Source organism: Mytilus edulis, chromosome 12 (assembly GCF_963676685.1).
Source record: "Mytilus edulis chromosome 12, xbMytEdul2.2, whole genome shotgun sequence".
In the NCBI taxonomy this organism is placed as follows: domain Eukaryota; kingdom Metazoa; phylum Mollusca; class Bivalvia; order Mytilida; family Mytilidae; genus Mytilus; species Mytilus edulis.
The window spans coordinates 72,129,227-72,190,174 of NC_092355.1; the positions used below are offsets into that span (position 1 = coordinate 72,129,227).

Below are 60,948 nucleotides of genomic sequence, written 5' to 3' on the forward strand. Positions count from 1 at the left end.
ATTCACTTGTGACTACCGCAATTTGCGTTAAATGACAAGGCGTTTTACTCGTTACTCGAATATTTCATGCCCTTCTCGTTATCAATCTCTATTCTCGGAAGATGTTGTCATCATAGAGCAGCAGAATATGTCGACTCAATCATATCGTTATTAGATTACTCGGAGAAATACAAAAACGAAATTTGAAACAGGAAGTGTTGAATGAAACGAAATTATCGATGGTTCCCGGTAACGGACATGATAAAATCCGGAAATCGTATTTTTGTTAAATAAAAAAAATCGGGGCGGGACGATTTCAAAGGGGGGGGGGGCGGGGATGAAAATCTAGCAATTAATTTTAATTGGCCTTATGGTAGGCTCTAAAAATAAGGTTAGGGAGAGTAAGCAAAAAGGCTTCTATTATATTTGTTTGGCCTAATCATCAAATTATTTACAACAATGTGTGGCATTAGATATCATTATCTGCAGATTTCATTTCTGACAGACTGTACATTGAAGAATATGTTACTTCCATTGGCTCAAAACCGTCTTGATCTAGCTTTTCTGCTTTCGTTGTATTTTCAAAGCAATGTTGTACATCAACAGATTCAAGAACTTGCTGTTCACCTGCAGATTCAAGAACTTGTTGTACATCTGCAGTTTCTTGACCCTCATGTCTAGTCACAGTTTCAACACTGTGTGGTAAACATGCAGTTGCTAGCCCTTGTTGTGTATAAATATGAATTGTCTCCTTTTCTGCATGACCTTTTAATAGGTCATACTGATTATGATACGTCTTTGAATGCTCAGTATTTGCCGGATCTAAAACAAACATTGTTGCTCCGTCTTGGTCAGGTACAGGTATGTAACGCATCATTCCATTTTCTGTGATTTCAGCCAGGACTACCTTGCTTTCTTGCATATCATCATTTCTCAGAATCATAATTTGGCGGTTGTTGGTAAGTGCTAGATTTGATTTGTCTTCAGAATTAGAGACCTCAGAAAAATGGGGTTCTGCTGTAAAAACTACTGGTTGAAGAACTCCACCCTCTATATCAGATGGCAACTAGAATAAACAAAAAAAAAGATATATTTAACATGGTTATATGCTGAAATAACACAAGAAATTACATTTTTGAAATTCAAAGATACACGAAAAAAGAGTTGTAATGTTTGAAGAGTAGCTGCAATCATTCAGAGAGTATAACATTTTTTTTTAAACAGTACTATTACATGTATTATTTGTACATGTTGTATACGGCAACTAGAATGAACAAAAGAAAGTTATAGGTAACATGGTTATATGCTGAAATAACACATTTTTGAAATTCAAAGATAAATGAAAAAAGAGTTGTAATGTTTGAAGAGTATAACATTTTTTTTAATACAGTACTATTACATGTATTATTTGTACACGTTGTATACCAATACCAATCAACAATTAACTTGATTAAATGTTCAAAACTAAAGACCAATTGAAAAAGCAAGGAAACATTGATTGGGACTGTACATGCTTTACATTGCTGTTGACAATTTGGTTGTTTTTTTAGTTTTATATCAGTAGTGGTTCATGTGGTTTAAGAACTAAGAAAAGACAAAGAAAAAAAAGAAAACTAAACGTGTTAAAAGTACATTTTTTTGCCTAAATGTGAAAAGAGAGAAATTTATATAAATATATATATATAGGCAAACAAACTCACCTGTTGTATCTCTTTATCAACCTTTTTAATAATTTCACATTCATCATTTATGCTACCAGTACCATCTATGTTTATGTCGACAATTCCACATTTATCATTCTGGCTGGCATCGTTAAGTATGTTTACAATTCCACAGTCACCTTTCTGACTGGCATGTTTGTTTGTGTTATGATCTCTACCCAAGACTTCTTTACAAGTATCAACAACTTTGACGATTTCTTCGCTACCATCATGGCTGCCATCTTGTTTTTTTACAGCATTATTACGTACATCATTCAGCATATCTTCAACAATGTTATCGACTAGAAAATCTACAATTTTATCGGATTTAACTTCTTCTTCATTTTCTGTCTTCAGAGAAAAGTCTGATTGAGTGCCTTTATGATTGATGTGTATTTCTTCTGGTCCTTCGATGTCGGCTGATACATGCTTAACTTTCCAACTAGTGTTTTCAGGTTTGATCAGTTCTTTTGCTTTTCGTTTTTTCTCCTGTTTAATTTTGTTCACGCCTGGTGGTGCTACTAAACGAATTGAACTCTCATTCAACATTAAACTATGATCAAAAATTTGAGTGGAATCTTGCTTAAAGGTCGAAAGATTTTTATTTTCTTGACCTTTGAACTTGCACTGCTTTTTCATGTGACAATTAACATTAGCATACTGACTAAAACCTTTCCCACAGAATTTACATTTAAAAGGTTTTTCGCCAGTATGGGTAACTTTGTGTTGTGTCAGATGGTTATGACAACGGAAAGCTCGACCACATTCAAGACATTTGTAAGGTTTAGCTCCCGAATGAATACGGAAATGAATTTGAAAGTCAATTTTACGTGGGAATATTTTCCCACATTCATTACACGGGAATTCTTTATATTGGATGGGTTTCCCTTCTTTCCCATGCTTTTCCTTAAACAAATGTTCCTGAAAACGAGGTTTGGATTTAAATTTTTGTCCACATACGTCACAAATCCAAAAATGATTTTCATGAATAGCCCGTTGATGATTTCTTAAATTCCCTGCCGTCTTGAAAGAACTGCTACAAATATGACATAAATATGGTCGTTCATTTGTATGGACACGTAAATGTTTATCCAATTCAGACTTACACCAGAATAACTTTCCACAATATTCGCATGAAACATTTTTCTGATATGCTTCATTATGTTTTGTTTTCATGTGATAACTTAATGTTTTTTCCGATTTCAGAATCTGATGACAGATACTGCATTTCAATGGTGGATGAATGTTGTGAACGTATTGATGAGCTTTCAACTTGTGGCCATTTGCAAATGTTTTTCCGCAAATTTTACAGCCATATCTAAATGAACCATCCTCAGATGCAAAAATATTATGAGTCTTGTTGAGATGTTCTTTTAACTCATCAACTGAGGACATATCTTCTTCACAGTGAATGCAGTATGTTTTATGAGTCAATCTTAGATGCTGACTCAAACCATGTTGTTTTTTGTAACCTTTCTTACAGAGTTTACATTTTACAGACTTTGTTGAATCAAGAGACCCATCGTCTGAATTATCAGTTTGTGTTTCAATTTCTTCCTCTGATTTGATCCTAACGTCCTTTATAATTGCACTTGTAGTATAACTTTTAGCTTTCTGTACTGGTTTCTTTTCTGTTTTCTTGTATTTCAGAGACCCTTGTACAGACATTAACTCCTTTTTACGCTTCAGAGATGTCTCTTTATGTTGAGTTTTCATGTGATAATGAAATTTGTGTTCAGTTTTAAGATTAAGATGGCAAAGTTTACACGTTGTGTCAGATTTTATCTGAACATCACCTTTATTTGATTTTGTAGGAGCATCACTATTTGCTTTCATCTCTGTGTTAGAATTTCTCTTTTCTTTCTTCATGTTTTTCAGATATTCTTGTATAGATTTTAAATTCTCATTACGGTTCTTTAAGTTTTTCTTCTCCTTGATTGTTTTTGTATGTCTCTGTACTGGTTTCAGTCTCAACCTTTGACTTTTCCGGGTACCAGTTTCTGTGTCCTTGGTTTCTTTCTTTATTGATGTTTCCCCATCTGTTGTCTTTCCCATTTTCTTAATTGACAGCTGTCTAAAAAGAAAAAGTAAAAGAGAGATTTATTCGTTGTAATTGTTATCATGTTTAACATGTGACTGGTCATGCTGGTTAGTCTTGTGGGGACAAAACACACATCTGGCATATTTAATTTTAAACCTGGTATATATACGTATCTTTTGTAAGCTATTAATCGTGTGTTTATCATTTGTCTATTGACTGGGATGGTACATATTTAGTTTTATTTCGTATCTTAGAAAGGTTTTTGTCTTGAATGAGCTCTATCATTTATCCATTGACCAGGATGGTACATATTTGATATCATATTTAGTTTTATTTCGTATCTTAGAAAGGTTTTTGTCTTGAATGAGCTCTATCATTTATCCATTGACCAGGATGGTACATATTTATATATCATATTTAGTTTTATTTCGTATCTTAGAAAGGTTTTTGTCTTGACTGAGCTCTATCATGTCTATTGACAAATGATTGAGATGGATAAATACATTCAATTTGTTTGGGTACATGATAGAAACTAACAGACTGTAAAATCAAGATCTATCCAGTGTGGGCTTAGTCCAAATAGTTATGACGTCTGGCAAGGCTACAGACATATCTATTAAAGGGACAAAAGTGTCTAAAAAATACACAACACTGTGTTTCCTTTTTTTAATCAGTCAGGGGACTTACTTAAATGAGTGATTTTATAAATCACTGATTCAAGTAACATTATTTCCATAAAGGTTGGAAGTAAGAGTTGTCCTTCTTTAATAATCACCTATTTCAGAAGTACAAATTAATCACTAGAATAAGTGATTAAATTGTATTGGAGCTTTAGATATAGAATACTAATGATCCAGGGACTAATTATGTTTCTAAAATTATCAGAACCAACATCTGTGTTGATAGCTATATATATATAGGATGACCAGGTCATTTCAGGTGATGACCTTGTACTGAATCTAGGATAATGACACAAAAATCACTTGTTTAAGTATCATACCTCAATTTCCTTCCCAAAAATCACTTCTTTAAGTATCATTATTTTAATAACCTCCACTAATTTCAACACCCCCGAACAGTGAAATTTTTATCGCGAACAGTAGAATTTTATTATATAATCTGAAAGATGAAACCTTGAACTTTACAGGAAAAATACTCCCAATGCTGGGAAAAATCTGATAAGAAAGTATCAGTTCATTATGTAAAGCCATTAATAGCATTTTTTCAACTAAAATAGAATTTGCAGCTAAATGATAGCATCAAAGGCATAAACCTTGCTACTTAAAAATAAATAAAAGAAGCAAAAAGTTCATTTTTTTCAATTTTATTAATTAAAAGATATTATTTAAACCTATGTGTTAAAAATTTTGGTAAAACTACAAAATCACAATTTGTGACAAAACTTCGAATTTGATACTCGAATAAGTGATTTAAAAATCACTTATTTCAATAAGTCCCCTGACTGTTAATAATTTCAAACAAAAGACCGAGTTTTCTAAATAAGAAAAACACAATTTTCTTATTTTTGTAGGAGTCCCAGAAAAAAATTAAAATAGCCTTGCCAGACCGGTCCAACGATTTACAGAAATGAACCGAAAAGGACCGGAAAGGACCAAAAAGAACCAAAAAGAACCGAAAAGAAGGGCATACGATACAGTTTTGATCCCGTATTTAAAGTTTGATAAAAATTTCCATATAGGCTTTGTTTTGCCTGATTAAATCAAATAGGTAATTTGGATAAATGTTTTACATTGTTATAAATCAAATATGAGAATTTGATCAGAATCGATGAACATAAATTTGACAGCTAGTGCCCCTTTAATATATAAAGTTAACACAATGCATATATACACGGATTTTTTATATTGTAACAATTCTTCGTATTAATGTAAATGAACGCATAATTCAAATTTTGATTGTACATTTAAAGGGATATGTGAACTTACAAAAAAGAAACAATATAGTAATTTTTTTTTAATATATGTACATGTATGCCATGTATGTACCGATTATCAGGTTATCTGCATGTTGATATCGTAAAATATCAGCTGCGAGACATAATATGAAGCTTTTTGTCGAGTGAGCGTAGCGAACGAGATCAAAAAGCCTTCATATAATGTCAAGCAGCTGATATTTTACAATATAAATATAAATATGCAGATAATCGATTCATCGGGCTATATTTGCGTGTTTCGGAAGTGTTTTCTTTGTTTCACCAGAACACAAAAGATGACTTGATAAGTTCGGGTCAAAGTTATTAACGTCGGTTCAAACATTATGACGTCGCTGATATGTCCGGGTCAAAGTTTTTAGGGCCGGGTCAACGTATGTGACGTCACAAAGACATGATACGGAATAATATTAAGAGCTGAACAGAGTGATATAGACAGTGGGACGACCGATAAGCTTAGTTATCATTTAATTTTTTTTTATATATGTATGCTTAATTATCATTTATTTTTCATCAAGGATTTTAATCTTATCATTTAAATATTTGTCAATATAGATATAAGAAGGTGTGACAACTCTCCATCCTAGTCATAAATTGCGGCGTTTTGAATTTTCGCCGATCTGCATCTCATTTGCGTCGATTTCCTTTTCGGTTCTTTTTGGTTCTTTTCTGTAAATCGTCACTCTTTTCTGTAAGTCGTTGAACCCATTATGAGTGATAATTATAAACGTATTTACACTTTTGGTATCATGGGTATTTAGCTATATTTTGCCTTCGAATGACCATAGATCTTCTCCGAATTACCTTTTGACGTCAAGCAACAATCACTTTTTAATTGTGACGTCAAATGTTTTGAATTATGATGTCAAAGTCTACGAGAACCTGTGTGATTTTACGTAATGGCGAATAAATTTGCATACAAGTGTAAATACGTCTATAATTCTTTTTGGACTAGTGTGGGCTGTGTCGAGGGATGTGTACAGGTGTACACAATTCCGAACTGTGTCGGCTTCTTTTATCTGCATATCAAGTCAGGACTATTTTATATAAACAATTTATGTGATTATGACAACTTAATTTACCACTAAAACTGTAAAATAACTAAGGAGTTTAGTACAAATTCAGCTGATCGATGAAATCTTCGCATTTTCAAACACAGGAAATAGCTATACTAATATAAAGCCAATACAGGTAGAGACGACGTAAATTATCCGGATTGAATTAGAAAATAAAAGGTTCAACCACTGAGACTTTATATATTACCAGAGACACATGTTACTTATATTTCACATTATGATATATGTCTCTGTCTGGTTCAACACTATCATATCAGATCTTGAAATATTGATTTTACATTGTTTTATTGGAATTTGTTTAAAATCAACCTAAATATTAGTTATATATATAGTACGATACTATATGCATCCCCAATCCATGATATAAATTTTATGGCCTTATGGCTTAACCGTGTTCTCATTTGTGCTTTTTAAACATTATGTGGATCTTCTGATCGCCATGTAATATCCTCCATGTACTATTTCTTCCATGTACCTAAATTTTGTTTTTGCTGTTACGATTGAGGTTGGGGTTGGTCTGGTATGTCACTGAAACGTCCTCACGGTTTTTGTAATAAACATGATAAAATACTGAAACAAGCTCTTTTTGTGACTTTAATAAAGATAGTCATGGTAATAAACTAAGAACATCATATCGCAAAGTTAAAAATAATTTTGAATTAGAAAAATATCTTCTACTGGACCTTAACAAAAGTGTTATTTCTAAAATGGTAAAAATCAGAATTAGTAATTATAGCAAATTACTAATAGAAGTTTGTAGATATACTAAAACACCTTTAGAACAGAGAATTTGTCCAATTTGCAAGGATGAAAATGAAGATGAGTTCCATTTCCTATTTCAATGTAAACCGTTGGAACTTTATAGAAATGTACGCTTTTGTAATTATTTAAGTGATATAGTTTCATTTTGAAAAGTAATGATACGGACATTAGTACTGTATGTGTAGCTGGAATAAGCGATATGTATGATTTGAACATTCATTTAAAGCAAACATAATGTTGTTAAGAGCTTTTATAGTATTAAAGCTTATTGTAATAGCTTCAATTAATAATACTGTATGAATAACACCTCCACGTAATTAATGTAAATATAAAATATGTATCTCTCATCATTGAGATTTTTTTTTGTCTGTTTGGTTTTTTTTATTTCTGTATTTGTATTTGTATTTTGTAAATGTCAGCTGGTATCATTTAAGTATATATAGGGAATTTACACCTGTCCAATAAAATTATTTGATTTGATTTGATAAAGTCCGAAACGATTTCGAACGTTCCTTTATACATGTGTATCAGTCTTCTGTGCTTTAAAAGTTCATGGCCTAATCCTTGAAAGTAGGGTGTCTGTGTTGATGTTGCGTCATGGCCTAATCCTTGAAAGTAGGGTGTCTGTGTTGATGTTGCGTATCCCATTTCCTTCGTTATATGGTGGTACATAACTTCGGCTCTCTGTAATATTCGTAGTTGGAACACTCTGTGAGATAATGGTGTTGTCACGGTTTCCTGAGTTCCACAGCTGTACACATAAATGGTGTTTTTGGCCAGTGCGTTGTTTGTAGTAGTTGAGGGTGCGGTATATCCTGCATATAGCTGCATGAAGATACTGGAAAAAATTTGTCGGAAAGTCGAAAATTGGAGTGTTTTTTTTAACTTGGGTGGTTTTTTTTTCAATGGAACATCATTGAATTACGACGTCTACATCGATTAAAAACTGGCTGCAACGATATTAAGGCTGAGTATTAAGGCCCAGTGGATGTCAGAATAAGGAATAGTGCGCAAAAAATTGCTAAATAAATCACAGGGACACGGTTAGCAGATTCAAACTTTGATGATTAATGTTTTTCAAATCATTTTTTTTTGTATTTCCTATTTAGTTATATTATACATTATTCATGTTTTTAACTTTGAAATTTATCTCTTTTTTTGTGTTCTAGCAATGTGCAGTTTACTATCCATATCTGTATACTGAAAAATTCTCTGTGTCATTTTGGTCTTTTGTGGATAGTTGTCTATAGTTTATAAAAGTAAACCATTATAGGTCAAGGTATACGGCCTTCAACATGGATCCTTGGCTCACACCGAACAATAAGCTACAAAGGGCCCCAAAATTACTAGTGTAAAACTATAGTGATGAACACTTTGAAATATATATGCGTTACATATATAAAAGGATATGAAAAGAAAATAAAAAAATATTTATCGTTTTATTTATGCGTGTTGAATGATAAAAAAAAAGTATAACTTTTCATTTCCGACAATGTCATGTTCTTATACCGACCGAGATATCAACTCGAGAACAATGGGATATCATAACCCATGCGTTCTAAAATTATTGTTGATTTTGTAAATTTTTCAACTTGGTAATTATTATCATTTCGATTCGTTACCGATCTACACCATTCAAAAGTTACATTTATATTACGCATATTAACTACAGTCTATTTAAAATATAATTACAGATAGTATGTTTATAAAATTATAAATATCTCTATTATAAAACTGAGATTTTTATCTCGGCGTCTTATATGTTATGAATTTGCGAAACACAGAATGTACATACATTGACACATTATGATAATTGCCGAAAGCGGCTCTTGACAACATTAGAATAGTAAAGGAAGAATGTCCCCGCTGTCGGCAAAACTCTTAATTATATTACTTGGTAAATCATTATATTTTGAAGGGTGTAACTTTGTTCCGCATGTCAATCTTGGGATTTGTATTCAATCATGATGTTTTATTTAGTTATGTTTTGATTAATATGGAATTCTCCGACGACTTGGACTTTATCTTAGATATAGCCGGACAGTTTGTTTCCACCCGAAACTCAAATATGTATGACCGTTCCAACAACTTGGACGTTGTCATAGATCAAACAGTTTGTTTCCACCCGAAACTCAAATACATATGTATGTTTCGACAACTTGAACAACGGCTAATTTTGCTACTTTTCACACACAAAAAAAAAAAATTGACACGGGACGGACGGACGGACGCACATACTCTTAAGACAATCAGAACTACCAGAGGCGGATTTAGAGGGGCTCAGGATAGTAGCAGCTAGGATTTTCATATTTTGTACAGAAAGTTGTAAATTACTTGCAAGCTGCAGACCCATATACCTTCATGTTCCTCATTTGTGGCGAAAATAGGGGACCAATCGTATGCATGGTTGTCAAAAATGTAACTTCAATATTCCCGCCAACTTCAACTTGCTATCTCGTTATATTATTAAGAAATGATTGCATTCCTTGGTTTCTCAGTACTTATCAGACCTCGTATGATAATATTTAAGGTCAAACAACTACAAAGTCCATGACGCACGGTGGTTATTAAACATTTTAGGTTTTGTTTGTTTTTAAAAATATTTTACGCGGGGGGAAGATATAACTCATTGACAAATAATCTTTTTTCAATTTACCACTTTGTGCATTTTTTCCCGTTTGTTATTCCATTCTTGGTTCCTAGATATATATATTATATATACATATATGACATAACCAGAATATAACGTTTCTGTTGGACTGATTTTATCTAAATTTAGCCTTCCCACACGACGTATGATCAGACCACTTTTGTTCACCTCAGGAGACAAGCAAAACAAACAGATAACTACTCCATTTAACACAGTTTGACACTTCAGTTTAGTTTATCATTTATATCAAATGCAGCAATGGGCGCTGATTTAATTCTCTATTTCTTAATTGTGATTTTCTGTGGAAATTTGGTAAGTAAAATCATGACAGTTTTTGATGTTTGGTCAATATGAAAATGATATATATATGCCGGCCAGTTCATTTGACATATTTGACATATATCTTAAATATTTAATATATTAAAGATATATAATACGACTAGGGGGGTTATATAACAAGTTGGAACTCGAAAATTGGTTAAATTGTAAGAGAAGAAAAAGAGGGCGGAATACTTTGATATTAATATTATTTTATTTTTCGTCAGTTTTGCGGACACCATTGGTCCTATGCGAACGTTTCCTCAACTGAGTTTTTTTAAAACATTATTTCAATTAATTATTGATTTAATGCAGTAATATGAAAATGAAAAGTTTATTAGCATTCAACAGAAACGGATATTATAAATAACACTATTTTTTTTTCTAATTGAATAAAAAATTTGAATTCGTTTTCAAATCTTGTTATTTTAATAAAATATACACCAAATATTACTTTAAAAATGAATCCTATATTTGAAAATGTTTGAGAGATATTTACTTTTTTGACTGGGAACCATACCCTAATTCGATGTAGGTTTGTGATTTTATTGTTTGGGTTAAAAACAAAAACAACATCGTCTCACCAATAAATGTTTCTCGGAATGTTTTTTCCAACTTCCGTAATGTGTGTTATGCAATTACTCACAATGACATAAACATGTCTGTAACCCAATAGTTCCCATTCTTAAATTTTCAATTATATGTCAGACACAGCAAAGCAAATCAAATTATATTTGAAGCCTCATTGAAACAAAGGGAGTTGGCTTTTTTTAAGTTGCTTTACTGAAGTTCAATAGAAGCGTTTCTAATAAAAATATTGTACTCAAATAATTAAAACAAAAAAACAATGGATCTATTGTAATTGCATGTAACGGATGAGTGTGTTTTTTAATTTTTTTATTAAAGTTAATTTTATACCTAGAAAATAAAAGCAAGTGCCCTTACAAGATAAATGGTCTATGTCTTCAGTATTCGAGGGAAAAAGCAAGGGTATAAGGACGAAAACGAAAGCAAAAAAAAAACCCATCCAAAAAGTCAAACCAGGCGCGGATCCAGCCATTTTAAAAAAGGGGGGGGGGGGTTCCAACTATATGCTCCCATTCAAATGCATTGATCGGCCAAAAAGGGGGGTTCCAACTCCCCGGAACCCCCCCGCTGGATCCGCCACTGCAAACTTTAACATTTTCGAATCTCTTCCCCTTTTAATGCATTTGTTTGCTTATAATTCAATCAACAGAAATTTGCCAAAAGAAAGAATTCACAAGAAACTTTGGTTTATTAGATTTCTTGTTGATTCAGAGGTCCACGATTTTAAATAAAAGGATTTTTTTATTTCTAATCTCAAGAACTCACAACTGTTAAAAATACAAGTAGAGTGCACCTTGGTTGTAATTCTTGATCCTTGTTTGTGATTGCCCAATGGGGGACCAGATTAGACAAGGTCAAAAACTAGGACTGATCTTTAGCACTAGTTAGAGAGAATATGCAGAACATAGAGAAAAAGAGGATTTTCCTCGTGTGTGCTGTTTTATTTACTTTGGTAGTCATGGTAATTAACTAGAGGCTCTAAAGAGCCTGTGTCGCTCACCTTGGTCTATGTGCATATTAAACAAAGGACACAAATGGATTCATGACAAAATTGTATTTTGGTGATGGTGATGTGTTTGAAGTTCTTACTTTACTGAACGATTTTGCTTCTTACAATTATATCTATCATGAACTTTGCCCATTAGTAACAGAGAACTATATTTGGTAAAAATTTACATAAATTTACCAAATTAATGAAAATTGTTAAATTTTGACTATAAAGGGCAATAACTCCTTAAGGGGTCAATTGACCATTTAGGTCATGTTGACTTATTTGTAGATCTTACTTTGCTGAACATTATTGCTGTTTACAGTTTATCTCTAACTATAATAATATTCAAGATAATAACCAAAAACAGCAAAATTTCTTCAAAATTACCAATTCAGGGGCAGCAACCCAACAACCGATTGACCGATTCATCTGAAAATTTCAGGGCAGATAGTTCTTGACCTGATAAACATTTTTATCCCCTGTCAGATTTCCTCAAAATGCTTTGGTTTTTGAGTTATAAGCCAAAAACTGCATTTTACCCCTATGTTCTATTTTTAGCCGTGGCGGCCATCTTGGTTGGTTGACCAGGTCACGCCACACATTTTTTAAACTAGATACCCCAAAGATGATTGTGGCCAAGTTTGGATTAATTTGGCCAAGTAGTTTCAGAGGAGAAGATTTTTGTAAAAGATTACTAAGATTTACGAAAAATGGTTAAAAATTGACTATAAAGGGCAATAACTCCTAAACGGGTCAACTGACCATTTTGGTCATGTTGACTTATTTGTAGATCTTACTTTGCTGAACATTATTGCTGTTTACAGTTTATCTCTATCTATAATAATATTCAAGATAATAACCAAAAACAGCAAAATTTCCTCAAAATTACCAATTCAGGGGCAGCAACCCAACAACCGATTGACCGTTTCATCTGAAAATTTTAGGGCAGATAGATCTTGACCTGATAAACATTTTTATCCCATGTCAGATTTCCTCAAAATGCTTTGGTTTTTGAGTTATAAGCCAAAAACTGCATTTTACCCCTTTGTTCTATTTTTAGCCGTGGCGGCCATGTTGGTTGGTTGACCAGGTCACGCCACACATTTTTTAAACTAGATACCCCAAAGATGATTGTGGCCAAGTTTGGATTAATTTGGCCAAGTAGTTTCAGAGGAGAAGATTTTTGTAAAAGATTACTTTAATTAACGAAAAATGGTTAAAAATTGACTATAAAGGGCAATAACTCCTAAACGGGTCAACTGACCATTTTGGTCATGTTGACTTATTTGTAGATCTTACTTTGCTGAACATTATTGCTGTTTACAGTTTATCTCTAACTATAATAATATTCAAGATAATAACCAAAAACAGCAAAATTTCTTCAAAATTACCAATTCAGGGGCAGCAACCCAACAACCGATTGACCGATTCATCTGAAAATTTCAGGGCAGATAGATCTTGACCTGATAAACATTTTTACCCCATGTCAGATTTGCTCTAAATGCTTTGGTTTTTGAGTTATAAGCCAAAAACTGCATTTTACCCCTATGTTCTATTTTTAGCCGTGGCGGCCATCTTGGTTGGTTGACCGGGTCACGCCACACATTTTTTAAACTAGATACCCCAATGATGATTGTGGCCAAGTTTGGTTTGATTTGGCCCAGTAGTTTCAGAGGAGAAGATTTTTGTAAAAGTTAACGACGACGGACGACGACGACGACGACGGACGACGGACGACGGACGACGACGGACGACGGACGCCAAGTGATGAGAAAAGCTCACTTGGCCCTTCGGGCCAGGTGAGCTAAAAATATGAGAGCTGCTGATATTGACATAAACAAATGCAATTTTCAGTAGTTATATGGCTACATTACAAAATTCAGTTTTTTTGCACTTAATAGGTATCTCATAAATAGTGCTTTTTCTGCATGTTCTGTTTCAATGATAATAAAGTAATTTTGGATCACTGTTTTTTCTTCATTTGAGAAGAAGTTAGTTTTCAATATGTATATAGAGAGAAAGGATTCAAAAGGACAAAATAAAGATATTAAGCTTATGGCCTGAACAAGTCCAAATAATTATGACGTCTTGAAAGGCATAAGGTGTAAAAAAAAAATATATAAAAGCCTTTCAAGACATCATAATTATTTGGACTAGGCCTGAACTATTTGCCACTGGATGTTAAGCAACCAACAATCAATCAATCATGCCTTTAACATTGTGAACTTTGCCATGATTTTTAATGTTTAAATGATATTTGACAGGGGAATAGAGTTACCATTTTTTTTCAACATCAACAGAATTTTTAAAACCAACTTTTGAGATTTTTTTATGAGAAAAAAAAGTTTTAACATAATTTGTTCACTTCATTTTACATATATACGCTTTCAGTGCAAGGTCCAGTATTTAAACCATTCTTCTTACAACCAGTCTCTTTTTCATTTGTTTTCACAGGAGATTTCATGCATGATTTTTTAATTGAGTGTATCTCTGAAAGTAGACAATTAATGCTTCCTACAATATTTTTATTGATATTCATTCATAAAAGATATCAGAGGAACAGTCAAACTCATAAATCAAAAATGAACTGACAACACCATCATGGCTTAAAATGTAAAAGACAAACAGACAAATTATTAGTGTATAAGACACTACCCAGAAAACTTAAGACTAAGCAACACGAACCCCCACCAAAAACTGGGATTGACCTCAGGTGGTCATGATCTCATAATGCAGTTCACAGGTGAAACTAATCTTAACGAGTACGAAATTCCAATGAATTCATAATATTAACACCAAATTACTTCAGCAAGTTGTTTGTACATGCTGTAACTATTTATAATGAAAGAACCAATTATTGGATTGTCTGCATATTATATCGTAAAACAAGGATTTAATTGAATTATTTTTGTGTATTTTTGCATGATTGACACAAGGGGTTTTCTTTGTTTCAAAAGCAAATCGGAAGATGACTTTGATAAGTTCGAGTTAAAGTTAAAGCTGGGTTAATGACATACTAAATTCAAATGAATTCAATAATAACCCCAAATTACTTTAAAACAAGTTATTTGTAACTATAAAGAAAGTTCCTATTATCTGATTATCGGGTTGTCTGCATAATTGATAAATTGTAAAACAAGGATTTACTTGAATTAGTTTGGTATACTATTCATGATCGAAACAAGGGGCCCCCGGCTTTTCTTCGTTTAACAAGAAATTCAGTAGAAGACTTTGATAAGTTCAGTCAAAGTTAAGGATGGTTTAATGTATTTGACATCACAAATCTGTGATAAGCTTTAACTATTTTATGAATTTTAAAGACTAAGTATTATATAAAAAACAAACAATTAGTTATTGAACCATGCAGTGTTTAATGATTTAGATACTACACTTAAATTTTCTTCAGAATCATGCAGATTACTGGAAATTCTTAAATCATAACGTACATTTATTATTGTGATTTATTTCATTTTAGACTAAAATGTGATTTTAATTTTTGCGATATTCAGAAAAAATCCTGTTTGATTCATTTAAAAAATTTCAAAATGTGAGTTTTTATTATTGCGTTTACAATGGATTGTAACCCTGTCCCATTTTTGGCAGTAATAAAAAATGTCGCAATAATTTCTGAATTTACAGTAACAATATCTACCTTTCAGTGGACTTTTGTGTACAATACATTTTAATCTATTTCAGAAAAATATATAAGAAATATATCTACAGTATATTTATTTAGTTTCTATCTTCCTTGACATTTGTGATTCCATAGTATAATATTATATAATGTTATAGCCTAATTTATCATGTTCAACTATGTAAATAATATCTATGAGGGTTGTAAATGGGGTACCCCATAATTGACAAATGACAGTAAAATATTTATTAAATAACTTTAACAATAAATATTTAACTAATTGCTTGATGCAAATGGTAGCGTAACAATTTAAAGGCTCATTTGATGTTTGTTATTTATGAACATGTGGTGTTATATGCTTAAAGAACAAAATATTAATTTTTCATTTTTTGGCAGAGTTTCCCTTTTATCAGTTAACATATGTTTATATTTGTAGGTGGTTGCAAAAGATGGTCAATGTTCAATGTACGGAGATTGTGGGCCAGCGGAAGCAGGGTCCTCTAAACATCTCAACTGTAAATATAAAGGACCAGCAAAACCCCTTACAGATCCAGATGGACTCAAAATCCTTGAGACATATTGTCCTGAATTAATAACAGGTAAATATCTGAAAAACCTTTAAAAAACCATGACAGGTCCATGTGGACTGTAAATCTGTCAAGACATATTGTCCTGAATTAGTAACGGGTAAAAAATAGAAAAACCTTAAGAAACCCATGACAGATCCATGTGGACTGTAAATCTGTCAAGACATATTGTCCTGAATTAGTAACGGGTTAAAAATAGAAAAACCTTAAGAAACCCATGACAGATCCATGTGGACTGTAAATCTGTCAAGACATATTGTCCTGAATTAGTAACGGGTAAAAATAGAAAAACCTTAAGAAACCCATGACAGATCCATGTGGACTGTAAATCTGTCAACACATATTGTCCTGAATTAGTAACGGGTAAAAATAGAAAAACCTTAAGAAACCCATGACAGATCCATGTGGACTGTAAATCTGTCAACACATATTGTCCTGAATTAGTAACGGGTAAATATCTGAAACACCTTAAAAAATCCAAGACAGACCCAGATTGACTAAAAATCCTTGAGACATATTGTCCTGAATAAGTAACTGGTAAATATTGGAAACCTTAAGAAAACCATGACTGACCGTAGTGGACTTAATTTTTCTTTAACATGTTTAATCCACAAAAATAAATGAATACACAGTTTTCCAATTGAGATATTGTTTTGAAAATTGTATTTGAATTGAAATATATAGCGAAATTTGCATTTGACCAATTCTTATGGCCAAGAACTGTATCACTTAGTTAAAAAAAATTAGCTGTAAGCACAAAAATTAGAGGGAATTAAAAGACACTGAAAGAATTTTAAAGAGATATAGGAAGATGTGGTGTGAGTGCCAATGAGACCATCAGGAAATATTATTATCTAAATGGCTCTTTACAGGAAGAAAGTTAAGTTATTAAACGACTCAAATTATTTATGGAGGGCTTATATATATGTTACAGTAAATAGGTGAAATTAGGAATTACATGTAATTACTAAAATTTAGGAATTACAGGTAATTCCCGATGCACTTAGTTAATACAAGTAATTCCTTAAACAGCCCAGTTATTACCAGTAATTACTAATTTTAAAATGAATTATTACACCTATTTACTGACTGCTAAAACAATGTTGTATTATGGTCAGATGATCAAAAGTTATATGGTAATACTAATTAGAAGATCAGTTAGTACGTTTAAAATATTGAATAGTTGATTTGTATTAAAAATATCTTGAATAAATATGGACTTTCAAATATTTGGTTAAATCAGAGTAACTTTAGTTTTAATCCAAAATGGTTAAAGATGAGCATTAAACAGAGAATTTTTGACCAATTTCAGCAGACATGGAAATCAGAAATGAAAAATTCTCCCAAATCATTATGTTTTAACTTTTAAAAAAAAAACCTTGAGTTTGAAGAATATTTAGACTTATTAACTTATAATGATAAGATAATGTTATGTAGGTTAAGAACTGGAATGAACTGTTATGTGCATTAGCTTCCAGATATAAAAAAAAAAAATATATATTTTTTTATTGTTAAATCATTAATAAAAATGATATAGTGAAATTATAATTCACTGTTAGCAGCCAATCTGGTTCTATTTTGTTAAATTAGCTGCGAAACAAGGTTGATGAGTTGTGCACTTGCTAGTGAATATTTGGACCTCATTGAATACGTATTCATGTGACCTTCAATTCAACCCCTAGCTGGAGATGGGTTATCGATGTATAAGCTATTACAATTGTAAGAGTTTTGCAGAACAAATAGTCTCGCCTACTTTTGCTGTTAATCGCAGGCTCAACAAAAATGAGGAAAAGATATTAAAATTTTCCTCTAGATACTATCTTTTGACTTAAGTACTTTAAGAAGCTTCTGTCAAAATTGGGTAAAAATCCAGGATGGTTTATAAAATCTAATGTTTTAAAATCTTTAACTGCAGAGTTTATGTAATGTTAACTGGGAAAAAAACTAGGCCATTTATGATGTTTATAAGTAATATAGGGAAAAAAAGGATTTTTTTTTACAAACTTTACTTACGGATATTATCTTATGATCATAAACATTTAGCTTCTGTCCAAGTTTGGTAGAAATCCAGGATATTTGGAGAAAGTTATTTTAAAGTTTTAAACCACAGTGCATGATTGAGATTTTAGTTCAACAAAATTATGAAAATCAATTTTGGATTGATATCATTGTCTTGCATATATAAATGCATATAGTGACGGAGTTACAAGACCTATAAAACAACCATTTTCCAGATTCAATTCACAAACACTAAAGAGTATGCACTTTTGATGTGCCTTATATTCCTACATCCTTAAGTAAGCTCCCTTAAAATCCCTACCCTTTACTTTCTTATTTGGTATCTTGAATTATGTTTTTCATTTTAAAACAAAAACATCAAGTTAGTAAATAGCTGTAAAAATGACAAAAAAAATCAGTAATTACCAGTAATCACTGAAACAACTAGTAAATACATGTATTTACTAAATTGGCTAGTAATTACAGGTATTTACTGAAATGTTTAGTAATTACGTGTAATTCCTAATTTCACCTATTTACTGTAACATATATATAGGGAGGAAATTCAATTAAATTTTCGTAACCAGACAAGAAAATAATTGACTAGTTTTACGACAAACTCGTAACTTGTTCATTTGTATGATAAAGAAATCGTATATTTACATAACATCATAACATCGAGATATCAGGATCTTAAGTCGGTCAGGTGACCTTAAACTTAGTTTGCTTTATACGATAAGGGCAAGAACTGGTGCAACATTAATCAATGAATACCAGAGAGTTGTGTGTATAGTGAAATGAGTGTATTACAATTTATTATATATTTGACTTGTTCAAGAAGAATTTAAAACACCGGCTATTTCAGTTTCTTCCATTTAAAATTCATTGTAATTGAATATGGCCAGGGTTGTTTAAATTGTTGGTTTACAGATTTTTTTATGTACAAATAAATTAAAGTCAACTCGGTCAGTAAAAGAAATTAATAAAAAAAATCATACAAGATATAAATATATATAAAGAAAGAAATCTTCATTTTTCTTACAATTGTATTGAATAAAAAAGCATGAAATGTTTATTTTTTCATTTGAAAATTGTAAAAATTGGGTCAACAGATCTGTTTACCAACAAATAAAAACTCTGGCCTAACATGCCTGAGGTGACAAATCAACAAGTTTTTTCTCAAAATCAAAGTATTTTTGTATTTTTTCTGATAGAAATTGAGATACATAAATGAACCTTGAATAGTGTTTTCTGATATCTAATATTTATGTGTATCATGTTATTAATCTGAAGTAAATAAAAATAGTACTGTACCAAGTACAAATAGAGTTATAACAGCACTTTTTTCTATTAGATGAAAATTCCAAATCTACAGGTAACCTTTGGAAGTTGACCAACTGGTTCTTCTCAGACATCTAAGATTATGCATACAGAACAGTCTCTTGTAAAGAGTTGTCTCATTGGCAATCCTAACACATTTTTTTTTTTATATTATTTTTTTAATAGATTTTGATTTTGAATTTCTTTTATAAACACAACCAGCAGCCATGTTTAGACAGACCCAGATTGACTAAAAATCCTTGAGACATATTGTCCTGAATAAGTAACTGGTAAATATCTGAAACACCTTAAAAAATCCAAGACAGACCCAGATTGACTAAAAATCCTTGAGACATATTGTCCTGAATAAGTAACTGGTAAATATTGGAAACCTTAAGAAAACCATGACTGACCGTAGTGGACTTAATTTTTCTTTAACATGTTTAATCCACAAATTAAAATAAATGAATACATAAAATTGAGAATGGAAATGGGGAATGTGTCAAAGAGACAACAACCCGCCCAAATAAAAAACAACAGCAGAGGGTCACCAACAGGTCTTCAATGTAGCGAGAAATTCCCGCACCCGGAGGCGTCCTTCAGCTGGCCCCCAAACAAATATATACTAGTCCAGTGATAATGAACGCCATACTAACACAGTTTTCCAATTGAGATATTGTTTTGAAAATTGTATTTGAATTGAAATATATATATATAGCGAAATTTGCATTTGACCAATTCTTATGGCCAAGAACTGTATCACTTAGTTAAAAAAAATAGCTGTAAGCACAAAAATTAGGGGGAATTAAAAGACACTGAAAGAATTTTAAAGAGATATAGGAAGATGTGGTGTGAGTGCAAATGAGACCATCAGGAAATATGATTATCTAAATGGCTCTTAACAGGAAGAAAGTTAAGTTATTAAACAACTCAAATTATTTATGGAGAGCTTATATATCATGTATATATATAGGGAGGAAATTCAATACAATTTTCGTAACCAGACAAGAAAATAATTAACTAGTTTTACGACAAACTTGTAAGTTGTTCATTTGTATGATAAAGAAATCGTATATTTACATAACACCATAACATCAAGATATCAGGATCTTAAGTCGGTCAGGTGACCTTAAACTTAGTTTGCTTTATACGATAAGGGCAAGAACTGGTGCAACATTAATCAATGAATACCAGAGAGTTGTGTGTATAGTGAAATGAGTGTATTACAATTTATTATATATTTGACTTGTTCAAGAAGAATTTAAAACACTAGCTATTTCAGTTTCTTCCATTTAAAATTTATTTTAATTGAATATCATGCCAGGGTTGTGTATTAATTTGAGGGTTTACAGATTTTTTTTATGTACAAATAAATTAAAGTGGACTAGGTCAGTAAAAGAAATTAATAAAAAAAAATCACACAAGACATAAATATGTATCTACAGAAATATATCTTCTTTTTTCTTACAATTGTATTGAATAAAAAAGCATGAAATCTTTAAAAAATCAGGTCAGAAGATCTGTAAACCAAGGATATATAACTTACATACAACGGTTTACAACCTTGTGTTAACCAACAGATTAAAACTCTGGCCTAACATGCCTAAGGTGACAAATCAACAAGTTTTTCACAAAATCAAAGTATTTTTGTATTTTTGTGATAGTAATTGAGATACATAAATTATAAATGAATCTTGAATAGTGTTTTCTGATACTTTATTTATGTTATTTATGTGTATCATGTTATAGTCTGAAGTAAATAAAAATAGTACTGTACCAAGTACAAATAGAATTATAACAGCACTTTATTCTATTAGATGAAAATTCCAAATCTACAGGTAACCTTTGGAAGTTGACCAACTGGTTTTTCTCAGACATCTAAGATTATGCATACAGAACAGTCTCATTGGCAATCCTAACACATTTTTTTTTTTATATTATTTTTTTTAATAGATTTTGATTTTGAAGTCCTTTTGTAAACACAACCAGCAGCCATGTTAATGATGTTTAAATAGAAATGAAATTTTTGCCCATCTATTAATATAGATAACAAATTTCAACAATAATAACTCCCTCATTTAAGTTTATATAATAGAATAAGGATGTAAGTTATTAATTATTAACAAAAGGTGACCATCAAAAGGGGCTTTGTTGTTAATTTCTGTGTCATTTAGTCTCTTGTGTAGACTTGTCATCTCATCTCAATCACAATGGTACCACATCTACTTATTATTATATTTGAATATGAAATGTACATTATCTTATTTGACTCAATGTATTTATGAAAGCAGATATAAAGCAGTTACTGATTGTTGTACTAGAAATGAGTTTTTTAAGGTATTAATTCGTGATACAACCAAACTCTGTACACTCAAGCTAATTTAGGTGTACCTTAACAGAATTACTAATATGTTTTAATTTGTTTTTTCAGGAAATAATACGTTAACATGCTCTGATACTACCCAGCTTTGTACGCTACATGCTAATTTAGGTGTACCTCTGTCAGAAGTAAATTTGGTATCTTAATTTGACTCAAATTCTTACAAAAGCTGATATAAAGCAGTAGATAATGTTTTTCTTTTTTTTTCTTTCAGGAAATAATACGTTAACATGTTGTGATACAACCCAACTCCGTACACTGCAGGCTAATTTAGGTGTACCCCAGCAGATGCTGCTAAGATGTCCGTCTTGTTTCCGTAACTTTCTAAATCTCTACTGTTATACAACATGCAGTCCAAACCAAAATAACTATGTGACTATTGATTACGTAAAGCCTGATATACCAACTGGCAATAAAGAAGCAGCAGTTGCCACCCACTATTATATCTCAGAAAATTTTGCTAATGGTATGTTTAATTCTTGTAAAGATGTTCAAATGCCAAGTGCCAATCAGAAAGCGTTGAACATTCTATGTGGACATACTGCTGCAGAGTGCACACCTCAAAAATGGCTGGATTTCATGGGGGATACATCAAATGGACAAACGCCATTCAGAATCACGTTTGTTATTGGAAACACGGCCACACCCCCTCCAGGAACGAACGTAACCTTACATCCAATGGATGCTATGACATCTAAATGTAGTGAAAGAGCTTTCAACAAATCAGCATGTAGCTGTCAAGATTGTGCAGCATCATGTGCACCGATTCCATCCCCGCCACCGACAGAAATTGAATCCACTATATTGGGTTTGGATACTTGGTATTTTGTAATGGGATTATTATACATAGTATTTCTAATTGTCTTTTTCACGTCGTACCTTGTTAGTTACTTTCTTTGTGAACCACAACAGGAACAAAACTCCTTTACAACAGTTTATCAAAATGGTACTCAGGGTAATGGTACAACAAATATGGATGGTTCTCACTCAGAAAAAAATCATAACCAAACAAAATATAATTCTGAGGCCATTGTTCAACTGTCTGATATAAGTTATATGGAAAAGCTTGGTGCAGCAATGGAACGAATTTTACAAAGGACATTTACTAGATGGGGTGCCTGTTGTGCTAGACATCCAGTTCTAGTAATAGTGCTTGGTGTTATCATTGCTGGAGGCCTGTCTGCTGGTATTGCTTTGTTCAAGGTTACGACCAATCCAGTAGAACTTTGGTCATCTAGTAATAGTAGAGCCAGACAGGAGAAAGATTACTTTGATTCACATTTTGGGTAAGTTTTCTTTTGATTCACATTTTGGGTAAGTTTTCTTTTGATTCACATTTTCAGTAAGTTTTCTTTTGATTCACATTTTGAGTAAGTTTTCAATTGATTCACATTTTCAGTAAGTTTTCTTTTGATTCACATTTTGAGTAAGTTTTCGATTGATTCATATTTGGGTAAATTTTCTTTGATTCACATTTCTCTCATTTCCATAAACCTGCTGTATGTATTATAACTGTTGATTCATTTCATTTTCTATGGATTCCAATAGTGTGGATTGAGGAACAATTATATTTTTGTGGGTATTTATAGTTTATTTTGTTTTGCCAAAGTTTGCTTACAAGCTATATAATAGTCTGTATTAAATGTGTGAGACATTGAAAATAAAAAATGTGGGGTTCATCAATTATTCTCATCAAAATTTGTGAAATTTTTTATTCCATGAATAATTACTAATCCATTTTTTTGAAAGATATGCAAACTGATTTCTTATATATTTTTTTTTAATGTTGTCGAAATTATCGAATCAATGTATGCATATAATATATATCTAAACAGATTTATGACAATCTATTACATGTTATTGACAAAAATTTATTTCATTTTCTTGTGAATTTTGCTTTTAAGCCAATTAACATGATTAACTTTTTAAGTTTGTTGTTCAAGTTTACTGGATAGTAACATTGATAAATATTCAACACAAATCACATGACAAATAAGTGAATTAATAAGATCATTATTTTTATGTCCTACCTACAATAGTAGAGGAGCATTATGTTTTCTAGTCTGTGTTCCTGTTCTTTCCTCCGTCCGTCTGTCCGTCCGTCTGTCCCACTTCAGGTTAAAGTTTTTGGTCAAGGTAGTTTTTGATGAAGTTGAAGTCCAATCAACCTGAAACTTTATACACACGTTCCCTTTAATATGATCTTTCTAATTTTCATGCCAAATTAGAGTTTTAACCCCAATATCACAGTTCACTGAACACAGAAAATGATAATGTGAGTGGGGTATCTGTGAACTATGGCCACATTCTCTTCTTTTTTTTTTAACTTAATTGCATTTTGGTTTGTTAATAATAAGACTTTTCTAGAACTGTTGTTGAATGATATATTTTAAATTTGTCCTTTTGAAAATTAGTTATTACTATTTACAGTACAGGTTTGTTTACATTCCTCCATTACAGTTTCCCCCCTCACACTTTTGCTGAGCAACTATTGGTTATAGTTGAAAAGGGAGATAATTAAAAAGATTTTCTATAATTGTGTATTTTAGACCATTTTATAGAATAGAGTAGTCAGTCCTAATATTCTTTAAATCATGGTTTTCCACTTGTGCTATGCGACAGCTGATGTTTATAACAAGAGGTTTTAGTTAACAGGGGAGATAATTTTTAAAATATTTTATATTTTGTATTTTAGCCTATTTTACAGAATAGATTTTCAGTGAGTCATGACATTCTTTCATCATGGTTTTCCCCTTGCACTTTTGCTGTGCCATGGTGGAAGTTTTTAACAAGGAATAGTAGTTAGAAAGGGAGATTTTTGAAAAAAAATATTTTGTAATTTAGACCATTTTTTAGAATTCTTCATAATCATTTATGGTTTCCCCTCACCATTGCGCTGTGCCGTAACTGAATTCTTAACAAGATTTAATAGTAAAAAAAGGGAGATAATTAATAAAATTGAGAATGGAAATGGGGAATGTGTCAAAGAGACAACAACCCGACCAAATAAAAAACAACAGCAGAGGGTCACCAACAGGTCTTCAATGTAGCGAGAAATTCCCGCACCCGGAGGCGTCCTTCAGCTGGCCCCTAAACAAATATATACTAGTCCAGTGATAATAAACGCCATACTAATTTCCAATTTGTACAGATAATTGTATGTTTTATATTTTGCATTGTAGACCATTTTACAGAATAGAACAGTTAGTGATAACCAGACCAAACAACCATACAAACTACAGACATCCACTACCTCCACCTGCTCCATCAACAGCTTACGTCAACTACAGTAATCTCTTTGATAAAGAATTCTTACATATGGTAATAATATTCTGAAAATTCTGAAATTCTTTATTAGTTTTTACTATTTGCTAAAAATTGAGATAATATAATATAATATAATAAGCAGTATTGCAAAACATAAAAACTTGTGTCCATTGTTGCAATAACAAATGTAAAAAGATATCAAAAGTCCAAAAAGAATATTATTTGTTTAGATATCTGGTCCAATTAGCCGTTTCAGAATCTAAGGGACTATAGGTAATTTCATTGTTCGTACACCACAAGGAAAATAACGTCACATCATTGGTTGAATTCCCATTGTTTAGGACGTTTTTAACCAATCACAATTTCTGTACACTTTTGAAAATATTCCCCATAATGCATTAGATTCTGAAACAGGGAATTCACAATGTTCAGGTCAAATTTTATGATTTTCATAAATAATGAAATAAAAAAAGGCTGGAAAACACTCAGGATAATACTTTTGAATTATATCAAATTAATTTTGTACTTAAACTTCTTAAAATGTAAAACAAAAATCATTCAATTTCAAGAATTGGTAGGTAAGTCTTGTGTGTTTAATAAATTGTTAATTTCATTCAAGCATCTAGAAATATAATACAATAATCTTCCTGATGCAAGAAACAGGATATAACGTTTGGAATTATAATAAATTTTTATTTTTTATTTCAAATTCTAGATATATAATACAAGAATCTTTCAGACCTGCAAGAAACGGGATACAACGCTTTCGGAATGATAATACTTTTATTTTTTTATTTCAAGCTTCTAGAAATAATATACAAGAATCTTACTGATGCAATAGATGAGAGACAAATTTTAGAATTATGATTTTTTTTTATTTTCATTCAAGCTTCTAGAAATATGATACATTTTGTACAAGAATCATGATGCAAGAAATGGGAGACAACTTTAGGAATTATGATAAATTTTTATTTTTGCTCACACTTCTATAAATACAATACATTAGAATCTTCTAGATGCAAGAAATGGGATACAAGTTTTGGAATTATGATAAATTTTTATTTTTCATTCAAGTTCTAGAAATATAATACAAGAATCTTTCAGATGCAACAAATGGGATACAACTTTTGGAATAAAAATGAATAATTTTTAATTAGCTTCTAGATATGCAACTTGAGATTGAGGCTTTGACAGCAACCTATAACAACAAGACGGTAAAATTAGAAGACATCTGCTTTAAACCATTAGCTCCCGACAATAATAATTGTGCAACACAGAGTGTGTTAGAATACTGGCAGAAGAACCATACCACCCTTGACAAAGTTATCATGGATGAGTGGGGATTTACCGTAATGGCAGATTTTATAGACCATTTTGAATATTGTGTGAGGTGAGTGGGGATTTACCGTAATGGCAGATTTTATAGACCATTTTGAATATTGCGTGAGGTAAGTAACAGGATCAATCACCACCAACACCACAATCTTGCTCACTTTCAATATTCTATATATTTTGTATACTGTAAATTCAGAAATTATTGTGATGTCTTTATTATTGTGAACAATACAACAGGGATATAATCGCAATGATTTCAGTTTGCATTATGAAATTTATATTTGACTTCAACACCCTTGACAAAATAATCATGGATGAGTGGGGATTTACCATAATGGCAGATTTTATAGACCATTTTGAATATTGTGTGAGGTGATTGGCAATCACCGTTAACATGAAAATCTTTCTCACTTTCAATATTCTATATATTTTGTGTTTACTGTAAATTCAGAAATTATTGCGAAAAATACAACAGGGATATGCATAATCGCAATAATTTATTAAGTTTGATTTTGAAATTTTTATATGACTTAAGGGGGTTCGCGGGTCTAAATCATATAGGATTTTTCTATATTTTTCTACAAATGAACTTTTAATCTTATAGTTAATAGAAAAATAAAATAAAAGAGTGGGGTCACCGTTCATTTGCGCTCACAATCTGCCTTCAAAACAAGCATACATTTTTGTAAAGGTGGTTTTTTTCTGTTGAAGTAATAGGAGCAATAAAGGTAATATCAAAATAAAAAAAAGAAATTTATTACAGAAATCGCTAAAATTTTACAATAATTTAGTTTAAGTACAGCTTATATGGAAATTATTTTAAAAAAGATAGGTCACCGATGAGTTGAAAAAGATGTTTCAATTTTAGAGCCAAAAAATGGCATTTTTCCACCAAAGGGAGATAATTTGGAACTTTTTCAATGATGTATACATTTTGAAAGTCATCTGGAGCCAACACAAATTGATTGTTTTGAATGATTTTTGTACCATATGATAAAGTAACAACTACTAAAGGAAATAAATAAAACTTGTAATGAAAAACAAATGTTTGATTTTTTTCGGAAATTTTTATACCCTCGAGCCTCCTTAAACAGAATTTTTCTCAATATGACAAAAACTTAGAATTACATTTTAGTCTGATATGGCAAAATCACAATAATAAATGCACACAATAATTTTTGAATTTACAGTAACTGCTCTGTAAAAGGCCTATGTTTTACACAATGTATATGTCTATCTGATACACAATTACGTTAGATTTTGAAAAATTCACCAACACCATAATAAGGAATTTTATTATTTTAATACAATGTACTTGGTTATGTTCAAGTGGGTTTTTTTTAACTCTAATAATATAATGCATAATAAATATTTTGGTTATTGAGAAATCCACAAACTTTATTTAAAAATTATTTTTTTTTAGAAAATTATGTACAGCAATTTGAAATTTTTTTATGTGTGTTTTTTTTAATGGATTTTAAATGTGGCAGATAGAAAATATGATAAAGTGCTTTCATGTTTTACAGCGCTCCTGCTTCAACACAAGACACCAAAGGATTGAATATATCGTGTCTGGCAGTAGACTCTGCACCTACTTTCCCCTGGGTAGTGATGGGAGGATACGATAGTATGTATAACAACTTGTTTATTCTTACTGATCACCTGGTAACATTCCTAGTATGCATAACCAAGTTAGGGTCATAGAAGTAAAAGGGGGAAAGGAGGTTCTTTACATAGTCATATAGAAAATAAAAAAGTCATTTCACAATAAACAAAAAAAAATAAAAATAGCTTACAGATTGCCTTTTTAACCATTTTGTAGGAATCACAGTAAATAAGGAGCTTTAAAGCAAGAAAACATATAATAGATATAGGATTGATTGATTGTTGGTTGATTTATGCTGCATTAGCACAACGAGGCTATATCGCAGCGAAATAGATATTTTTATTAAATAGATATAATTGTATTGCATTCAGCAAAACAATAAAAACATCATAGATATAGGAAGATTTGGTATGAGTGCCAATGAGACAACTCTCCATCCAAGTAACAACTTATAAAAGTAAACCATTATAGGTCAATGTACGGCCTTCAACACATAGCCTTGGCTCACACTGAACAGCAAACTATAAAGGGCCCCAAAAATGACTAGTGTAAAACAATTCAAAAGGGAAAATGAACCAATGTGTCAATTATTTCTGTTCTTCTGTTTAAAATAACAAATGCTCTTTTTTTCAGGTACAAATTACAAGAATTCTACAGCATTTGTCATTACTTTTCTGGTGAATAACCACTTAAAAGATGAAGAGAACGAAAAAGCTAAAGCTTGGGAAAAGGTTTTGATATCATACCTACAAAGTAAACAGGATCATCCCAATATGACTATTTCATTTAGTACAGAGGTAAGGACTGTTCCATTAACTACATGGGGGAGGTTAAGTAGTGAAGTTTTATGTTTTGATAAAGATTGTTGGTCATTTTTGAAATAATCAAAATTACTAAATAAAATATGGCTATAGAGGGAATATGTAGGTTCTTTCCTAATCACCCTCATCCATTCTAATGGAATAGCCCATTATCATCTACAGTACTTCCTTAATTGTCCACATATGATAAAATTTGAAGGGATACTATTGGGGCAGGCTTTTGCATTTACTTTAAGATAATCTTATATCTTAGCCTGATGATGACATCATGTTGTTTTTTTAATAAATGTTTTTTTTTTTTTCCCAGAGACAGATGTATAACATGTAAAAGTTTTCCCATATTTGAATTTTATGTAAAATTATACTAATTCATTGCTATATACTATTTTCTTGAATAAAAATTGTTCGAACTATTAAAAAGCAATACAATCCATAGATAAAGGAAGATGTGGTATGAGTGCCAATGAGACAACTCTTTATCCAAATAACTACACAGCTAATCCCAACAAAACATCTACAGTTTTCAGGTTTTACATTGCAAACACTGGAATTGAAATCAAATAATGCAAAATTTATTTGAGTTATTGCCCCTTAACCATAAATTTTAATTTTCATTTGCACATTTTATTCTTTCAGCAATAGAACAACTAATTATGTTTATATCTTTTCCATTTCTTGTTTAAATGAGACTCTTAATGAGAATTAAAGTGATTTATATATATTAATTAATTAAAAGAAATTAAGAAAATATCATAGAACTAATTGTTTATAAGCTGAATTTAGCACGCCTCTAGGTGCAGGATTTTCTTGCTGTATTAAAGACCCATTGGTGGCCTTTGGCTGTTTACTGCTCATTGGTTGGGTTGTTGTCTCTTTGACACATTTTCCATTTCCATTCTCAATTTTATTTATGATTGATAATTTGCTGCTGATAATATGAATAGAAATGATAAAAAAAAATGTCATGACAATGTTTGTTTTATGAACATATTTGTCTTTTCAGAGATCTATAGAGGATGAGTTGAACAGAGAAAGTCAGTCTGATGTCTTAACCATTCTTATCAGCTACCTGATTATGTTTGGATATATAACCCTAACCCTTGGGCAGTATGGGTCATGTGACAACCCTGCAAGACTATTGGTAATATTTCATTTTATTATACTTCACATGAAAATGCCACATTTTGATTGGACAATACTTAGAGAAATAATTAACTCTATTCCATAGCTCAGCAGGAGACAATTCTTTGATGTTCACCCTCTTGTGCAGACAAATAAAAAATCGATAATTAAAATGAAATCCAATTACAACAATAAATTAAAGACAATGATTAAGTTCTACGTTTTGGCCTGACTTTTTCATAGACTGTCAAAATAAAAAAAAATCTTTCTTCTCTTCTGTTATTTTTTTAATAACTGTAACATTGTTATGTACATGAAATCTCAGTTAACATGGTTAAGTGTGTCTGTACTTAAAGAAATATTTTTTTATCAATATTATACAAATATAGTTAGCAGTTTCAATTAACACATTAGAAATTTGAAATCCCATATGTTTGGGATGATGAAGTTTATTAAGATAATTACTCTTTATTTTAAAAACTTCTTTCAAAAATGAATACATGTTAATATGGATATACATGTAGCAATTTAAACTCAATCACAGTAGGCCGTCTTACTTTCCACCAAATATTTTGTGTTTATAATACATCTTATCGCTAAACCCCGGTTGACCCGGCCGCTTGAACTTTTGACGTATGCAACAATCACTTTTCCATTGTGGTGTCAGATATTTTGTTTTGTGACGTCAAAATTTTACGGGAACCTGTGTGATATCCAGTAATGGCGGACAAATAGCAATAAGGTGTATTAAGCTACTGTGGATTCATAATTATTCTTTGGATACCAATTTTCGTGGATTTCATGAGTACAGGGAAACCACCAAAAAAAATGTTCAACTAATTGCGACTTAGCTGTATGATTAAATGCAGACATTTGGAAAACCATGAAATCAAATGTCAAGGAAAATGCAAATTTTCCTAAATCCACGAAAATTGGTACACACGAAAAAAAATGAATCCACATTAATATACTGTAGCAATTTGAACTCGCTCACTCACTTGCAGCAGATTTTACTATCCACTAAATAGTAATAGTGTATACCACCAGTACTTTCATATTTATAATATTAAGTTACTGTAGATTCATAGATATTCATTTGATTACAATTTTTGTGGATACAGGGGAACCACAAATTTAAATGTGCAACAAATTACAAATTTTCTTAAGGAGTGTATGCAGACTTTTCATAAACCACTTAATTAAACATCCACAAATATGCAAGTTTTCTTCAAACCACAAAAATTGGAACCCAGCTGAAAATAAATGAATCCACTGTATTAGCTTTTCATAATGCTAATGTTCTTCATTGCTAAATTGATTTCTAAATTGATTTTATTTGCAGATTGATTCTAAGATAACATTAGGACTATCAGGAGTAACAATTGTACTATTATCAGTAGCTGCCTCCCTCGGGACCTATAGTTACTTTGGAATACCAGCAACACTTATCATCATAGAAGTGGTACCATTCTTAGTCCTGGCTGTCGGTGTGGACAACATCTTTATTTTAGTCCAAACTTACCAGGTACAGTTTTTAAAGCTTGTATCTCTTAAATTATTATGTTTTAAGTCACCTTGATATATTGATACATACAAACAATTGTACTCATGTGAATATGAGACAAGGATTTGTATTGCTCATACTGGACCATACACGTATACTCGTATGGTCTGACCGTAAGCGTATGGTTGGACCATATATTATTGTTTATCGGTCGTCCCACTGTCTATATCAATCTGTTCAGCTCTTAACACTTTTCCGTATCATGTCTTTGTGACGTCAAATACGTTGACCCGGCCTTAATAACTTTGACCCGGACATATCAGCGACGTCATAATGTTTGAACCGACGTTAATAACTTTGACCCGAACTTATCAAGTCATCTTTTGTGTTCTGGTGAAACAAAGAAAACACTTCTGAAACACGCAAATATAGCCCGATAAATCGATTATCAGATTATCTGCATATTGATAAGCTATAATATCAGCTGCTTGACATTATATGAAGGCTTTTTATACGCCCGTCAAAATTTTGACGGGACGTATTATGGTATACAAATGTCCGGTGTCCGTCCGTCTGTCTGTCTGTCCGTCTGTCTGTCCGTCTGTCCGTCTGTCCATCTGTCCGGCGTAAACATGTCGCACCGTAACTTGAGAACGACTTATCCAAATTTCATGAAACTTAATATAGTTGTTTCTTATGATGGTCAAATGATCTGTATACTTTTTGGTGAAAATAAGATTTAAACTTTTTGAGTTACGGCACTTTGTTACTAAAACAGGAGTGTGTTTTTTTTCACATGTCGCACCGTATCTCAAAAAGATTTCTTGATTATTGCTTAAAACTTTACACACTTCTTAGTTATATTAATCTTAATATCTGTATACTTTTTGGTGATGATTCAAAATTCCATTTTTGAGTTTTTTAGTATTTTGTAAAAAAGGGGGAGGGTTTTTTTACATGTCGCGCCGTATCTCAAAAACGATTTATGATTATTGCTTAAAACTTTACACACTTCTTTGTTATATTAATCTCAAGATCTGTATACTTTTTGGTGATGATTCAAAATTTCATTTTTGAGTTATTGAGTATTTTGTAAAAAAGGGGGAGGGTTTTTTTACATGTCGTGCCGTATCTCAAAAACCATTTATGATTATTGCTTAAAACTTTACACACTTCTTTGTTATATTAATCTAAAGATCTGTATACTTTTTGGTGATGACTCAAAATTTTATTTTTGAGTTATTGAGTATTTTGTAAAAAAGGGGAGGGGTTTTTTTACATGTCGCGCCGTATCTCAAAAACAATTTATGATTATTGCTTGAAACTGTACACACTTCTTTGTTATACTAATTTAAAGATCTGTATACTTTTTGGTTTGATTCAAAATTTTATTTTAGTGATATTTGTAAAAAAAAAACAGGGTGTGCGGGGGGGGGGGGGGGGGGGGGGTTATTGCTTAAAACTTCCTCAGAAACTATTTATGATTATTGCATTTAAAACTTCCACACAAGACGTCGGGCGTATCATGCGCTCATGGCGCAGCTGTTTATTGATCTCGTTCGCTACGCTCACTCGACTAAAAGCTTCATATTATGTCTCGCAGCTGATATTTTACGATATCAATATGCAGATAACCTGATAATCGGTACCAACTTTATAATTGATTGTGAATTGGATGGAGAGTTGTCTTATTGGCACTCATACCACATTTTCTTATTTATATTATACATGAAACTCAGGTGAACTGATTTCAGGTGAAACTCAGGTGAACTGATTTCAGGTGAAACTCAGGTGAACTGATTTCAGGTGAAACTCAGGTGAACTGATTTCAGGTGAAACTCAGGTGAACTGATTTCAGGTGAAACTCAGGTGAACTGATTTCAGGTGAAACTCAGGTGAACTGATTTCAGGTGAAACTCAGGTGAACTGATTTCAGGTGAAACTCAGGTGAACTGATTTCAGGTGAAACTCAGGTGAAATGATTTCAGGTGAAACTCAGGTGAACTGATTTCAGGTGAAACTCAGGTGAACTGATTTCAGGTGAAACTCAGGTGAAATGATTTCAGGTGAATCTAAGGTCAATCTCATATGAATTTTAAGTGAATGTATCAAATTATTTTTTTTTCACATGAATTTTCAAATTTCACAGTAGCTGAACAAAATCATGATGGGTTCTGTGAAACATTTGAAGAGATGATAATGAACATTTCTAATTAATTGAGAATGATCATTCTATTTTCTAACATTCAGTATTTTATTTAACAGAGAGATACGAGATTGAGAGATGAGAGTTTAGAAGAACAGATAGGTAGAATTGTAGGGAGAGTGGGGCCAAGCATGTTGTTAAGTAGCTCAGCCGAATCCATTGCATTCTTCTTAGGTAATATATAAATATTTGTTGTATTAAAAATTTTGTGACTGCTTATAAAATACCAGGGATTAATGGGAAAAAAGATTTAAAAAACAAACCATTAACATAATTAAAAGCAGTGGTTACAGTATGAGGACAGTGATCTGTCACTGGGTTGTACAGAATTTTGATATGATTAATTAAGGAATAGGAAAAGTACAATTAGGAGATAACTGTATTGTATTTTAAGCTCCGAAGGCATCAATTGGGGATTTGATGGTCGCAAATTAAGTTTACTGGCGACGCGTTAGCGGAGACAGTAATTGGGTATTTGCGACCATCAAATCCAAAATTGATGCCGTCAGAGCTTAAAATACAATATTGTTATCTCCATTCTAATGAAACTGACAGAAAACAACGTTAAAACATGTATTTAAAATCTGTCATATGCCGTCTGCGCTTGCGCGTACGTCCCATAGCATCAATTGTCAATTGATGCTATGTAAGAAAGTGACGTTATCCAATCAAAATGACCGTTACAAACGTTGTTGCATTAGAATTTTTATTTGTTCTTTCGTACTTAGAATTTTCATACCTTTTGAATTTGAGTATTGATTGTTTATTTCGAATCTTCGACTGCTGTATATTTAGTGAAAGTAGTAGACCATGTAGACATAGAAATTTTATAAATGTCTTTCAGTTTAGAATTTTCCTTGGAGTTTGGCATTTTTGTTATTTTACTATACAAATGTCTAATTATCTCAGTTGACAAAGTTAGATTTCATCAAGCTATTGATGTTTAGAAAATACATCTTTACAAGACAGAGCCTCGATGGAAAAGTATTCTAAGTAGTCAAACTACTGTATCACTAGTCATTCAACACTGAGGTTGTGAGTTTGAATCCCCCATGGGGGAGGTGCACTTGACTCCAATTGACTAGGATTCTCTGCATGGAAACTGATAGAAGTCTTCCCAAACTGAGATAAAATATGAAAATTTTCCGAAAATAAGACTATATAATATAAATACTTTAATATAATTAGAATAGCATTATTTATCTATATTGATGTAATATTTATAATATTTAGTTAACGACTAACAATATGCAGTTTATCTACCTGAAGAATCCCTGAATTTCTGGTACTAACGAAACAGGGACCTTCACTGAGATAGCTGTGTCAGTGGAGTAATTGTTAACAGCGAGCAATACTGTTGTTGAATAAAAAAAAAAAAAAAAAAGGATTCTCTGCGTTTTCCTATGAAAGGTGTGTGGTTCTCTCTGGGCATCAATGTCTTCCTTTACCAATAATTAGTGCTGAATGCCACAAATAGCTCAATATTGTTGAAGTGGTGTTATACACCAATCAATACTTTAATATAAATCTCAGGGTCTCATCAGTTTTAAATACCATGCTAACATTTGATAAAAAGGACTTTAAAAACTTCTGATCAGTTGTGATCTGTTATTTAATCTCCTGAACTTTTATAACCTTTGATTATCATTTCTTATCTAACACAAAAACAATAAAATAAATTAAATATTAGTCTTGTCAAGCACCTGTCATAATTGACCCTGTCAGTTTTTACATTCCTATTGATATATGAAGATAACAAAGTTTGTCAAAAGGTCCAATTCTTAACATTCATATACAAGTACATAAAATTTATTTAAAATTTTAAACTCAAATATCTACTATTATTTTTCAGCTCATAAAATTGTACTGTAATCAAATCAATATTTGCATCACAGTTTTGGAAATTAGGCAGTCGCTCAGTGGGTCCCTACTTTTGCCGATCTCAACTTATATTACAAATGTGGGAACAGACGTCAGGTTTAAGTTTGAAAATCATCCCCCATTCATAAATTGACCTTTTTTACTTATTCGTAATATCTCCCAGCTAATTTAGTATTTTGGATTCATTTATTATCATGGATATATGATCTCATGGCTTTCCAAAAGTCTGCATTAAAGAATTGAATGCTTCTTTTTGTAACTAAATTTATTGGGGTGTAAAAGCGTTGACCGAAGTACATTTTGTATGAAGCGTGGAAGCGCTTCATTCTAAAAATGTATGCACGGTCAACGCTTTTACAACCCTATGAAGTTACAAAAAGAAGCATTCAATACTTATAATGTTAGCTATGATCATGAAAACACAAATTTTATATATTTTTTTATTTCAATTCACCTGTGCACTTTTTTGTGGAACCATGTGTTATCATGAATGATAAGTTTAATTGAGTGATGCAATTGCTTAAGGAATAACATGTGATGTGCAGTTAGCAAATCAGAATGAAGTATTATAATGAAACATACATCTAATGTAATTATTTAATCATACATCAAATTTGCAATTCTTTGAACAGTTGAATTTGTGTCTTCCCTGTAACAGCCAAATCCACAAAAATTGGGAATCCACAGAAGTCATAAAATCTGAGTAGAGTAAAAATAAAAAAAATTATCTGGGGGAGGGGAGGGAATTGGGAGTAAAATGGCAGGTTGGAGCAGCAAAAAGGGAATTGGGGACCCCCTGTCCACTCCACTAGAACACCCAGGTACAGATTTTATGATAGCATTGATGTAGGAAATTTTCCCTGCTTTATATCTAACCTGTTATGCTTTAAATCAATCTAATCCACACAGCTATATGACTTCATCAAAGTGAATGAGTTATTAAACACTGCATGACACAAGTTTTTTAAACTTCGATTATGTTTGATCTTTTATTCATTTTATCAGTTTAAAATTAAATAGACAGATGAATATGAGATTAAGTAAATATTTGATTTATCGACAAGTGTCAATTGATATTATCAGTTGCCGATCAATGAGGATACGACTGAAGTCAGGAAATATAATCGGATTAGCGCCCTTTAATTTAGTGGTTATCAATTAAAATGATTTTAAATTTATTTGAAAGTTGTATAGCTGTAAATTTAGGATTTTTGTTTTATGAAACATTGATTTTGTTGAAGAAGTCTTAAATTGCAATTAAAATTTTGAATTTTGAATTCTTTTTGCTAATTACAAAAAATCAGTATACTTCAAGCGTTAAAAAGTAATGAAAATAGATGGTATATATATTGTTTAAAGACTGAAAGTAGTATGCCTGTAAGGTCCGGAACAAAACAGAACATATCTAATATTTGGCAAATGTCCAATGTTAAAGTTTGTAAATGTATTTATTTAACTCTATAATGTTCTGTTAGCATTTGACTGGGCAATTTTGTTGGTCTTTGTAACAAAATATTTTCATCAATTTGATAATTTCTTTCGTAATTTTGAATTAGGTGGCCTGTTGTGAGCACAAATTTCTGCTGTTTTTCAATTTAATAATATATTTCGTAATTTTGAATTATGTAGCAAAAAAAATAAATGTTGCATTGCAGAATTTCTGCGCTTATTCAATATACCCTCATTTTCCAGTGGCATAATTGTAAAACTATAATGTCTATTATTTTGGGAGGTAAAGAGGTTTATTAGTTTGATGAATGCACATGTGAGAAAGTGAGATAGAAGGATTTTCATTTGGCTTTTTATGCCCCATTTATAGGGACATTATGTTTTTTGGTCTGTGTGTCCACTTGATCGTTTGTTCGTCCGTTTGTCCATTTCTATAAATGTCTGTTCGTCCCTCCTTTCAAATCCTCTGTCCCACATTAGGTTAAAATTTTTTGTCACGGTAGTTTTTGATAGGTTAAAGTCCAATCAACTTGAAAGGTCATTCATGTTCCCTATGATATGATCTTTTAAACAGTCCACTGAACATAGAAAATAGTAGTGTGCAGTGGGACATCCATGTATTATGGACACATTCATGTTATTATAAAGGATTAGTATATTTACTTAAGAATTGAATGCTGCTTTTTGTAAATTTATTAGGGTGAATTCAAAATGTACTTCGGTCAACGCTTTTACAACCCTATAAAGTTACAAAAAGAAGCATTCAATACTTATAATTACAAGGGGTACAGCTTAGGGTATAGAACAATGTTTGATTCAAAGGTCTTATTCCTACCAGCAGTAAAACCGTTGTCAATGAGGTGTGCAGGAAATTTTTCCTTATGTCGCAACAAGAATCCTGCTCCATTTTCACGAATGTAACCTACTGAATTAGACTATTTACTGGTTTTTTAATAACATGAGCAACACGACGGGTGCCACATGTGAAGCAGGATCTGCTTACCCTTACAGAGTACCTAAGATCATCCCCAGTTTTTGGTGGGGTTCGTGTTGCTTATATATAATAGTCTTTAGTTTTCTATGTTATGACATATGTACTATTATTTGTCTGTGTTTTCCTTTTTTTGCCATGGTGTTGTCAATTTATTTTTGATCTATGAGTTTAAATGTGACCCTCTGGTATCTTTAGCCCCTCTTCCATGTACAAGTATGCATGCAGCCAAATCTGGTCAGAATGGGGACATTAAATCTGATGCCTTTATCTGCATGATTAAAATCCATTTGCCAATGGATGGAAGAAAAACAGGCCTCACCACCTGGGGCTCATAAACAAATGTTTTTTGTTATAAAAATGTTTCCATCAACCATCCTTCTTCTTCATTTATTTCCGTTCTCTGTTAGCTGCTCAATCCTCGTATTTACTTTTTTTACTCCTGATAACATGCATCTTTGTTACAGTTTGGGGTCCTTAACTGATAGGATTTTAGTAAATGAGAAAATTAAGAGGATTGCATGAGTAACCAACAGAGAATTGAAAGAAATAAAGAGATATTTTGATAAAAAAAAAACTCCCCTTTTTTATGTTTTGTTATTTAAAAATTGTATACATTTAATGGAAAGATAATTGAAAGAAATGAAGATGTCTTTTAATAAAAAAAATCCCCTTTTTTTATGTCTTCTATTACTTAAGATTGATCATGTTTATAAAAAATTGTAAACATATTTAAAGGAGATGTGAATACGATAGTTATTTGAGTACATACAATTATATTAGAAATGAATTCATGTTTAAGTACATGAGCATCTACTTACACGAGTGTGTATTTCCTTATCACTATGTTTTAACATGACCCATATTTTTTACCTTGTTTTTAAAGCAATTGCTTTTATGCCGTCGCGTATGGCCATCTTTGTGACCCAGATCAGAGACTCCGCCCAGATCAAGCCATAGTATTTTGTTAAACAGGCTCCTTGTCAGTCATTCTTTAACACCTATGTATGTTTTCTAATGCAATACATAGCTTGAAACTTTAAAAAAAAGTTAGTGGATTTAAGAAGTTTCAGAATATGTTCTTGTAGATGTATTTTTGTATTTAAAGGGTCAACCGTTTGACTATCAAATAACATAGAAGTCCGAGTGAAAAAAAGTACATTTTTATAAATGCGATTCCGTTTTCCGCCGATCGTATGATGTTTCAACAAAATATGGATTCATTTCAGTTGTTGATTTAGTATTGAAAATTTAACTGAATTATCTCCTAATAAATACGGTTTTTATGTTTAATTTGTGTTTCTTTAAGAGGTCAGGTGCTCTTGTTCATTCATAAAATTATCGTTCATTCATACATTTATCGTAAAATCAAAATCACTACACAGGTTAATGCGTAGTGTCAAATTATTACCTGTAATCTAAAAATAGACAAACTTTATTTTCGCAAATAATTTAGCGGAACGAAACCCTTGTTGAAAACACATAACAATAAGTTCTTTTTCCTTTTCTGTCAAAACTCCGTAATATTTATCGACCACCTTACTTATGAAATGGACCCGTCCAAACGTAGTAGATGCCAAGTCGGTCCAGATGAAGAGATATTTACAATTTGGAATTTTCTAGTTTATTAATACATAGATTGAAAAAAAGTACGTCTTTTTAAATATCATGATCAAAACTGGGTTTGCATAACAAATGTCAGATGAAACCATTATCCTCGTCTTTTCAGTGAACAAGTCTACTACGTTTGTTGACACTCGACGGTCCACCGTGTTAGCAATTTTATTTCACATGTTTTCGAAATATTGAAGATCATGTTTCGCAATGTTTCCTGAAAATTGATAAATATCAAAGCAACGTAGAGCTGTTTGTTCTTCTTCGTATAATAAAATTGAGAATGGAAATGGGGAATTTGTCAAAGAGACAACAACCCGACCATAGAAAAACATACAACAGCAGAATTAAGGTCACCAACAGGTCTTCAATGCAGCGAAAAATTCCCGCACCCGGAGGCGTCCTTCAGCTGGCCCCTATACAATATATATACTAGTTCAGTGATAACGATTTAATGTCATGTTTGTCTGTGATGACCCCCCTTTTCGGGATTGCATGAGAATTGTAGTTATCTCGTACCCACATGCACTTGTTTCTATCCATAGGAAGGTCGACTATCCATATAAAACTATTTATATGGATAATCGACCTTCCTATGGATAGAAACAAGTGCATGTGCTCGTACCGCATCAGAAGGACACATATCAACTGAGCAATAATGTTTGGAACTTAGTTTTAAAAATGATGACAAAGTAACATTATGAAAATATTTTTATTAAGCTGAAATATACATTTATTCTTTACATGTTTATGTCTTGTAAGATATTTTATTTCTTTCCCGTTTTTTAACATTTGCGTCTGGAAAGTTGAAATGTTTTAACTTAATCATTTGTGTTAATGGTTAAATATAAATTAATAATGAAAATTGTTAAAATTAAATCAATAAAGGAAATTATTGCCAAGGAAGTTACAAACACTACCAGGGGATAATCCATGATGATTTCTTTTTGAGTTATATGTTTCAGCACATGTATATTTGACCCCAACTTTAGCCTGGTAAACGTGTTGTCTCCTTGTGAAATATAAAACATATTAAAAATGACTTTCTGCTAAAGTCTTTTATTTATATAAAGTTAAAACCTTCTTACTTTTAACTAGACAACACTCATGTCAGGTTTAATTCTTGTATATATGTGGATGTCCGATGAAAAATAAAAGTCTCCAAACATTAACATGGCAGCAATTGCTTTTACAGCCTTTAAGGCTTTGATTTAATAGGGGTATAGATATTAGATATGTTACAGTTCAATAAACACAGTTGCATTTTAAACATTTTGAAGGCATTATTACTTTGTAGTATCATTTTTACAATGTAGGTTAAGCCCGATCTGATAAGGACATCTGATACGAAAAAAAAGTTCAATACGATTGATTAGATTGTTCCCCCTTGTTCATCATAATATCTCATCTAATTATGTATGCAAATATAACAAACCGTTAGTGAAAAAAGTTTATTAAAATTATAGGTATAAATAAGCGAAGAACTTGTTATCTATATATACCTGGTCCGGAAGCTGGGCAATCTCCTTATTTGGTAAATGTTAAAGTTTGTGTAAAATAAGCTCTGCAACATTAGACCAGGTTATATTTTTTGGTCTTAATTTCCCGTGAAAAAACTGAAGAAGCTATTAAACCGAGATTTAAAGCTAAAACTAACACTTTTCACAGAATAAAGAGAACATTTTTTATATAACAATATCAAAATTCTTTCAAAATAATAGAAAGTTGTATTAAGATTGTACTTGACAAATTCATAGTTCATATATCAAGATGTCCTCATCAATTTAAGTGGTCACTTAAAATACCACTGGGACCTCTTTATTACAGGCAGAATTAAAGTTTTGTGAAGTGTAATTCAATTTGGCAATACAAACTCTTCATTGGGCCATATAAAATTACTTAAAGACCCCATATTTTGTTTATTATGGTCATTATCAATTATAATTATTTTGAGGACCTTAAACTTAGAGTAAATTTCAATAGGGAATCACTGTTGAATTTTGCATGAGTAAATGCGATTCAAATATGTATTTGGTTACATTTTCATTAGCTGGAAAGAATTGGCAGATAAAGTATCAGCGGAGTTTTTGGTGATCTGTACTTTTTAAATTTAAATCTTTCCAGCCATTTAGAAAAAAAAGGGGGGGGGGGGGGGGGGGTCCAACCCAGGATAAAGATGGGCTTCCAACTGTATGTCCCAATTCAAATGTGTTTGTCGTTTGAAAAAGGGAGGATTACAACCCCATGGAACCCACCTTTATCTCTGCCACTATATATCTTTACATATAAATCTTTAAACTTTCATCTTTTCTCAACAGGTGCCCTAACAGACATGCCAGCAGTTAGAGTTTTCTCCCTTTATGCGGCATTGGCTGTTTTATTTGACTTCCTGTTACAGATAACAGTATTTATTGGACTTATGACACTGGATGCCAAACGACAGGAGGTAAGTGCTGCCAATCTCCTGTAATAATCAGTGAAAAAATTATAGCTAGCATGGACAGGTTTCAATCTCCAACACTTTTTAAACTTTCTTGAAATTACTGGCATATGCATAAATAGTCAAATGATGAAACCAGTAAATATCTTTTAAGCCTGAAAATTAAAAATTATGCCAGCATATGTTTGTAACAGGAGCTGAACACAAATATTGGATGAGATTTTAAAAGACAATAAAGAATCACAATGTTAGCCAAATTGCACATGTACCGGTACTTATTAATAATTGATAATAAACTCACATATGTAGTCAACAAAGCATCATGGTTCATTTAATGTGTCAATTGATCAATTCCTGAATAGTCACTATTACAGGATTCCAGTTTTGCTGGTAATTGCTGTGGTAAACTTTCCCTTAGTAAACTTGAGAAACAGGAAGGAATGGCCGTTTTATGTGATTATCTCCCCTTTATTTTACAGGATTCCAGATTTAATGCAATTTAGTGTTTTAAACTTGTCCGTAGTATCTGGAGAAACAGGAAGGATGACTATTTTATTTTATTATCTCCCCTTTTTATTCACAGGATTCCCGATTTAATGCAATTTAGTGTTTTAAACTTGTCCGTAGTATCTGAAGAAACAGGAAGAATTGCTATTTTATTTTATTATCTCCCCTTTATTTTACAGGATTCCAGATTTGATGTAATTTGCTGTACTAAACTTTCCAGCAGTAAACTAGAGAAACAAGAAGGATGGCTATTTTATTTGAACAAGAATTTTTATGCTCCTTTTGTTTTGCATATTTTTGTTCGACCATTTATTGTAAGTATATAACTATTTCGAATACGAATCAGAATCACATCCATCAAATTAAAGTCACATGTGAAAAAAATTGTTATTACTAATGCATGCAGTTCTGACTACCCGTAAAAAATCTGATTTATACTATAAGTTTTCTTGAATTACTAGTGAAAATAATAAATGAGGACCATAATAATATTGGTCAGGGTTTTAGTTATAGTTTTGAGGAAACCCAAATTTGAAAAGACTCAAAAGTCTTCTGAACTACAACATACAGACTTTAATGCAAGAACATTTAAATATCTAAAATTTGAACAGCCAACTATTACCAGTATGTCTAGATATATGTCCAGAAATAAAATGCAGTGATTGGGGGAAAAAAAGATATTAGAAATTTGATGACTTTAAATTAAAGCTTGAGATATAATCCTATTGAGAGAATTGGAATTCACTCTTTTATAACAATAATAAAAATGGTTGCTCTATATTCTTTTCAGGTTGTAGTTTTCACCCTGTACTTCTTTGGCAGTGTAGCTGTTCTACATAAAATTGGTGTTGGTCTTGACCAGAAACTCTCTATGCCTGATGTAAGTTTATAGATAATGATGACCTCTAAAATATAAAATTTTTGAGGATTTTTGCACAGCCTCATTTTCACATGCTCTCTACAAGAGAGAGGAGAAAGATAAATAAGGGACATTCAAACTCAAGCAAACAAATGAACTGACAACGAATGCCATGGCTAAAAAAATATAAATCAGAAGACAGACATGTGGCACCTGTCGTGTTGCTAGTGTTAATACAAACACAGTAGGTGACATTAGGGAAAAGTGGACAGGGTTGTAGTTGTGACAGTTGGAACATATCTGTTGCCATCTGTGAAATGGATATTCCATAAGGGTCGACCAACTAGTGATGACATCCATAAAATTTACGTAGGAATGATTCAAAGGAATGTTGCTATATAAAAATGGAAAGTTCCCAATTCGTCACCACCATATCTGTTGTATCCTTTAACATTATTTTTGCAGGATTCCTATGTACTAAACTATTTTGGTAATTTATCTGAGTACCTCCATGTTGGTCCACCTGTATACTATGTTGTTAGAGAAGGACATAACTATACATCTTTAGATGGTGAGAATGCTCTGTGTGGAGGAAATGGTTGTCCTCAGGAATCACTGGTCGGTCAGATCTATACTGCCAGTAAACAGGCTAACTAGTAAGTATTAAAAATAGTGATAAGAATCTTGTCATTCAAGTATTGCTTAAAAGTTAGCAATAAATCCAGGCTTACTGGAAGTAAATGTAACTTGATTGCCTTGTTGGAGAATTGTTGGCAAGCCAGGTCGGCCTAAAGGAGTAAGTTCGGAAAGGGCCATATTTGACCCCAATTATAAAGTTCATAGTTATAAGACAATAATCTTTTTAAGTTGCCTTAAAGACATGTGAGAAAGTTAAACAGGACTATTTTTGTCAAATTTTAATTCTAACACGTTGATTTTTACATCCCAAAAAGGTCAAGATAAGGGATTTTGGTGAAATGTGATAAAATCAGCTGGATTTCAACCAAATCAAGGACCAGGAAACATAGAGCGCAGGCGTCGACAAACTTAATTTTCAAATGAGACATGTGAAATGTCTTCGCAAACACTATTTTAAAAGATCTTTGTTGTCGACGTATGCGCTCTATGTTTCCTGTCCAATAATCTATGGAAATTTAACCATTTTCATTGATTTTTTCGTGAAAAATCAATATGAGTACAACTTGTGACGTCATAATGAAACGCAGAAAGGTAAAATTTTCAACAAAATGGCTTATTTACTATCTAGTCATTGTATTAGCTATAATTTATTGTGATATTGGTCAATAAATCCGAATTTGAAATTTACGCTCAAAAAGGGGGCCATTTTAGGACCTTACCGAACATACTCCTTTTTAGTTAGTTTTTACAGATTTCTTACAATACAGTGACCTAAATCCTACAGACCAGATTTCTATTGGCCATATTATACCTCCTTGTGCTCCTGTACCACCTATGCATGTTTTTATAATAGTTAATACCTACCGTTATGGAGTTGCCATCATAAGACTCCCAACCCCACCCAATTCTGCTTACTTTTCATGCATTTCCGATTTTTAACTCTAAAAAGCCCACTACAGTTGTCATATTTTCATAAACACACATTTTAGAAGAGAATTGCATTGTTGAACTCCCTGCTGTCTAGACAGTTCCGCTAGGGCAGTTCTTAAAAAATATGGAGGGTCATAATGATACGGGACATAAAAAAATTGTGGTTGCATTCATAACTGCAGGCAGATTTGGGTGTGAAGGAGTAAAGTTAATTTTAGAATATATTTATCATTTTATTTTCAGTACATATATAGCCCAGCCAACATCCCCTTGGATAGATGACTTCTTTGATTGGTTGTCACCTGGATAGAATCCACCCTGTTGTAGACTGTTCCTTAATATATATATACCATTTTACTTTCAGTACATATATAGCCCAGCCAACATCCCCTTGGATAGATGACTTCTTTGATTGGTTGTCACCTGGATAGAATCCACCCTGTTGTAGACTGTTCCTTAATATATATATACCATTTTACTTTCAGTACATATATAGCCCAGCCAACATCCTCTTGGATAGACGACTTCTTTGATTGGTTGTCACCTGGAGGGAATCCACCCTGTTGTAGACTGTTCAATAATGGTAGCTTCTGTACTGCCACTGAACCAGGTAAGGGAGATAACTCTGATATTATATACATTCAGAACTTTTACTAAAAATTATCTTTTTCATACAGTTTGGTATTAGTAAAAGTAGTATTTATAAATCTACTTGTTTTTTGCAATTGGTTTAATTTTCAAAATTTATATAATATTTATAAGAAGATTTACATTCTCATAGAAATGGACTGGAAAGCATATCTGACCATTTCATTGAATAAATACACCAAAAATACCAGGCTTATAATTTTATATGCCAGACAAGCATTTGGTCCAAAGTACAAAATAATCTTTATAGATACAGGAAGATGTGGTATGAGTGCTAATGAGACAACTCTCCATCCAAGTCACAATTTATAAAAGTAAAACATATTAGGTCAAGGTACAGCCTAGGCTCAAACCAACCAGCAAGCTATAAAGGGCCCTCAATCAGCTCAAATGATAAAAGTTAAAAGGCCAAGTAAAGTATGAATTAAGACAATTAAGGAAATTTAAAAAATGTTTTGTCAAGCAAAATGTGAAGTTGATGTTTTATATTTAAAATTCGAGTTGTAATCTTTGTTTTCAGTTAATTCCAGTTTAAGTTCAGTATGTCCTGTTAAAACTTTACCCGATGGAAGACCTTCAGAAGAGGATTTCACCAAATATTTACCCATGTTTTTAAAAGATAATCCAGGAGTTAAGTGCTCTAAGGGGTAAGATTTGTATAAGTAAAATATTTTAGTGTAAAGATATTTTATTAAAGAAATCATTATGTACTTTAGCTACAAATGTAAAGACTTGAATTTGAAATTTACAAATGATTGAATAATTTGGATGAGGAAACAAGAGAGAGCAGTGCTCTTATATAAATTAAAAAGTAAAGTCATGAAACTATGTTTAAAATTTGTTATAGGGTAAATGTCAGTAAGACAATGAAGCAACAAAAAGTACTCAAAAACTTATTTGGTCAAGTAAAAGTAAAAAATTGACAAGCTTCAAAACAGATCCTCTGCTAACCTTCTCTTCTGAGTTGTTAATCAGGTGTTGTCAAATTATCAAGTAAGCTGTCCGTTCTAATATGTATTGGATTCTAGAGGGCGTACACCTCCCCTTTTTTTTAATCGGAAAATAGATTTTTTTCTACATAGCCAGGGATTTGTCAAAATAATTTGGCTTGATATGCTTTGATTTATTCTGACCATTTTACATGATTATGTCCACCTTTTATTGAAACCATGGATCCACCCCTGATATTGTATGTATTATTGCCTTTCACTATCTTAATTTAAACCTTTATATTACAGAGGGCATGCAGCTTATGGTAGTGGTGTAAACCTGATCAAAAATAAATCAAATGTTGGAGGTAATTGTCTTAGTTTAGACTCATCCTCATCCCCTCAAAACTTGATATTCCAGGGGTTTAAATTAGCGGTGGTCTGAGGTACAGGACCTATAAGATTTACATTCAGACTTTCGATTAGGTTATTAGCTGCACCCAACAAACTTTCAATTTTCAAGTAACAGAAAATATATATGATGAATTTCTGTATCTTTCATTGATGTACAGCGACCTATAGCTGCTTTAACCTCCTTTTTTATTGTTTTTGTGTCAATCATAATTTTTATGTGGCCCAACTGATAACCACGTTTTCCTTTTGTTACTAAATCTTAAAGGTCAAAAGCTGGAATAAGACAAAAAAAGGTAGGGCTGGACAAAATATTTTTGATACCCTGAACAGAAGCCTGATTTTTCAGAAAACTTTTTAAAATATAAGCAATCCTTCTAAATAAAATTTTTATCTTTTCTAGCGACCTACTTTATGACCTATCATACGATACTGAAGACCAGCGCTGATTACATTAAAGCTTTGAAGGAGGCCAGAGCCATAGGAGATAACATCACAAAAACAATGCAGATATCACAATCAAACAGCAGTGTTTACCCGTATAGGTTTGTAGAACCAACCAATTATCGCAAGCACATAATTCAACCACTTTCTTCAGTATAAATATATGTGGTATGAGTGCCAATGAATCAACTCTCCATCCAAGTCACAATTTGTAAAAGAAAAACCATTATTGATCAAAATACAGCCTTCAACACTGAGCCTTGGCTCACAGCAAACAGCAAGTTATAAAGGGCCCCAAAAATTACTAGTGTAAAACCATTCAAACAGGAAAACCAATGGCTTAATCTATATAAAAAAACAAGGAAACAAGAAACACTTATGAACCACATCAACAAATGACTACTGAACATCAGATGAAGGAATGTATGCATACTTTGCCAAAACAACAAAACTTATATAAAGATATTCACGAAAACCCAACTTTGGCATAATCCACAAAAAATTGGTACAAACTAAAAATAAATGAGTCAACAATTACTCGTTTTCAACCTAATGATTGAAATCAGTTGCAAAATGCATCTTTTATCAAATATGTCAGAGTAAGATGTCACAAAAAAATAATATTTTATGTCAGCAACATAATTACCTCCCCTGTAACTGTACTGTTTTGCCTTAAGCTACTAAACTGAAGTAAAAATCTTATCCAAAATGGAACTAATATTAAATTTAAAAAAAAACCAACATTTTAACTAAATTTAATGTGACTGAGGCGCTTTTCTTGATTTACCTTTAATTCATTAGGACACTCACAGTCAAATATTTTAAATATAAATGGTCATCATATGTATAGAATAACTAAACAAAGAATCCAAATAGAGAAAAATATTCAATGAGTGACCGAACAACACATTAATACACAAGTACGCTGTGTTAATTATCGGTGTTGTTCTGTCATGAGTTTGGATATTTTTCTCTATTTGGATTCCAATGTAATATAAATTTTTATTTTCAGTGTTTTCTATGTATACTATGAACAGTACCTGACCGTAGTTGATGACACAATATTAAATCTGGGACTATGTCTGGTGGCCATCTTTGTTGTCACTTTCATTCTTCTTGGATTTGATTTTATTTCTGCATTGTTAGTAGTCCTGACTGTTCTCATGATTGTGATAGATATATGTGGAATGATGTATCTATGGGATATTGACCTCAACGCAATTACACTGGTCAATCTGGTTATGGTGAGTAAAATTATAAAGAAAATTATTTAAAAATTGGTGGACAGTCTCATTGGCATTCATAACCACATCTTCTTATTTTTATATTAATATTTTTCACAAATATATGATCAGAAGTCACTGTAGGGCTGATTAGTTAATTACCTATGGGGATGATTCAAAGTTGTGTGAGCAGACTGCACAAGTCTTGCAATTGATGCTTGTGATTGATTATTTGTTGGTTGCTTAACGTCCAGTGGCAAATATTTCATGCATGTTCAGGACAAGATGCTTGTGATGAAACTCATTGAATACAACTAATTAAATAAAGATCTGAAATAAACACTAAAATCCCATATGACAACTGCCAAATGTATAATGTTAATATAAATGAGAAATGACAAGTTAAGAGTGCCTATGAGACAAGTCTTCTTCCATGTCACAATGAATAAAAAGCTAGCAATTATAGGTCAAAGTTCGAACTTCAACACAGAGTCTTGGCTGACACTAGAAAGCAAGCTATAATGGACCCAAAACTATGTTAAATCTACCTTAAGGATATTCTTTGATACACTATTATTGAATTTTTTTATGATTTACTTCATATATATAAATCCTTAAAGCATAAGTCTCAAAAAATTAACCTTATTTTAAATGTGATAAGTGTTTTCTATGCCATATAAATCAATTGGTTGTTAAAAAAATTACCATCAATTGAACAATTCTCAATTCTCAAAGACCTATTCATGGAAACAGAGGGAAAACAGAGTTATCTCCCTTGAAATACTGTTAAAATGATTATATCTTCCTATTTCAGGCAGTTGGTATAGCTGTAGAGTTCTGTGCTCACATTGTAAGAGCTTTTGCTATCAGTCTAAAACCAAGCAGAATAGAACGAGCTGAAGAGGCTCTGGCTAATATGGGGAGCTCAGTAAGTGTTAAATAAGATTCTTATCAAACTGAGAATGAGTTGATGAGACTCTAGCTCATGGGCAGTTCAGTTAGTGTAATAATAACATTGTTATCACACAGAGTAGAACAACTTAGAAGGCTCTAGCTCATGTTTGCAGCTCAGTAATTTTAAAATAACATTCTAATCAAACAGAGTAGAATGAAGTTAAGAAGCTCTAGCTAATATGGGGAGTTCGGTGAGTGTAAAATAAAATTCTTTTCAAAAATAGTAGAATGAACTGAAGAGGCTCTAGCTCTTATGGACAGCTCAGTAAGTGTACAATAATATTCTTATCAAATAGAACAGAATGAACTTTAGAGACTCTAGCTCTTGTGGAGAGTTCAGTTAGTGTATGATCAAACAGAGGAGAACGAGTTGAAGAGGCTATAGCTCTAATGGGCAGCTCAGTAAGTGTAAAATAACATTCTTATCAAAAATAATATAATGAACAGAAGAGACTCTAGCTTATATGGGCAGCTCAGTAACTGCAAAATAATATTCTTGTCACACAGAGGGTAATGAGCTGAAGAGGCTATAGCTCTTATGGGTAGCTCAGTAAGTGTAAAATAACATTCTTATCAAAAATAATATAATGAACAGAAGAGACTCTAGCTTATATGGGCAGCTCGGTAACTGCAAAGTAATACTCTTGTCACACAGAGGGTAATGAGCTGAAGAGGCTATAGCTCTTATGGGTAGCTCAGTAAGTGTAAAATAACATTCTTATCAAACAGGGGAGAATGAGTTGAGGCTCTAGTTCCTATGGGAAGCTAAGTGAGTGTAAAATGAAATTCTTGTCAAAAAGAGTTGAATGAACTGAAAAGGCTCTAGCTCTTATGGGCAGCTTAGTAAGTGTGCAATAACATTCTATATCAAATAGAAAAGAACAGGTTAAAGAGGCTCTAGCTCAGTTTTTGTTTGTCACCTGGATTTGTATCATGCATACCTGTCAACCTCTGAAAATGAAAAGTCAGGTCATGACCTGCATTGAGAAAAAAAATCTCAGGTCATAACGCGTACGACATTTTGCGGGCTCAATTGAAGAACAAAAATATGTTTACATATAATTTATATAGTCAATATGTATATGAAACAGTTAGAACATGTATACAAGTTTATTTCAGACTATTGTTATATTCCATAGTAGCAGACTTGGCATTCTTTAAAAGAACTGCACTTTGTTTCAGTTCATAGCAATGCAAATGTGTATTCATTTTACAAGAAAGAAGAGCACACAGTGTATCCTTATTAAGATCAGCCCTAAACTCTGTAGCTATTTTCTTTACTAAAGAAAATGCCCTCTCACTGTCTGCATTGCTGTTTGGCAAAACCAGTAATGTTTTAGCAAGTTTTGACAAAACAAAAAATCTTGGCTTGTTAATAAAAATGTCATGCAACTTGGACATTTCTCCCCAAAATGTACCAATGTCAGTTTCAGGGGAAGTGCAAAGTGGAAGTTCATCTAATGGGGTCAACTGATAGTCACTGAACTCATCTTGTAGCTTTGTTGTCTCTTCATATCGTTACGTAGCTCAGGTAAACAACAGTCCTACATTTTGACTTTTGGTTACATTGAAAAAGACCGATAAAACCGAAGGTCGTATTACTTCTAAATACCGGAAACAATTCCGGTCAGAAATCCGGGTGAAACGGGTAATGTTAGAAATTCCCGGGACCCGCCGGGTAAAGAAAAACTCCCGGGTGAGAGGTGAAAATAACGGGTGTCACACGCAAAAAACGGGTGAGTTGACAGGTATGATCATGTTAAATATAATTAACAAAAGTTTGTAAATTAAGTGATTGTTGCATTAATCTATATTTCTTTTTTCAGGTAATTTTGTTGTGATATAAATGTGGGATAAAATAATTATTTCTCTTTTCAGGTAATTTTGTTGTGATATAATGTGGGATAAAATAATTATTTCTCTTTTCAGGTAATTTTGTGGTGATATTAATGTGGGATAAAATCATTATTTCTCTTTTCAGGTATTTAGTGGTATAACCTTGACCAAATTAGGAGGGATTATAGTTTTAGCATTTGCTAAGTCACAGTTATTCCAAGTATTTTACTTCAGAATGTATTTAGGAATGGTAGTATTTGGTGCGTCACATGGTCTTATATTCTTACCAGTATTACTTAGTTATATAGGTATGTATACAATACACACAAAACTTACACAGATCTCTAGTTAAGGTGGCTCGTGGGTACAAAAATTTTAGCAAAAAATTAAACCTTTATTTTTTCATTACAAATTTTATTTATTACACTACTAGTTGTTACTTTATGATATGGTACAAAAAACAACCCAAAAAATTTTGGTTTGGCCTAAGATGACTTTAAAAATTGAAAAAGCTCCAAATTATCTCCCTTTGGTGCAAAAATGCCATTTTTTTGCCTTAAATTTGAAATATTTTTTTAACTCATCGGTGACCTATATTTTTTATTATTGTTTTCAAATAAGCTGTACATAAACTAAATAATTGTAAAATTTAAGCGATTTCTTATATTAGGTTATTTTTTTATTTCGATATTTCCTCTTTTTCTCCTATTAGTTCAACAGAAAAAAAGGACATTAACAAAAATGTATGCTTCTGCCAGAGGCAGATTTTAGCTTAAATGAACGGTGACCCCATTTTTTTATTTCATTTTTCTTTTAAGTATATGATAAAGTTCATTTATGAAAAAATAAAGCAAAATCCTATATTAGAAAAAAAATTTCATTTATACCCAGGAGCCCCCTTAACCCATTACTGTTTGTTATTGAATAAAGAGAGAACTCATTCACTCAAGCAATCTTTAATGACAACATATTTGACTTTGCATATTTCAATCAGACAGGGGCATCTGCATCCCATGGACACATTCTTGTTTTGTTACTGGAAATAATCTGGTTCGTATAGATATTAAAGATAACAATTTGGCAATTAGAATCATGCCCAAAAAGCACATTCAAGTGAATAAATGAAAAATAATAGTAATATTTTTCCCATTATAAAAATGCTGCAATATATATTTCTGGCTTTTTATTTTTTAGGTCCACCATTAAACAAAGCCAAATTATACGAGGAACAACAAAAGAATAAATCACAATTCATAGACTCCAGTGGCAAAGAATATGACGAACCAGCAATTCACTCGTCACAACGACATTTAGTTTCCGACAATCCACCCGACTACTGGAAAGTGACGGGAAATAACACTAGTAACAATGGACACAATGCTTATGAAAATTGTGGATTTAAACATACAGAAGTTGAAAATCATATGCCTCCTTCTACCAGATTATAATAATGATAAAAAAACTCTTTCTGGAGGGTCATAATTTGGGTACCTTCATGATGTAGAACGGTAAAAATTCTTGCCACCTGAAGTTAATGGCAATTTTTGGTGCATGTCGATAAAATGTACACTTTCTATTAGATGATAACAAAATCAGCTGATTTTTGACAAATCACAGTAAATTTTTAAACAATATCACGCTAACAGTGACTGAATATGACCATTTGATGCCTGACAGTAAAGAGCATTCCTACCCTCTTTCTGTCAGTTTCCATGCAGTTACCCATTAAAAACTATTATGAAAAATAAGAGATGTCTAATTGTTTTAAGTCTGTGTCGTTTGGAACATATACTTTGACGCTTATCAATGCTCAAAGGTGGATCCAGGGTGAGGGGTCCAGGGATTGGAACCCCCCTTTTTTTGGAAGATCAATGCATTTGAATGGGAACCCCCATTTTAAAAATGGCTGGATCTACCCTTGATGCTGGATATAAAATGGTACTTTTCAACTGAAACATGCATGTATGTTTTTCTATGTTGTGATGTTATGCTATTGTTTCAGAAAAAGGGAGAAGGTTTGGTACCATTAAAACGTTTAATCCCGCTGCAAATGTTTGCACCTGTCCTAAGTCAGGAATCTGATGTACAGTAGTTGTCGTTTGTTTATGTAATTTATACGTGTTTCTCGTTTCTCTTTTTTTTATATAGATTAGACTGTTGGTTTTCCCGTTTGAATGGTTCTACACTAGTAATTTTGGGGCCCTTTATAAATAGCTTGTTGTTCGGTGTGAGCCTAGGCTATGTGTTGAAGGCCGTACATTGACCTATAATGGTTTACTTTTTTAAAATTGTTATTTGGATGGACTCAGTTGTCTCATTGGCACTCACACCACATCTTCCTATATCTATGTAGTCTATGAAATCTATTTATTTAGGTACAACAATTTTGAGCACTTTTTGGTGCATTTAATTATAAATGTCATTTAAGTGACATATATAAACGATTAAATTTAGAAATGGAAAAAAAAAAATACACATTAGTTACGTTCCAATTCCAGTTATATGAACAAAATGCCAGTCATATGTGATATGTTATTGAACATCATTAGCATTGTAAATAATATCCATTTTCTATTTATTAATTTTTCTATTCATTGTACATTTCTTAATTGGCATCTCCTCAGACATCATAACATTAATACATCAAATACAAGTTCATCAGCTTGAATAAAATTGCCATTTGAGAATCTAGAAAAATAACAAAAATACAAAACTCTGAAGAAAATTTAAAATGGAAAGTCCCTAATCAATGACTATATAGGTAATTCATGTCAGAATTTTCAGAATAATCTAATGCTTTCTGGGTAAAATTTCAAAAACAAAAATAATCTCATATCATTGGTTGCCATTCAATTGATTAGGAAATGCATTAACTGTTAATCACAACATTTTGCTGTACACTTTATTGTGATAATATTACCCAGAATGCATTTGCTTCTGAAACAGTAAATTATATTGATCCCCACATCATATTTTTTTTTCACAGGTATATATCAATAAGGTTAAAATATATATTGTAGTCGTCTTTTTTAAATTTTCATTAAAATTTCACCATAATGGTGTATAGTTGTTGTTTACCTGTGATGTTTGTTCTCTGTCAAAGGGAGGTAACTTCTCTTTGCACAAGTAAGAAATTCATACCACAGTTTACTATAGAACTATCATGATATTTTCTGTTGCTCATGTTTTAGTATATTCTACCTGTCTTTTGAAAAAATTGTATAAAAAACTTGTTTATTAGACCTGTAGGTATAGTGTTGTATCAAAGCAACCTTTTTTTTGAGATTATTACTTGAAAGAATTTTTCTTTTTCTCTAAGGTAGCTTACTTTATTGCTTTTGTGAACTGAGATTATAACCATCTGTAACAAAGATATACGGTGGATTCATTTACTTTCGTGGATACCAATTTTCGTGGATATTTAATTTCGTAGTTTTACAAAAGACTACATACAAACCTATAGAAAATTTGAAATTAGTTGAACATTTAAATTCATTGTTCACCTGTAGACACGAAATCCACTAATATTTGTATCCAACGAAAAAATAATGAATCCACAGTACTGCAAATTGAGAAATTATTGCGATGTTTTGATTATTGTGAAAAATACAACAGGGTTATAATCTAAACATTTTGAAATATTTTATATGAATTAAAAAGGATTTTTTTCATTTTGCAAAAATTAAAATCGCATTATAGTCTAAAATGATAAAATCGCAATAATAATGGCACCCAATAATTTCTGAATTTACAGTATTTGCATATTATAGCTCAATTGTTTGTAGTTTTTTATTGTAAAATTGTCACCAATATTTAGTTTTTATAAGATATAATTATAGTAAGAGTTATTCCCCTTTGCTTCCAAGTTGGAGTTCAACATGCATGACTTGAAGGGTAGGGTAGGTAGGGATTTTATTTTTGTGTTGCCCAGAACATGAGTCAACAAGTTTTACCCCCAGTTTTACCCCCAGCATGGTAGCCTATAGAAATAATTCAACCTTAAATTCTTGTACATAATTGCATAATCTGTTTCATTTATAATCTGTGATAGTTGTTAAATTTCATGTTCATACAGTATTATAATGGTCATTGGTGCTCAATTTCCTTTACATTAGGACAGTCAAGATAAGATGCATGTGTGTGAATGTGTTTATATATGCATCTCTTCTCAAAACTAGGTATGTGCCAGTGTGGCCTACTAGTTTACAAGTTTTTGTCCTCTTTTCAAAAAATTCACATGTCACATTATAATGTTTGCGTCCTGAATATGTATTTAATATATCACTGGACACTAAACAGCCATCCGTCATTCATCATCATGATTTTATAATATGCTTGAAAGTTTTGCATTATATGTACAGAACAGTTATATTTGTTTGGATTTTGAAGTGAATTTTGTGAGGTAATTGTATGAAAATTAATTGTTTTTACTTTAAGGAATCTGAGTTATACATTTAAAAGGATGGTTAGTCTTTAAAAACAAACTTTATTAAATTGATTCTGCATATTGGAAAACATTTAAACAATTAGAAGAATTTAAACAAAAATGAAAAATAGATATAAATTTCAGATCCCTGATGTAAAAATAGTTGTATAAACTTAACTTAACTAATGATAAAAAATAAGTTTTGAGAAACCTCATTTTTGGCTAAAATGTATATTTGGGTATAAAATTTTATTCCTAAATGATATCATGTGTGAAAAAATATAGTTGCCCCCTTCAGAAACAGGATGCTCACAAAATACATAGCGATTAAACAGATATATTCATTGTGCAAACATCCTAAATCGATTTCTGTTAAAGATGAGAAATTTCTTCAAGATAAGTGAAACCCCATGAACATAAATTGCTTTGTATGCATTTTATCTGTGCCTCAAGCAAAATGTGCAAGTGGACCCTAATGCTGGTTGTCATTTTTTTCTTTTGTATTTATATATGATAGAGAAAATAAGACATTTTGAATATAATATCTAAAAATTTGGTACTAGTTAGTAAAAAGATACACTAGATTGGAAAATCAGGTAAAAGTTTGAGTATGAGTTGGCAAAGGTTAGATTTGACATGTTTTATTTTACTTGTTGTTTAAGAATGTGTGTCCAATTTTTAAGAATTTATTTTAGTTGCTATATAAGTGCAATTATTTTGTATTGTGTGTTTTATTTTGAAATAAAAATATTTTTTAAACTCATTATTTGATTTTTCTTAAATATTTATGAATTAAAAGATGTGGTATGATTTCCAATATGGGGTCAGACAACTCTTCCACCAAAGACCAAGTTATTTAGAATGTTAGCAATAATTAAGTGATTCTACTTTCAATAATGAACAAAACCTGTACTGCATAGCAAAATAGGACATTTTAAAGGCCCTAAAATTACAAATGTCATAAAGAAAGCTATAGAAAAATTAAATTCAGCAACAAACGACAACCAATAAATTTCAGACTGGACAGACACAGACATAATTTGACAAGGTTAAACATGTTTGCTGTCAAACTTTCTATAACCTGAGACAGTGATGTTACAGCACAGTATGATACAACACACTATGAAAACATTTGAATGGGGCTTAACTCATCACATCAATACAAAGAAAAAACAACTAACAGAAGGACAAAATGCACAAAATACAGATCTGTGAGCAATGCTAGTTACTGAAAGCTATTTGTAAAAATGCCTGTACCAAGTCAGGAATATGACCGTTGTTGTCCATTCGTTTGATGTGTTTTATCCTTTGATTTTTGCCATTTGATTAGGGACTTTCCGTTTTGAATTTTCCTCGGAGTTCCGTATTTTTGTGATTTTACTTTCTTCTATTTCAAAGTCACTTACACTTTGGACTTTTGATTCGAGCGTCACTGATGAGACTCTTATAAAAGTAACACGCATCAGACGCAAATACAAAATTCAATCCTGGTATCTTTGATGAGTTTATTTATACCCACTGGGTCGATGCCACCGCTGGTGGATTTTTTATTCCTCGAGGGTACCACTAGCCCGGTAGTCATCACTTCTGTGTTGACATTGATATGGTCATAATTTTATAATTTATAAATCTGTTAATAAAACTTGGAATTGTAAAATACTAAGGCCTTTCAATCTCAGGAATAGATTACTTTAGCTGTATTTGGTAAAACGTTAAGAAAATTTTGGTCCTCAATGCTCTTCAAGTTTGGCCCAGGATAACAAGGCATCGATCGGATATTGCGAAAGACACCACAACAACGATTATATCAGGTAACATCAGGATTATCTTAAATGATGTTACGAAAATGATTCCTCTTATAGTTGATTAGTTTCCCTCATTCAAGTTTGTAATCAAACAATGATTTAGCTTACTCAGTGTATGACTATTGAACATCGATATACTACTGTTGCCTTAATTTTAACAGCAGAAGGTGTTCACTATTTTTGCCCCTTTAAACTAAAATACAAAACGTATTAAAGATAAATAATACATTTACATATACAAAAGAGGGGCGAAAGATACCAGAGGGACATTCATATAGATCGAAAACAAATTGGCAACGCCATGGCTAAAAAAGTAAAAGACAAATAGATAAAACAATAGTACACAAGAAACAACACAGAAAACTAAAGACTGAGCAACACGAACCCCACCAAAAACCGGGGGAGTTCTCAAGTGCTTTGGAAGGTTAATCAGATCCTGTTTCACATGTGGCACCCGTCGGGGTATTGCTCATGTTAATACAAAGCCGGTAGATAATATAAGTTGGTAGGTCCATGATTCGTGTAAAGGGAATGTGATTGTAGTAATGACGTCAGGATCATATCTTAAAATAATCTGTTGTAGAAGAACATATTATTGCTGAACAGGAAAGTGATTTATCTTCTGAGACATCAAAAACAGAAGATATACAAAGGAGAGACTGTACCAAATAACATTATATCGATATAAATAGCACATTAGATCAGAATGTGTGTGATTAAAATAATTTAACAAATTAAACAGGTTTCCCCAAAAAAAATTGGAAAAAACTGCAAAACTTTCGGTGACATAACCAGAGTATCAATGATGACATTAGAAATCAATCTTTGTGAAAAAGGCATAACAGAAATTTCGATTTGAAAAAGAAAAAAAATACTTGAGTTACAAATCTCAAACGTAATTAAGGCTCACTATAGTCTCTGAAGTTTAACATTTCAATGTGAGTAAACAAATCTGGAATCATAGATAAACATGCATCTTTTTCTAGAAGTTACCAGTTGTTGATTTCTTAAATAAGTCTTTGAATCGAAATTCGTTAAATTTTTGTAAAAGCATTTAAGTATTGCCAGAAGTAAGTATGTCCTGGTTATGTTTGACATGTTTTTCTTTGATATTCATGATATCCTTTTATGTCAACATCTTGTAACTTTCTTTCTCAAATGTCACAGTGTGTCGTAATGTCTTTATTCATTTTCATCAAAACAGTTCACTTTTGAGTATTACAATTAGTGTATTCTAGCTTTTCAATAATATTAAAACTTTTTAAATTATACTTGTGATGTGGTTCTTAAGTGTTTCTTGTTTCTTGTTTTTTTTATATAGATTAGACCATTGGGTTTCCCCGTTTGAATTATTTTACCCTCGTAATTTTTTTTTGGGGGGGGGGGGGGGGGGGGCGCCCTACACAGGCAAATTTTGTTCACGTGAAATTAACGTGAATTTCACGTGAGCAAAATGTGGTTGTGTATACAGCTTGCTGTTCGGTGTGAGCCAAGGCTACGTGTTTATGTCTGTATCTTACCTATATAATGGTTTACTTTGATAATTCGTGACCCGAGTGGAGAATTGGCACTCATAGCACATCTTATTATATCTAAATACATTGTTTATTAAGTAATCTACATTTACAATTATTACGTAAATAACACCAACTAGTCAACTTGTCAGAAATTTGATTTACTTATGAGAAACACTGCTGAATTTTTTTTTATTGAAATAAACATTTCAAAACCTTACAGTGAGATATCTCATCTGAATACTTGAAATGATTTCTAAAATGTGTTCTATTTCAAATGAGAAATGTAAGTTTTTTTTTCTTTTATTTAGAACGTTCATTGCAATATGTTTAGAAAGGCAAATATAAATATGTATGAGAAAGGGACTGGACTGGCCTAATAGACAAAAAGGACAAAAAAATCGATAATAAAGAAATCATTTACTTTATGAAGTTAAGCAAATCTTTCATTCTTCGTAAATCTTTTTAAATAGAAACTACTTGTATATAAAAGGCAAGACAGCTTGTACCTACATTTTTTCCAATTTTATCTCTCATGTGGAGCAGGGTCTGCTTACCCTTCCGGAGCACCTGAGATCACCCCAATTTTTGGCTGGGTTCGTGTTGTTTGTCTTTAGTTTTCTATGTTGTGTCTTCTGTACTATTATTTGTCTATTTGTATTTTTTATTTTTAGCCATGGCGTTGTCAGTTTATTTTCAATCTATTAGTTTGACTCTCCCTCTGGTATCTTTCGTACCTCTTTTAGTATTTAATATTTGAAGAGTTTCACTTGGATCATCGGTACAATCATAACTGTTAGTATGTCTCGGGTTTTGAAAAGTTCGTTCCCAAAATTAATGATTTGAGAGTATATTTGTATAATATTTCTCCTTTCTGTTATTGCAACACATACAACTGTACCTCTGTAGTATGTATTTAACACATCTTCTTCAAATTCACAAATATGACCATTACATTTACTATGCCTCGAGGTTTGAAAAGTTCATCCCCAAATTGTACATTTGTTACACTTCCTGCTCGTAGAAATTTACGTCCAGGTAATTTGGCTCCTACCACAGTTTGTTCTGTCCCTTAGTAATATGTATACCACACTCTTAAACTTGGTGCTGGAAAAAGTTATTATCTAATACTTCGTTTTTATGTTTGATGCATTGACGTTTGATTTGTTTTGCACATGAGTGTTATTTCGATGTTTTCCTCTTATAATTGATGTGTTTTCCTCAGTTTTAGTTTGTAACCCGGATTTGTTTTCTCTCTATCGATTTATGACTGATTGAACAGTCAATACTACTGTTGCCTTTATTCAAAAAGGTAAGAACGTTTGTATTCTGCTAGGAAGATCCAAGATGACAGAAGACTCAAAACCTGCCTACATAAAAGAGAGGCGAAAGATACCAAAAAAATGGGTTCGTGTTGCTCAGTCTTTAGTTATTCATGATGTGTTTAGCGTACTGTTATTTCTCTTTTTTTTTGCCATGGTGTTGACTTACTAGTATGCATGAGTTTGAATGTCCATTTGATATCTTTCGCTTTTTTTTCAAATTCAAACTTCAAAGTCAAAATGACGATGCAATGGCAAAAACCGATAAGCGATCAAAGGGCAAGCATTAT

At 31.9% G+C, this 60,948-nt stretch overlaps 2 protein-coding genes across 4 annotated transcripts in view; one reads left to right on the forward strand and one right to left on the reverse strand.

The window, feature by feature from the left end:
- The window catches only part of LOC139499078 (zinc finger protein 37-like), a 9,042-nt gene extending 2,195 nt beyond the window's left edge, over positions 1–6,847 (reverse strand). The window contains exons 1-3 of one of the 2 annotated variants that reach the window (XM_071287749.1): positions 6,754–6,847; positions 1,680–3,753; positions 1–1,045 (exon numbers count right to left, since the gene is read on the reverse strand). The exon at positions 1–1,045 is cut by the window's left edge and continues 2,195 nt beyond it. In XM_071287749.1, coding sequence (XP_071143850.1) covers positions 449–1,045; positions 1,680–3,734 — 2,652 coding nt within the window. In that variant the 5' untranslated portion in view covers positions 3,735–3,753; positions 6,754–6,847 and the 3' untranslated portion in view covers positions 1–448. The remainder of the gene's footprint in view (positions 1,046–1,679; positions 3,754–6,753) is intronic. The other variant, XM_071287750.1, reaches the window with a different exon arrangement.
- Positions 6,848–10,318: 3,471 nt separating this feature from the next.
- LOC139499079 (NPC intracellular cholesterol transporter 1-like) lies at positions 10,319–56,776 on the forward strand. Of its 2 annotated transcripts, XR_011658095.1 has the most exons (23): positions 10,319–10,471; positions 16,127–16,289; positions 22,190–23,261; positions 25,158–25,296; positions 26,400–26,632; positions 28,104–28,204; positions 28,817–28,980; positions 30,008–30,145; positions 31,469–31,651; positions 33,896–34,010; positions 42,090–42,217; positions 42,898–43,032; positions 43,509–43,598; positions 44,043–44,233; positions 45,632–45,756; positions 46,315–46,441; positions 47,033–47,091; positions 47,538–47,679; positions 48,591–48,822; positions 49,616–49,729; positions 51,737–51,899; positions 52,786–53,557; positions 53,945–54,062. XR_011658095.1 is itself a non-coding variant. In XM_071287751.1 (22 exons), the coding sequence occupies exons 1-22, from the start codon at positions 10,418–10,420 to the stop codon at positions 53,037–53,039; spliced, it is 4,122 nt and encodes a 1,373-aa protein (XP_071143852.1). In that variant the 5' UTR covers positions 10,319–10,417; the 3' UTR covers positions 53,040–56,776. The 2 variants fall into 2 exon arrangements, 1 of the variants encoding a protein (XP_071143852.1); XM_071287751.1 differs by having other exon boundaries at positions 52,786–56,776.
- The last annotated feature ends 4,172 nt before the right edge of the window (positions 56,777–60,948 follow it).

Coding starts and splice junctions, on each gene's coding strand:
- LOC139499079 (XM_071287751.1), top strand. CDS start 10,418: ATGGGCGCTGATTTAATTCTCTATTTCTTAATTGTGATTTTCTGTGGA. Junction 10,472..16,126: donor TGATTTTCTGTGGAAATTTG/GTAAGTAAAATC, acceptor TTATATTTGTAG/GTGGTTGCAAAAGATGGTCA. Junction 34,011..42,089: donor ATCCATTGCATTCTTCTTAG/GTAATATATAAA, acceptor TTTTCTCAACAG/GTGCCCTAACAGACATGCCA.